This window comes from Macaca nemestrina, chromosome 7 (assembly GCF_043159975.1).
Source record: "Macaca nemestrina isolate mMacNem1 chromosome 7, mMacNem.hap1, whole genome shotgun sequence".
Taxonomy (NCBI): domain Eukaryota; kingdom Metazoa; phylum Chordata; class Mammalia; order Primates; family Cercopithecidae; genus Macaca; species Macaca nemestrina.
The window spans coordinates 13,460,901-13,526,461 of record NC_092131.1 but is presented as its reverse complement, the minus strand read 5'-3'; the positions used below and the strand labels follow the sequence as shown (position 1 = coordinate 13,526,461).

General features: G+C 42.2%; 1 protein-coding gene and 1 long non-coding RNA gene across 2 annotated transcripts in view; one reads left to right on the top strand and one right to left on the bottom strand.

Annotated features, from left to right (window-relative positions):
* Positions 1-8,605: 8,605 nt before the first annotated feature.
* Positions 8,606-27,531, bottom strand: LOC105467500 (serpin family A member 6). The gene is made up of 5 exons (XM_011717124.2): positions 27,443-27,531; positions 18,074-18,705; positions 14,139-14,406; positions 10,428-10,575; positions 8,606-8,961 (listed from the first exon to the last, which is right to left on the bottom strand). Exons 2-5 carry the CDS (start codon positions 18,684-18,686, stop codon positions 8,776-8,778), a joined length of 1,215 nt encoding a protein of 404 aa, XP_011715426.2. The 5' UTR covers positions 18,687-18,705; positions 27,443-27,531; the 3' UTR covers positions 8,606-8,775.
* Positions 27,532-63,894: 36,363 nt separating this feature from the next.
* The window catches only part of LOC105467495 (uncharacterized), a 5,335-nt gene continuing 3,668 nt past the window's right edge, over positions 63,895-65,561 (top strand). Inside the window, exons 1-2 of the long non-coding RNA XR_003014894.2 lie at positions 63,895-64,028; positions 64,139-64,203. This is a non-coding gene — a long non-coding RNA (uncharacterized lncRNA). The remainder of the gene's footprint in view (positions 64,029-64,138; positions 64,204-65,561) is intronic.

Sequence of the window (65,561 nt, the reverse complement as noted above, 5' to 3'; positions counted from 1 at the left end):
TTTCAAACAAACAAAATACAGATCTTTCCCTGATTTACACGGTCATTGTCTTCACAGAAAATGCAGTGTGTAGTAAAACCTTGGATAAACATTGTATTTTTATATGAAACAAAGCAGCCCCAGGACTGAGATTCTAGGCTCAGATAATGCCACGTGAACTTGAGGTGGACATGTGAGTCCTGGGGGACCTGGCGGCCTCTTCATCGTGGGAGACTGCCCTGCGTGTTCTGGTATGTCTGGCATTGCTCACCCTCAATCCTTAAATGCTAGTAGCACTCCCCACAAACGTTTGTGAAGAGCAGTAGTATCCCAACAAGTTTCCAGGGTGTTCCTTTCGGGCAGTACCTGCTCTGTTGATAGGCAGTTCTTTAAGAGGTGAAAGTGAGGGTGTAGAGGGGCCAGGCTGGACCCACGCCATGCATATGAGCCAGCCTTGGCCTGCCCATCCAGGTCGAGCTCTGCAGCTGAGGGATTGTGGATTCGCAAAAAGCAGGGGCACTTCCTCCAGGCTTGGGAAGGTGTCTGCTTTGCTAAATGTCTGAGCGGAGCTAGCGAGTGTGCAGGTCTTAGGGCACAGGGCTTCTTTTATTTATTTATTTATTTATTTATTTATTTATTTATTTATTTATTTATTTTGAGATGGAGTCTTGCCCTGTCACCCAGTCTGGAATGCAATGGCATGATTTCGGCTCACTGTAACCTCTGCCTCCTGGGTTCAAACGATTCTCCTGCCCCAGCCTCCCGAGTAACTGGGATTACAGGTGCCCACCACTATGCCTAGCTAATTTTTGTATTTTTAGTAGAGACGAGGTTTCACCATATTGGCCAGGCTGGTCATGAACTCCTGACCTTGTAATCCACCTGCCTCTGCCTCCCAAAGTGCTGGGATTATGGAGGCATGAGCCACCACGTCCGGCCAGGGCACAGGGTTTCAGAAATGGATCCTTACAAACGAAGGCAGCAGAGTATTCTGGAAAAATTGTGAAGACTTCAACCAGGCCATTGCCTCCTGCCCTGGTGTGAATCTGAGGTCCTCTGCTCCCAATTCCTAGCTGCTGGATGTAAGTTAACCTCATCGAACCGGCCTTTCTTCCTCTGTTAAATGGTCAGAACTCAGACTCTGTCCTATGAATATCTCAGCAGCACCAAGGAACCAGGAAGTGCGTGGACGATCTTGCTCCTAAGGCTGTGAGCCCTGGACCCCAGGGTGTGGCTCAGAAGTCCCCCTCCTTCAGCGACGACATTATTCCTGTACACCTCCCAGCAAGGGAGCCAACCACTCTTTGACCTTTAGCCCTCCAGTTAGATGGGAAAGTGAGAAAACTCAGTGCATAGCACTGTAGCCTGAGCTCTTTCACCAGCAGCATGACCCTGAGCAAGCTACCTAACCTCTCTTAACCTCAGTTTCCCAATCTATAAAATGGGGCTCCCCAGGCTGAGCCGTTAGGACTTCTGGAAGGATGAACTGAAGTGGTGCTTGTGGAGTTTAGTACCTTGCCCGGTAGGAAGGAAGTGCTACAGGAATGGCATTTGTTGCATAATTTTAGAGCCAGATTGAACCTCAGAAGTAATTAACCCTGTCTTCAGGCTTTGATTTTACAAAGAAAGATATTCAGGCCCCCCAATGAATGCCTTTCCTGTTAGAGTTAAAGCAGGCTGTCTGACTTCTAGTTGTTATGAACTTTAGCTTCTCACACTCCTTGGCCAAAAACGATTGGGAAAGCTCTGGTGGGAAGGCCTCTGGTGACCCAGATAAACTCACAGGTGATATAGAACCTTTCCTGGAACTCCCCTCAGGCAGGAGGCACAACTTCTGAAAGCCACTCTTCAGGGTGACATTGAGGGGCTTCTAAGGCAAATCTGTCCAGAGACCTACAGGGGTAAACATCTGAAAAACAAGTGTTAAGGCAGTCCTGTGAGACCAAAAGCAGACTCCAGGAAACAATGAGAGAACTGCAAGAGTTTACTTTGTGTGGATCCTATGAAGCGAGTGCTTGGGTAGGTGGGTAGTAAAGGAAACCAGACTATGTTACCCCCTGATATGGTCTGGCTATGTCCCCACCAAATCTCATCTTGAATGGTAGCTTCCATAATTGCCACATGTTGTGGGAGGGACCCAGTGGGAGATCATTGAATCGCGGAGGTGATTCCCCCATACTCTTCCCGTGGTAGTGAGTAAGTCTTATGAGATCTGATGGTTTTATAAGGGGAAACTCCTTTCGCTTGGCTCTCATTCTCCCTCTTGCCTGCTGCCATGTAAGACCGTAAGACCTGCCTTTCGCCTTCTGCCATGATTGTAAGTCCTCTCCAACCATGTGGAATGGTGAGTCCATTAAATCTCTTTTTCTTTATAAATTACCCAGTCTTGGGTATGTCTTTATTAGCAGTGTAAAAATGGACTAATATACCCTAAATATGCATTTCTGATATAAAAATTATTTTTGAACTGAAGGTAATTAAGCAGCAAATGGAGAAAAAGTTTTCTCTATCTTCCCCCCTTTCTTCCTAGACAGATAAAAATTCCCCTTTACTGGAGATGACTCCAGACTCTTATCAACCCAGAGATGGCATCAGAGGACTATGCGAACAAGGTTTCCTCCCATATGTTTACCTTCTGTGATTTCCTGCTCTTGGAAGCATAAAACCACTTCCCTTGTCCCGTCCCATGATTTTCCTACTAATTTATTGCTCTTTATTAAAGATAAGTGGAGTTCTAAGGCACCATTTTCAGTTGCTTTTTATACAGGTTTCTCCTGTGTGAAGTGCATGGCCCATGTTATAAACTGATTTTTCTCTTGTCTGTCTTTTGTTACAGGAGTCCATCCCAACAAAGAACTAAGATGGGAAGAGGTCAAGTTTAGCCTTCCCCTACAGTAGTAGAGAGGTAGGAACAAAAGGGCTTTCCAAGTCCTTGCATCATACACACGCACATGCACATGCACACACAGGTGCAAATTTCTCGCTGATTTCCAGACATCCCTTCTGCCTCGAACTTTAAAGACATCTTCCCATTGTGTTATGGCTTATGTGAGTTCTTCTTTTTAAACTTCTAATTTAGAAATAACTTTAAACTTACAAAAATTTGCAAAAATCATGTTTTTGCCATCTACCCTTCACCCAGCTTCCACAAATATGAGCATATCATGACTATAGTACATAACCACAGTGTATTAGTCCGTTTTCATGCCGCTGATAAAGACATACCCAAAACTGGGAAGAAAAAGAGGTTTAAATGCACTTACAGCTCCACATGACTAGGGAGGCCTCAGAATCATGGCAGGAGGCATGCTTACAAGGCACTGCTTACATGGTGGCGGCAAGAGAAAATGAGGAAGATGCAAAAGCCGAAACCCCCAATAAAGGCATCATATCTTGTGAGACTTATTCACTATCACAAGAACAGTATGGGGAACCACCCCCATGATTCAAATTATCTCCCACTGGGTCCCTCCCACAACATATGGGAATTATGGAAGTACAATTCAAGATGAGATTTGGGTGGGGACACAGAATCAAACCATATCATTCCACGTCTGGCCCTGCCAAATCTCATGTACTCACATTTCAAAACCAATCATGCCTTCTCAACAGTCCCCCAAAGTCTTAACTCATTTCAGCATTAACCCAAAAGTCCACAATCCGAAGTCTCACCTGAGATAAGGCAAGTCCCTTCTGCCTATGAGCCTGTAAAATCAAAAGCAAGCTAGTTACTGCCTAGATACAATGGGAGTACAGGTATTGGGTAAATGCAGTCGTTCCAAATGGGAGAAATTGGCCTAAACAAAGTGGTTACAGGGCCCCTGCAAGTCTGAAGTCCAGCAGGTCAGTCAAATTTTAAAGCTCCAAAATGATCTCCTTTGACTCCAGGTCTCACATCCAGGTCACACTGATGCAAAAGATAGGTTCCCTTGGTCTTGGGTGGCTCTGCCCCTGTGGCTTTGCAGGGCACAGCCACCCTCCCCGCTGCTTTCACGGGCTGGCGTTGAGTGTCTGTGACTTCTCCAGATAAATGGTGCAAGCTGTTGGGGGATCTCCCATTCTGGGGTCTGGAGGACAGTGGCCCTCTTCTCACAGCTCCACTACACAGTGCCCCCATAGAGATTCTGTGTTGGGGGGCTCCAACCCCACATTTTCCTTCTGCATTGCCCTAGCAGAGGTTCTCCATGAGCATCCCTCCCCTGTAGCAAACTTCTGGCTGGCTATCCAAGGGTTTCCACACATGTTCTGAAATTGAGGCAGACGTTCCCAAACCCTAATTCTTGATTTCTGTGCACAAGTTCTACCACATGGAAGCTGCCAAGGCTTGGGGCTTGCACCCTCTGAAGCCATGGCCTGACTCTACGTTGGTTTCTTTCAGCCCTGGCTGGAATGGCTAGAACACAGGGCACCAAGTCTCTAGGCTGCACACAGTACGGGGACCCTGAACCCAGCCTATGAAACCATTTTCTCCTAGACATCTGGGCCTGTGATGGGAGGGGCTGCTGTGAAGACTTCTGACATACCCTGGAGACATTCTCCCCATTGTCTTGGGGATTAACATTCTGCTCCTCATTACATATGCAATTTTCTGCAGCCAGCATAAATTTCTCCTCAGAAAATGGGTTTTTCTTTTCTATCACATTATCAGGCTGCAAATTTCCCAAACTTTTATGCTCTGCTTCCCTTATAAAACTGAATGCCTTTAACAGCACCCAAGTCGCATCTTGAGTGTTTTGCTGTTTAGAAATTTCTTCTGTCAGATACCCTAAATCATCTCTTTCAAGTTCAAATTTCCAGAAATCTCTAGGGCAGGGGAAAAGTGCCACCAATCTCTTTGGTAAAAGATAACAAGAGTCACCTTTGCTCCAGTTCCCAACAAATTCCTCATCTCCATCTGAGACCACCTCAGCCTGGACCTTATTGTCCATATCGCTTTCAGGCTTTTGGTCAAAGCCATTCAGCAAGTCTCTAGGAAGTTCCAAACTTTCCCACATTTTCCTGTCTTCTTCTGAGCCCTCCAAACTGTTCCAACCTTTGCCTGTTACCCAGTTCCAAAGTTGCTTCCACATTTTTGGGTATCTGTTCAGCAATGCTGCGCTCTACTGGTACCAATTTACTTCTTTAGTCTGTTTTCATGCTGCTGATAAAGACAAACCCAAGACTGGGAAGAAAAAGTGGTTTAATTGGACTTACAGTTCCACATGACTAGGGAGGCCTCAGAATCATGGTGGGAAGTGAAAGACGCTTCTTACATAGTGGTGGCAAGAGAAAATGAGGAAGATGCAAAAGTGGAAACCCCTAATAAATCCATCAGATCTCATGCGACTTATTCACTATCGTGGGAACAGTATGGAGGAAACTGCCCCCGTGATTCAAATTATCTCTAACCAGGTTCCTCCCACAACGTGTGGGAATTATGGGAGTGCAATTTAAGATAAGATTTGGATGGGGACACAGAGCCAAACCATATCACATAGTATAATGGTCAAAACCAGGAAATTACAGTGATTCTGTATATTGTCATTATTCAAACTTTTTTCAGTTGTCCTACTAATATCCTTTTTTCTTGTACAGGGTCCAGTCCAGGAACACATGTTGCATTGGGCTGTCACATTGCTTCATTCTCCTTGAGTCTGGCACAGCTTCTCAGGTGTTGTCTTTCTTGACCTATGACCTTTTGAAAAATACTGGCTAGATATTTTGTAGAATGTCTTTCAATCTGGAATTTTCTGATATTTTATCATGTCAACTTTAGGTTGTACATGCTGGGCACAAATATGGCAGAGGTAATATGCCTTTCTTTGTGTATCGTTTCAGCTGGCTGGCATAATTTCTGATGAGAAATCAATCCTTATTTTTATCTTTGTGCCTTGTATGTAATATATCCTTTTTTCTAGCTGCTTTTAAGATTTTTCTCTTTATCCTTAGTTTTAAGGAATTTGATTATTAAAATTGATTTTTAATTATTGATTATTAAAAGAGCACCTTGGCTGGTGTTCTTTCTCCTGCTTTGGGCTTGTTGAATTTCTTGGAACTGTAAATTTATAGTTTTCATCATGTTTAGAAAATAATTTAAACATTATTTCTTAAAATATTTTCCTGTCCCCAAACTGTCCCCTTCCTGGGATTCCAATTTCAGGTGGTAATGTAATGGTGAAGGCTTAGGTCATGTGTAGTTTTATGTGCACTACTGCTGATTTTATAGCTTGTTGGGGTGATGTGTAAGAAATATTCATGCAGCTACCATTATCCTAGGGTCAATCAGAATTTTATGACTTATAGAAGAAATTAGCTATTTAAGGATGTGAATGGCAAGATTTTTGGTACTTTGTCATTTGCCTTTTAAATTTGATTATACTTTTAAAAATGTTTATGTAGTTGAATGTATCTATCTTTAGTCATTTCTGGATTTATAGCATTAAGTCTTTCTCACTATGAGATTATCTTTAAAACATTCATTATATCCTTCTTATTTTAGGATTTCAATTTATGTCTAAATCTTTGATCTATCAGGAATTGATCCTGGTGTAAGGATGACAGTGATTCTAATTTACACTGTTTTTCAGCTGGCTACCTGATTGTCCCCAACCAAGCATTTTAAATAAATGTTTTAACACAATTTGTTTGCCTCATTTATTTGAGATGCCACTTTTTTTTTTTTTTTTTTTTTTTAAGAGAACTCTCGTTCTGGCACCCAGGCTGGAGTGCAGTGGCACGATCTCAGCTCATTTCAAGCTCTGCCTCCTGGGTTCAAGCAATTCTCATGCCTCAGCCTCCTGAGTAGCTGGGGCTACAGGCACGTGCCATCCTGCCTGGCTAATTTTTTGTATTTTTAGTAGAGACAGGGTTTCACCATATTGGCCAGGCTGGTCTCGAACTCCTGACCTCAACTGATCCACCCACCTTGGCCTCCCAAAGTGCTGGGATTACAGGTGTGAGCCACTGTGCCTGGCCTGAAATGCCACTTTTGGTTTAAAAATGAAAATGGTTTAAAAGTGAACGATGTAAAAAGCATACTAAAAACAAAAACAAAAACAAAAAAATGAATAAGACGAATTCAATTACTCACCAAACAGAAACAGTGTTCCTGGTGCTGTAGGGGTTAGGGTCATATTAGCTCAGTGTTAGGGCAACTACCATAAGATGGCCCAACCCCAGCCTCTACCTGGGGTTTTGCTTCAGTGCGTGTTGCTTTTGCAATAAGAAAGGAAATCTAATGAATGTTGGAACTGATTCTGTGTTACTCTGTTTTCACACTGCCGTAAAGATACTACCTCAGACTGAGTAATTTATAAACAAAGGAGGTTTAATTGACTAATGGCTGGGGAGGCCTCAGGAAACTTACAATCATGGTGGAAGGAGAAGCAGACACGTCTTACTGGCAGCAGGTGAGAGAGAGAGTGTGTACAGGAGGAAATGCCAAACAATTATAAAACCATCAGATCTCATGAGAACTCTCTCACTATCATGAGAACAGCATGGGGGAAACCACCCCCATGATCCAATCACCTCCCTCCCTGGACGCGTGGGGATTACAGGCTTCCCCCTCCACATGTGAGGATTACAATTTGAGATGAAATTTGGGTGGGGACACAGAGCCAAACCATATCACACACATCTGCTAAGTCTCCTCCTGTCTTTCTGGAGCAAGACTCCGCTGTTCACCCACAACAGGCTTCCAGCGTCAGCTGCTCTGGTGGGAGGCCAGAAATGTCCAACCCCTCCCCCTCCAGGAAACCTTAAAGACCAGAAACCTTAAAAGACTTTCAGTATCTTACCTCTCATGGACCTGGCTGGGCTTCTGTCTCTTTCCCACAAAACTTCCTGCACTGCCCTGACCCCTAACACCCATGACAGATTAAAGATGCCACGTTCGTTAGCCTACACTTGTGCCAGTCACCGAGTTTTGGCTGATCAAATGTAACCAAATAAGACAAACACAAACCTATACCCAATCCAGCTGTTTCTGTTCCTCACTTCTGTTTTCTGTACATCACTTTCCTTTTTCTGTCCAAAAATCTTCTTCCACCACGTGGCTGCCCTGGAGTCTCACAGCTGATGAGGCTGTCCGATATGTGAATCATTCATTGCTCATTTATACTTTAGATTTAGTTCAGCCGAAGTTTGTCTTGTATCAGGGAAGAGGGGAGGGTTTGTTGGCCAGAGGAGTTGCTCCTCCTGTGGCAGTACCAGGTGTTATGACCTGAATGTTTGTGTCTCCCCAAATTGATACATTAGAACCAAATCCCAAAGGTGATGGTGTTAGAGTTGGAGCTTCTGGGAGGTGATTAGGTCCTGGGTAAAACTCTCATGAATGGGATTATGACCCTTATAAAAGAGGCCCCAGAGAGCTTTCTCTGCTCTTTCTGCCTTTGAGGACACAGCCAGAAGGTGCCACCCCTGAACCCGGAACCGACCTTCCCCAAAACCCAATCAGGCTGGCTTCTGATCTCAGACTTCCAGCCTCCAGAACGATGAGAAATGCATTTCTGTTGTTCATAAACCTGTGGTGCTTTGTTATGGCAGCCCACACAGATGAAGACCCCAGGCCCGGGGATTTGCAAACACCACTTTATCACGGTAACCTCCAGAACCCCCCTGCCCTTCCCTTTAACCACGCTCGTCATCAGAGTCGCAATGACATTTATTACGAGATGCCTAAAGGTAGACACAACTCTGGTTGGAGGGAGGAGAACTTGGAGGAGATTGGGGGAAACCTCCCACTCTCCAAAACATTTCCGTGGTGTCCCTGGTGCCCAAAGTCAGATAGTGCTGAGGCTCTGGGTGAGCGGTCTCTTACGCTGGGTTCACAACCCTGGCCAGGAAAAGGCTGCTCCAGGTGAAGTGGTCGAAGATCATGATGATGAAGGGCTGGTTGAAACGCAGGATGATAGGCTTGGACGTCAGGTTTAGGCTGACCCCAGTGGAGCCAGCTGTGTCCACACCCTCCTCACTGAGTTGCAGCACAGCTTTGTGGACCACCTGTTAGGTACAGAACGAAGATGGGTGGTGAGACCTGCTGTGTGTTCTCGCTTTCCTGCCTCATTGCTGGGACCCTTCATGTCCTTGGTTTTAGGAAGGTGAATCCAGGCTCAGAGAAGGTCACTTGCTGGATTCTTATCCAAGTGGCAGCCCCAGGATGATACAGCCCAAGTCTGTCCACCTCCAGAACCCGGGCTGCACCTACACTTCCTATCAAACGGGCAGGTTGGGCCCATCACATGGAAATCAGAGGTCTCATGGCTTGAACTGGGCTTCACTGTCCATGTTGGGTGCTTCTTACTGCCCTGGGGTAGCAGAGGGAGATCTTGTTCCCTTTCCACTCTGCTGGGTAAATACTAGGGTTCAGCAGTATGCAAGTGCCTATGGCTGTTCTGTTTAGGAAAGCTGAAGCAGAATCTAAAAATGTATATCTTTGACTGTTGATATGTCCTTGTTGTGATCAAAATTAGGAGGAGTTCTAAAGTCAGCAAAACATCTGCCTAGCTTGTATCAAAAGACTCTGGCGGCTCATAACCTGGCTAATTAAGTAACAGGTGACATTGGTAAGCTCACAACACCCTAAGGGGTGAACTCCCAGTGACTCTTTCCAGCAAGCACACTCAGGCTCTGGTGGCTCTGTGAGTGGCACCCAGACCTAGGAAGAAGCTGAGCTGGGATTGGAACTCCTGAAGTATGTCTTGAGCAGATGAGGTTTTGAGTCAACAGGCCTGAGATCAAACATCAAACTGTTATTTACTAGCTCTGTGACTTTGGGCAAGCTGCATACCCTCCCTGAGCAGGAGATTCCTCCTCTGAGAAATTGAGATAATACCCTCCTTCTGAGGAGGCAGCTGTGTTGACTCAATCCACTCACACAGCATGCATTTTACTGAGCACATATTATGTGCCAGGTACCACGGTGGCCACAAAGTCCTTGTGTCGAGGTCAGGAGCCACACATTTGAGTAATGGGGACACACACAGGGCCTACACAGTTTGGGACACATAGTAGGTGTTCAGTAAAAATTTTCTGAATGCATGAATAACAGAACATAAAGCCAAAGCATTTATGTAATTGAATGGATGTAATTAGGTAGAAAGCACAATGTGATCCCAATTAGACATTTACCACTTTTCCTGTTTCTTTTTGCCAGGGGCAACTCACAGTTCTGCCATGACAACTTGGTTTTCACAGTGCCCCCTCTGTGGGGTCTGGTGGGATGGGTAGGTGCCTGGGCTATGGCCCTCCTGTGTCGATAGCTTCCTGTGTGATCTCGGGGATGTCACATTTTCTTGCTGAGCCTCCATTTACCTCATGGTGAGACAAGAGGCTTGAACTCGACCTGGAGTTCTCAGCCAGGGACCCAGAGGCTCATTCATGAATGAACTCAGGGCCACTTCCTAGTATTATATTTATATTGTGAATTTTGGAGGGGGGAAGAAAAGGTGGGCTTCCAAGACATTTACCTTTGATGACTTCAGTTGGGCATCCTGGGTGATGCCTGAGAAATTTGCCTGGTTGGTGAACAAGTCTGCGATGCCCATTTCCTCCAGCACATCTCCGAGGTCGTAGACTCCAGAGATGGTGACCTTCGGAATGTACAGGTCCACCTGGCTGCTCAGGGTAAGCAGACAGAGTTAGACATTCCAGGGCTGGGCCTGGCAGAGGGGAGAGCAGCACCTCTTCTCCTGGACAGGCTCTTATTTCCTTGTGCTCTCCCTCCAGCTCCTGTCCCTGAGCCTGACTTGCTCTTTGTGGGTAGAAGGGACAGAGCAGGAGGCAGGATCTGTCTCTGCCTCCATGACACAGGCAGCTTTCCCATGGGGTCTCTGAATTGCACGTTCTTTTCTTCTCTGTAGTTCCTTTGAGCTGATTCCACCTGAGATGCAGCTAGACCATGGAGCATTTAAGACAATAGTCCATAAAGAAGCATTTTTGGTCCCAGGAGAACCCCTGCTAGAAGCAGAGGACTGGAGGGAGTGCCCAGCTGGGAGCAGTGGTCCCTGGCTCCAGCTGTGCCACTAATGCTGTGTGGCCTTAGCCAAGTCCAGCCCCTCTCTGTGCTAATGTCCTCACCCGCATACAAAGGTGTTGAACACAGGCTCTCCCAGGGCCGGTGGGTGCTAAAGCTCTGTGATTCTGCAAGAATCTGATTCAGCTGGCAGTTTCTACCGGATGAAGCAGGTGGGGTTTCTAGAAAGGTAAGTGGGGTCACACTAGGAGTAGCACGGGCATCTATGCTTTTTAACATGTCAAGGCCTTAGTGTTATTTTTAAATTCTTCTTGTGCCTTCTGCCCAGAGGGAGAGCAGATGTCTGAAATACTGAAACCGAGGGGTGTCAGTGAACTCTCACTGGCTCTCTGGGCAGATGGGAGGGAAGGCACAAGACCCTCTCCTCACTGAGCAAAAGCAGCCCTGGGTGAGGCCTGGAGACTGGCAACCATCCCGTGTGAAGTGGAAGTCATCCTTTTCTGAAGGCGAGGGAGAAGAACCAGAGGCGAATGGGTGTGTACCTTCTCTAGGTGTGGAAATACTAACAGAAAGAAAGGAACGGAGACTAACTTATCCCAAACACCTGGTCTATGTTCTTTAATTTTTTTGTCTCCTCTTTCTCTCTCTCTCTCTCTCTCTCTCTCTCTCTCGCTCTCTCACACACACACACCCACACACACCACACACACACGTGCACACACACATATACACACCTATGAAGTTGGAATCAACATCTTTAATTTCCAGGTTGAGAGATCAACACTTAGAGAGGCTGAAGAATTCCCCCAAAGTCACACAACTAGGAGGCAACAGAACTGAAAAGACCAGGACTAGTTTTGCCACCTGCCACCTGCTGCGTTGTTGAAAGCTTTCTGAGAGCAAGGTAATGGGGCTTTAAGGTATGTATTATTGATTAATGTTGCTCACATTGAAGTATTTTCATGAAAAGATTATTTTTGGTGTAAAGAAAGACAGATAGTCCTTCCCATCATTTTCAATGGAGTATGATCTGGAACGCATTGTTTGCATCATGGTGCGTTATCACCCCCTTGTGGTACTATGCCTAAATTACAGGCTTTCTTTGGGCAGAAAGGAGGAAGAGATGACAAATGGATCCCTAGCATTGCCCAGATACAGGTTCACACCCACGCATATACATGTGTACATACACACACACACACACACACTCAAGCGTAGGTATGGATGGTTTAAGAACTGTGTCCTCCACATAGCTATAGGGGATTGCACAGAAGCACAGGGCTGACCACATGACTTCCCTACAGGAGAGAAGTCAAATTCCCAGGCACTTCCATGTGCATTCACAGAACTGGATGATCTTCTCTGGAAGCACCCAACATCAAACAGCTCTCAGAAGGTATCATTCAAAATGAAAACAATCTGAAACCATAAATCACAAAACCTACATATTGATAAAGTAGTGGAGCTTCCTCCTAGATTATCTACTGCAGAATTTTTAGATCACAAAATTTGTCCAAGCCAAATTTATCTCCTTCATTACTGCTGGCCCTCCATTGTTGGCATTCTGGGCATGGTCCCCTGACTTGGTTGGTGCCATGCCCTCTTCATGCCGGGTCTGAAGGCCACTTCCCACTGGCTGAACTTCCACTCAGGCTCAAGGCAGTTTCAAGAGAAAACAACCTGCTCTGCAGCCCTTTCCCATCCCCTGGGCAGAGTCAGGCATTCCCACCTCCCAGCCAGTGCATGTTACACATCTCTCGCAGTCTCTCTCAGAACTCACACTGTTGAACTCACATCGTTGTGCCGCTATGAATTCCAACAGAATCTGTTTTCTGCTCTAGAGTGCATGTCTTTAAGGGCTCTATTTTGTCCTATTCACTACTCTGACCCTTGTGCTTAGCTAGTGCATGGTACATAGCAGGTGCTTCCGTTTATGTGCATTGAATGAATGAGTGAATGAAATGCACATTGAATGAATGAATGAATGAATGAGTGAGTGAGTGAATGAAATGCTGCCTGATCCACCAGCCTTCCTGAGCTACTCCAGATCTACATGCCCACTCCCTCCTCAGCACCCCCTCTGCTTTTGAGTCTGCATCAGCCCACCTGCCACCAGGTTTCATGCTGGTTGGCATTTTCTGACTCTTCTGCACAGAAGGAACTTGAATCTCCCTGAGAGTGAGGACCATGTTCTAAAGAACACCTCCTTCCTCCTTCAAGGTGAGGAGCAGGGCTGGGCACTCGCATGACAATAATTTCAATTGCTCTCTAGCTCAGGGGTACTTGGAGGGGAAAATCTTACTTGTTTGTCCATCCATCCATCCAACCATCCACCCATCCATCCATGCACTCATTCATCCATTTACTTATTAATTCATTAACTCATTCTCCATTCACTGACTCACCATTCTATGCACTCACTCACTTATTCATTCATTAATTCACTCACTCATTCGTTCTTCCATCCATTCACTCACCTATCCGTTCATTCATTGATTCATTGCTGACTCACATCCTCAGCTGACCTTGCCTGAGTGTCAATCCTGCACCAGCCCCTTGCTTGAGCCTGAGGTCAGAGATAGAGGGAATCCACTGGCTGCTTCTCCTCCTGATTACTGCCTCTTTAGGATATGCAGTCCTTGCTTTCTTTCTACTTACTTGCTTATTACCTACTTTAGCCTTGCTTTGTTAGTTGTTTACTGATTGATTGATTGAAGAGTTAGATGCCCTGAGTAGCTTAAGAACCATTCATATAGGTTTTGCATTGGCTCCATGATGAATACAGAGGTCATTTTCACTATATTCCTATGAGGTCTCCCAGGAATCTTTAGGCAGGGCCTGGTTTCAGGTAAGCAAGATGACAAAATGGGTAAGTGTGTAGCTGCGTGGTTGGCAAACTTAGTTTAAGAAAATGCTGCAAAAATATGACAATGCAGAGGGTGTGTATGAACCTCACAGGGAAAGGGGACCTCACTTTGTGAAATATCCCAAAGTATTTCAGTATTGATGGACAGATCAATAAATTAGTGTGAGCTCCACATCAGAGAACCTTACAGCCTTTGGAGGCCCAGCAGACAGGAACACAATGAGCCCTGGAGGCTGAGTCCAGGGAAGGAAGGATGCCCCGGCATACCCCCTTTTCACCTGCGCCACTTTCTGGGGACATGTGCATTGCAGATATCAACACGATGGCTGCAGGGCTTACCTGTTGGTCAGGCCTGCGGACCACCTGTTAATCGTGTCCCGGCTCAGTGCAGCGATAACCGTGTTCATCTTCCCCTTGTCTGGAAGGATGAAGAAGACAGTCCCATTGCCCGCATAGTTCAGCTGTACCAGTTGGCAGGGGAGCTCTGAGTCATGAAAGTAACTGATGGTGCTCGACTGGAACATCATGGGCACCTTCACCACAGTTGTCTCGTCCACATAGAAGTTCTCCCCGGTGCTTGCCAGGTCAAAGTGCTGTGTCCATGTGCCTAGGAAGAGGAGGAGACAGGTCTTTAGGGCAGAGGGGAAAACACAGTTCTGGATCACCTCACGGGCCTGCTATCCAAGTGACATAGTGGCCTTCTGCATGCTTGGAATGTCCCCATTCAAGCCTCAAGGGTTTTTAGGTAAGATATAAAAATTCTCAGAAATTTAAAGCCTGTTTCATCCTCTACTTCTTGGAATGGGTTGAGGATGAGCTCTGTTTCTGAGATTGGCTTCTACACAAGGCAGTGGGGAGAGACCAAGAGCGTGCTGGTCCTTGGATTTGGGGGTAAAATTCGCTTAGCTCAGACTGTGCCTCGGCTCCCCATGCCTAGAGTGGGTCCCAGTTCTGAGGGCTCTGGAAGTGGTGCTGGACCTCAAGTCTCAAACTCAGAGTCCTTGGTGGGAAGGGAGGGGGCCATCTCCACCCCTGCCAGCCTGGCCGGCCCAGCTGAGGCTCCTGACCCTGCTGAATGGTCCTTCCTTTAGGTCACATTGTCCTAATGAAGAGTCAGGGTGAGAAGACTCCTTCAGGGTCACAGACTCCCACCCCCCGCAGGCCCTCAGGTCCCCTCTACCATGTTCCAGGGTGCCACCATCCAGCTTGTTTTTTTTAATGCCTTGAGATGGGGAGCTCACTACCTTCACAGATGGGACTTGGCAGTACTGGTCAGCTCTGATGGGAAGAAAATTGCTCCTCAGACTGAGCCGAAGCTGGCCTGATTGTCCTTCTGAACTTATTCCAGACAACTGAGTCCATCTACCGGAAACTTACCTGGGCTGAGTGTCACAGGGTCTCTCTGCTGTAGGTGAAGTCTCCCCAGTCTTAAACTAATGACTGAGGCCCTTGAGTCCAGCAGGTCCCGGGTGTCCTGGCTGCCATTGACCACAAGCCCTAAAGCCCTTGCCAGGCCACCATTTCCCAGCTGAGGTTACCTAAAGGTGGCCAGAACATCATTCTAAGTAGCCCCTTCTCCATACTACTGTCTGTGGGATCTGTGGATTGCTTGGCCAAAATTCTTGGTTCTGAGTCAGCCACAAACCTCTTGTAATAGCTACTGATGGAGACAACAGGGAGAGGCCGATGGATGTAGAGAAATCAGCCGTGGCTGCGGAGCCTAGAGACCCCAGAGCTATGCTGGTTCATTCTGAATGACCTCACTAACCTTGGTGTCTGCATACACTGACCAAAGGTAGTAAACTCACCATCCGTCTGTCTCACGGCAAATAAGATCATTTGAGGGTTCTCAAATCATCCTCCAAAGGAAGTCTAAAATCCTCAGAACTAGAGGGCAGTTGTATTTTGTGGCTAACTTACAGCAAAAAAAAAAAAGTGGGTAAAATATTTTTCATTGTTAGGTTTTTTTCATCCTTAACATTTTGCTGCTTGCTTTTTATGGAGTATTTCTTTGCTAGAAGCAAGCATAATGTATATAGTTTGACGCAAAACAAAATACAAAATAGGGTTCAGCCTCTACTTTAAGGGATCTATTCTCAGAAAGTCCTAGGAGAATTGGTGGTAGAGAAAGAATTTATTGGGGAAAATCCGAGAGAGCAAAGATGGCTCCTCTGGAAAATCTTGTAACAATATTTTTAATGTTATTTAAAAAGAACTGTCAAGAAAGTCCAATAAATAAATCACACATCAGGACCATTTTACATATTCTACATTTAGTGACAATAGCTACACTAATCTTGATTTCTGTTTATTATCCTGGCTTGCTAGAAATATTTCAGAGCATTTTCCCAGCAGCTTTAACCAAAGACTTGCGAATTCGTTTTGCTGTGCCATAGAAAATCTGTGTACAATGAGGCATTTCACCCCCATCAATGTCTGGTCCTGCATTCAAGTGTTCAAAGTTTCTCTAATTTTGTAACCTAAAGCTGTTGATCTCCTATCCGCTTAGCCCCACTGTGGTCCTGAGGACACTGAAACCTCGTGCAGAATGATGCCGTGCCAGCACCTGTTCCACCAGATGCCCACACGTGCTCAGGCCTTTCTTAGGCTCAGGAGGGCCCTCCCTGCACCTGGGTTTACCATGCCTTTTCCCCAGGCTGTGTTGCCTGAACCTCTGTACAATCACTGCTGAGCTCCTTCCATGCACCAAACATTCCACAAGGGCACTGGGATCTCCCAAAGAGACAAAGACACCCTGCACAAGGGCGCACAGCCTCGTCGGGGAGATGGTCTATGGAATCTGTGGGAGCACACAGAAGAGGTTTTGGGCAAACGTTCCCAGCCTCCCTGGCCCTCCCACAGTCAGGTGTTAAGAAGGCTGTCTTTGCCCGGTCAGCCTCTCAGCCTCACCATCCTGCCAGGAGGGCAGCCTCTCCCGGGAGTTCCCAGCCTTGTGCTGGAGAGCAGGAAAGACCCAGAGGCAGGTGGAGAAGAAGGACTCGTACTGATGCTAAGTCAGTCCAGGCAGTAAGGAGGTGTGGGATGGGAGGGGAGGTGAGCACAGTCTGATGGGAGGTCCTGAGAGAGAGCTGGGGAGGAGGGGAAGGGGGCATGAGGAGTCCTGGCTGGGGATCACACCTCCACTGATCTGATGATCTTGTCGAGAGACACAAGTTCAATAGTGATACTGGCTTAGTTTGCTTATTTTGGCTGTTTTACCTGCATTCCTTTGAATATGATTGCTTAACTGAAACTCAACCACTTAGGTGTTAAACAATGTGTTATGGCAAGATGATTGCCCAAACGAGACATGGGCAAACTGTGGAGCATGCATATGAGGACAAAGGTTTTCCTGGGTGAATCTGGGGAGGCTTCACAGAGGAGGTGACTTTTGAGCTAAGATTTGAAGTGAGGGAAAATGTTTTAGGCAGTCAGATAAGTTGCAAGAGGGCTCATGAGACAGAAGAGGCCTGGGCTTTGTGGTAGGCAGAATAATAGCCCTCCAAAATGTCCACATTCTAATCCCCAGAACTTGAGAATATGTTAGCTTTCATGTCCAGGGGGAATTAAAGTTGTAGATGGAATCACAATTGCTAATCTGCTGGCCTTGAGATGGGCAGGTTATTCTGGATCACCCAGGTGGGCCATTATCCAGTATAATCCTGAGGGTTCTTGTAAGTCAAAGAGGAAGGCAGGAAAGTGAGAATCAGAGAGACGTGATGATGGAAGCAGAGGTGGGAATGATGCAATTACTGGCTTTGAAAATAAGAGAGGCCCACAAGCCATGTGGCTTCTAGAAGCTGGAAAAGACCTGGAAGTGCATTCTCCGCTAGAACTTCCAGGTTTTTATGAAGAGGAAGGTTGAAAAACTGAAGCAAGACCTGGTTAGAGCAGTGTGTGCAGGACAGCTTTGGGGGCATCTGGGAGTTCCCGAGGGGTGGGTGGGGTTCTGTCTGGTTCTAGGCCATTTTTCCAGTCCCTGGCCCAGTACTTGACAGTCAGCATTTGTGGAGCACGAAGCAGCCAGACTGTTCATGGTTACAGGTGTAGGCCTCAAACCAACCTGCCCAACCCTTCCGGGTGGCATTTTGATCTTTTGTAAAATAATATAATTCCACCTACCCAACAGGACTGTGGTGAAGATGGAGAGTCCCAGATGTATATGTGCTTTACAGAATCAAACACTTTGCCCAAGAGTGTGCCCTGGATTTTAACGGCTGTTATTATTCCTGGCCATAGTGGATGGGCCTTCAGACTGGGATGGGTGGGAATACCTTTGAAGAAGATATAGTTGACCAGGACGAGGATGGCTGGGCTATCCAGCCCTGACAACAAGTCGGCAATTTTCCCCTGTGTCTTACTCTTGACATAGCTGTTGATCTGTCTGCTGGCTGTTGCCCAGTCCCGGAAATTCATAGCCAAGATCTCTGACTCATAGTAGTGCTTGATGTCTGCTGAGAATGACTCCAGCAACTCCAGGCTGCCATCAAGAAATAAGGCATTGCCCATGGTCATTTCTAAACTGGTGTCTGACTCTGCAAAGAGTTGGTGGAGGTGCTGGAAACCCTGGTGGATCTCAGTCTCAGACCTCTCAGTGAGGTTGAAACCCAGGCCCTGGAGAAGCTGGGCCCGTGTGTGGCCACAAGTGCCCAGGGACAGCATAGCTAAGGCCATGGAGATGCTCACGGGGGAGATGAAAATGTTCTTCTTGGGACTCAAGGCCACTAGGTGCTTATACAGGCTGAGGGCAAAGTCAGCGTTGACTGCAGCCAGGCCCCGGTGATGGTTACTCATGTTTCTATAAGCAGCATTAGGATCCATGGCCTGGACGGTCCAGAGGCCACTGGTGGACAGCCAGAGAAGACAGGTGTACAGGAGGAGTGGCATTGTCCAGTATAGCCAGGCCCTGCCAAATCAGAAAAGCTTGTTAGATGATGTGGCAGTCTCTGAGTCAATGGGGCATAGTGCAACAGGGGGCAGGCAAAAGACCCCGTTCAAGCCCCAGCTCTTTCCTCCACACTGGCTGTGTGACCTGGGAGCACATCACAGAGGGCACTGGACTTCAGTTTCCTCATTTGGAGATTTGAATAACACCCGTTATGATTTATCCAGTGCCTACCAGGTACCCAACAATGATCTAGGTAGTCTGGCTATATTCAGTCATCTAACCATGACCAAAACATTCCTAAAGTAAGTATTATTAACCTGATTTTAGGCAGGCAGAAATAGGTGCTCAGAAAGGTTAAAACCCACCCAACAGATATGTTCAAAATGCTCAAAGAAAAACAAAACACAATTAAAGCATTCCCAGAAAAACAAAAGCTGAGTAAGCTTTTTCCCACAATACCTGCCCTGTAAGAAATGAGAGGCATTTTATTTCAGATTGAAATGAAAGGACACTGGACAGTAACTTTAAGCTGAATGAAGAAATAAAAGACCTCTGGTAAAGGTAGATGCATGGGCAATTATAAGTTACATTTTTGGCAGTAACTGGAAACAGGTGGGAACAGAGCTACAAGGAAGCAGAGCTTTTGTATGCTATTGAAGTGAAGCTGGTTATATCAAATATATTCTGGACTAAATGTATTATGAGCATACATATTGCATTTTGGTTTAATTTATTTTTCTACTGTTTTTCTATTCTCGATTTTATTTATCTCTGCTTTAATCTTTATTATTTCCTTCCTTCTGCTATTTTTCAGTTTAGTTTGTTCTTTTTCTAGTTCCTAAATTATAAACAAAGACTAAACATTATTTTTACACATTAGCCTTCTAAACTATGATACAAATATATGCTGTCTACAAGAGACTCATTTTAGATCCAAAAATGCAAATAGACTGACTGAAAGTGAAAGGATGGAAAAGTTACCCCATGCAAATAGTAACCAAAAGAGAGCAGGGGTGGCTACACTAATATTAGACAAAATAGATTTTGAATTAAAAATGTTCCAAAAGACAAAGAAGGTGATGATATATTAATAAAGTTTTCAGTACAGCAAGAAGATACAATATTTTTGGTTCTTCATTTCCTATATTACTGTCCTTTTTTGTATTTAGTTTTTGTACTGAAATGCTTTATTGTGTACACTTTAATAATTCTATTCTCATCCCTTTGTGATTATTATGGGGATTACATTAACATCCTAAAGTTAACACCTGAATTTGAATATATGCCATTGTTTATTTGAGATCTTCTTGTTTTTTAAATGTGTTTACAGCCATACATTTCTATTATCACACTGCTTTCACTCATTCCATAAGTTTTGGTATGTTGTGTTTCCATTTTCATTTGTCTTTAAGTATTTTCTAATTCCCCTGGTGGTATCTTTTTTGATCCTCTGGTTGATAAAGAGTGTGTTGTTTTTTCCACACTTTGTAAAATTTCCAGTTTTCCTTCTGTTAATGATTTCTAACTTCATCTCATTGTGATTGAGAAGATACTTAGTATGATATCTGTCTTTTTAAATCTATTGGCTCTTGATCTGTGGCCTAACATAGGGTCTGTCCTGGAGAATGTCCCTTGTGCACTTGAGAAGAATGTGTATTCTGTTGTTGTAGGGTGTTTTGTATATGTCTGATACATCTAGTTTTTGCTGTGATGTTCAAGTTCTCTTTTTTCTTACTTATTTTATGTCTGGTTGTTCTATCCATTATTGAGAATGAGGTATTGAAGTGTCTAAATTGCTGTAGAATGATTTCACCCTCCAATTGTGTCCATTTTTTGCTCAATTTATTTTGTCCCAGACACACTCAAAAATAGTGTTTTACCAGCTGCTAAAGTCTGAATGTTTGTGTCCCCACAAATTCATATGTGGAAACCTATTCATGGGGGCTCTACCCTCATAAAAGGAATTAGTGCCTACATAAAAGAGGCCTGTGGCAGTATTTCTGGAAGAAATTGGCATATGAATCAGTAGATTGAGTAAAGACAGCCACCTTTACCAATATGGGTGGGCATTTTTAATCCATTAAAGGCTGGATAAAACAAAGAGGTAGGGGAAGGGCAAATTCTCTTTTCTGTCCCTGAGTTGGACATCCATGTTTGCCTGCCCCTGAACATTGGGGGTCCTGGTTCTTGGACCTTTAAACTCTGGGACTTAAACCAGCAGCCTTACTAGGCCCTTTTCCTATCGTGGAGCTGCACCATTGGCTCCTCCGGTTGTCAGGCCTTCAGACTCAGACTGAATTACATGGCTGGCTTTCCTGGGTCTCCAGCTTGCAGATGGCAGATTGTAGGACTTCTCAGCTTCTGTAATTACATAAGGCAATTCCCATAGTGCCTCCTCTTACATATATTTCTATATATCCTGTAGATTCTGTTTCTTTGGAGAACCCTGACTAATATAATGGATTAAATTAATTTTGAGAGGCTATTAATAGGATTATACACCATACCCAATTTGGATTTATTTCTGTAATGCAAAAAACGTTTCAACATACAAAAATTGATCAGTCTAATACATCATATTAACAAAATAAAGGAAAAAATCACGTGATCATCTCAATTGCTGCAGAAAAAAGTATTTGACATAATTCAACACACCCTCACATGATAAAAACACACAACAGATTGATACAATCAAGTGTAAAGAGGTGCCTGGAGAATGTTCAATTGGCTCACGCACTGGGAGAATGGGGTGGAGCTGTGGGAAGTTTGTGCCCTTTGCAGTGGGGAGGAGCTTGGCTTCTCTCTCCTGATCCTGTGTGGTAATCTGGGGATTCCATTGGTGAGATGAGGGCCTGTTAACAGGACTCTCTCTCGCTTTGCTGAGTTAGTTTCCTTTTCACCCAATAAATTCCATTTTTTTTATCCTTCAAAGTGTCTGCGAGCCTAATCTTTCATGGCCATGTGACAAGGATCCTGTTTTTAGCTAGACTAATTAGAAAGTCCTACAATGAAATTAGTAATAGAAGAAAACTACCTCAACATAATCAAGACTATATATTTATAAAACCTATTATACTCAATAGTGAAAGACTGAAAGCTTTTCCCTGAAGATCAGGAACAAAACAACGATGCTTGCTCTCAGTACTTTTACCTAATATAGCACTGGAAGTTCTAGCCAGAGCAATTGGGGAAGGAACGAAAAAAGGTATCCATATTTGAAAGGAAGAAGTAAAATTATCTGTGTTCACAGATGACATGATTTTATATGTACAAAACCCTAAAAATTCTACGAAAAATTCTGTTAGAACTAATAAACAAATTTAGCAAAGTTGCAAGATATAAAATCAATTGCATTTCCCAACGCTAACAAAGAAAACAATTTGAAAAGGAAATTAAGAAAACAATTCCATTTACAATAGTATGAAAAAGAACAAAATAGGGATTAATCAGGGAGGTAAGAGACTTATACACTGAAAACTACAGAACAGGGCTGAAGGCAATTAAAGAGGACATAAATAAATGGAAAGACATCTCGCATTCGTGGTTTGGAAGAAATTGCTAAGATGATAATACTATCCAAAGCAGTCTATAGATTCAATACAATTTCTATCAAAATTCCAGTTCTGTATTTCACAGAAATAGAAAAATTCATCCTAAAATTTATATAAAAATCTCAAGGGACCCGGAGAGCCAAAACAATACTGAAAAAGAACAAAGTTGAACATCTTGCACTTTCTGATTTCACAATTTACTACAAAACTATAAAAATCAAAACAGTGTGGTACTGGTATAAAGACATACATATAGACCAATGGAATAGAATTCAGAGCCCAGAAATAAGCCTTGCATATATAGTAAAATGAGTTTGACAAGGGTGCCAAACCATTCAATGGGGAAAAGACAGCCTTTTCCACAAGTGGTGCTGAAAAATTGGATATTTACATGCAAAAGAATGAAGATGGACCTTTACCTAACACCATATACAAAAATTAACTCAAAATAGATCAGTGATTTAAACATGAGTTAAAATTATAAAAATCTCAGGAAAAAACATAGGGGAAAAACTTCATGATATTGGCTTTGGCAATAATTTCTTGAATATCACACCAAGGCCATGGGCAACAAAAGAAAAAATAGACAAATTGGACTTCATCAAAATTGAAAACTTTGTTCATCAAAGGATACTGTCAATAAAGTAAAAATGCAACTCAGAATGGGAAAACATTTGCAAATTTCATATCTGATAAGGAATTGATATCCAGGATATACAAAAAACTCCTAAAACCCAAGAACAAAAACAAGAAAACAAATAAACCCAGTTAGAAATGGGCAAAGGACTTGAGTGGACATCTTTTCAGAGACAACACACAAATGGCCAATAAGCACGTAAAAAGATGCTCAGCATCACTATTCATTAGGAATATCAAAACCACAATGAGATACCACTTCATATCCATAGGGATGGCTACAATAAACAGACAAACAAAACAGAAAACAGTAAGTTGGCACACCAGGCATGACGGCCTGTGCCTGTAATCCCAGCTACTCTGAAAGCTGAGGTGGGAGGAATGCTTGAGGCCAGGAGTTTGAGACCAGCCTAGGCAACATAGCAACATTTTTTTTTCCGTTTCAAAAAAAAAAAATTTTTTTTTTAAATTTAAATGTTAGCATGCATATAGGGAAATTGGAGCCCTTATTCTTTGCTGGTAAGAATATAAAGTGCTACAATGTGTGGAAAACAATATGGCAGTTCCTTAAAAATTAAACAAAATCATCATTTGACCCAACAATTTTGCTTTGAGTATATACACCAAAGAACTGCAAGCAGATAGTCAAGGAACTTGACTAGATAATTGTAGACCAAAGTCACAGCAGCATTATTCACCATAGCCAAAAGGTGGAAACAACCAAAATGTCTATCAAAGGATGAATGAATAAACAAAGGATGGTATAAACATACAATGGAATACTATTCAACTTTAAAAAGGAATGAAATTCTGACATTTCCTAAAACATGGATGAACCTGGAAGACATTATGTTACGTGAAATGAGCCAGACACAAAAGGACAAATAGCGTCTAATTCTATACCTAGAGTAGTCAAATACATAGAGACAGAAGTAAAATTGTGGATACCAGGGGCTGGGGCAAGGGAAGATTAGGGAATTATTGTTGAGTGGGTATAGAATTTCAGTTTGGGATGATGAAAAAGTTCTGGACATGGAAGGTGGTGATGGAGGCACAACAACGTGAATGTACTTTTAATGCTACTGAACTGTACACTTGTCGTTAAAATGTTAGGTATTATATTTTTCCCACAATACAAATTTAAGGAAAATATTAAATATAAATGATTTAAGAAGAGTTCCATAAATGGAATTGAAAAAATTCACCCAGCTTGCAGTGAGCTGAGATCGCACCACTGCACTCCAGCCTGGGTGCACTCCAGAGTGAGACTCTGTCTCAAAAAAAAAAACAAAAACAAAAAACAAACAAACAAACAAAAATCCACCCAAGGTTGGAATCAGTAAGTGGACATTGTCTGCCTGCAAGGTTAGTGGTTTCAGGCCCTGTGCTGTATGTATCACAGCTGCCTGTATCACAATAAATACAGGAGGCTTACGGGAGAAGCAGGTCTCGCTGCACCAACCACTGTTGAACCAGTCGCTTTGGGTAAGGGGCTGGAAACCCTCATTTAAACCAGTGCTCCAGGAGGGTGTGGCATGTTAAATTAAATTAAATATGGGCTAAAGCTGCCTACTCATGTAGCAAACTGTAACCTAGCTTAATATGTAAACAAACTGCAGTATATTTTGAGAGTATATTCTAACTTGAGAGTATATTCTTTAACAAGTAACCAAGTTAACTTTTAACAAGTAACCAATCATAGCAGCTGAACTTTCAGTCAATCACAGTCTGCGAACTGCTCGGACATGTCCAAACAAGGCAAACACAGAGCTGTAATCTATCAGCCTATGTATATATGTCACTTCCTTCTTCTACCTGTAAATACTGCCTACGTTGCTTGGTGGCATTCTCTGAACCTTTACTGGTTTAGGGTGCTGTGTGATTCATGAATAGTTTCTTTGCTCAAATAAACTCTGCTACGTTTAATTTGTCTAAAGTTTTCTTTTACCAGGTGTGCTCTGAGCGTGGGAACCACTGTTCTGCTCTGGAATTCCCTAGAGGCCCCTTCCCTGGTGTGTTTCAAAAGCAGAATCTCAAGAAAAACAGTTGGGAGCGCCTCCCCTCCCAAAACCCTTAGTTCTCCTGAGTCTTCTTTCAACCCTCCTTGGGTGTCTCCCTTATCTCTCCAGGGTGGAAAACGACCCCTGTTGGCTGCTCTAGTCCCTACTTCTCTGCTTTGATGATAGAGGCAGGTGTGACCTGCTTCCCACTCCCTGCGCCCAAATGTCGGGCTTCACTGAATTCTCCGCCGGGTTTCTGACTTGGATTTCTGGGTCCTTGGGACAATTCTTTCCTTTTCCTGGGTTTTGTGGCACATCAAGCTGGACTGGGCTCCCAGCGCTGCTATGTACGAATTAGGTGACGTAGGACAGGCTATTTAAACTCTGCCTCAGTTTCCTCAGTATAAAAAGAGCTTGTAATAATACCTCTAGCCTTACCCATTTTTCTGGTGTTTGTCTCTTCTCCGGTGCCTCTGCACAGCCTCCTCATCTCTCCCAGGACTCAGCAGTAACCCTACCTTGTCTCCCTGCCTTCTGTTTAACTCCCTCCAGCCCTTTTACCCATCTGCAGCTGCATCTTTCTAAATTCCTGAAAATTCAAGCTGGTCAGTTCTGCTTTGAAGTTTTCAGGGGCTCCCCATTGCCCACGACGAGGCTGATTCTCACTAACGTAGCCCAGCGGGTGTTTGTGACCCAGTCCCTGGTGACAGTTCTGCCTCCAGCCTCAAATCTGGCCCTTGGAGGTCTCAGCCACAGCAACACTGGGTGTCAGGGGTTCTTCCAGCACCCACCAGCCTTTTATCCCACTGTGGGTCAGGGCAGGGTGGGGCAGGTCACATCACTACAGGGCAGGTTACAGCAAGACAGGTCACTGCAGTTCCCTAGTGCAGGTCATTTCGATTTTTCCATGTTTGCTGAGCCAGCTCTGGGCTGGGAGCAGGGAACAAAGATGGACCTGCCTCAGCCCTGCCCATGTGACTCTAGTCTGTAGGTCCCTTGTCTCCCTGCCTCACCTGGCTCACTCCATCTTGTCCTTTGAGACTCAGGTCCCAGGTCACCGCCTCCAGGAAGCCTTGCATCTGTGTTTCTCTATGGCCTTGCCCTATGACAGGCAGTGAAATCTTTGCTTAGCTTTGGTCACTGCCATACCTGTCTGGGATCTCCTCTTGGGCACAGGCCCTGTGCAGCATGATGCCAGTGGTAGGATGGGCTCCCATCCCTTTCCTGCCATCTCTGTGGGGATTGTATGCCTCACCCTCTCCTGTGTTAATTCCCTAAGATGAGGGTGAAAACTCCACCCACCTGACAATACTGTGAATACCAGACGTGGTTGTTATCAGTGCTTGGCTTATGTGACCTCATTTAATGGAGCATCGTGGGGCCAAATTTGCAGATGAGAAAACTGAGATCCAGGGAGACAGAGTAACTCCCCCTGAGCTGGAACTCTAAACCTAGATGTCTGACTTCAGAGCTTGTGCCATGCCATTCTGCCTGTCTCTACAGAAAGGAAAATGATGAGTAAAAAAGCTCTTAAGAGTATCCAGCCATGGCCGGGTGCGGTGGCTCACGCCTGTAATCCCAGCACTTTGGGAAACTGAGGTGGGCGGATCACCTGAGGTCAGGAGTTTGAGACTAGCCTTGCTAACATGGTGAAACCCCGTTTCTACTAAAAACAAAAAATTAGCAGGGCGTGGTGGTGGGTGCCTGAAATTCCAGCTCCTCGGAAGGCTGAGGCAGAAGAATAGCTTGAACCTGGGAGGCAGAGGTTGCAGTGAGCTGAGATCGTGCCATTGCACTCCAGCTTGGGCAACAAGAACGAAACTCTGTCAAAAAAAAAAGAGTACCCAGCCATATAAAAATGCAGAGTATCAATATTGTTCATGCATTTCATGTCAAGTGTGCCCTCTTTGTCCCTCATCTCTGAAGAGACTCACTTAGTAAATATTCACTGTGTTCTGTTTTCACAAATGCCCTAGGAGCCAGGGACAGTTCTTGACCTTCTGTATTGAAACCTCAGGACATGTGGTACAGTGCAGACAGTTCTGTTCTCCGTGCATTATCTCCGCCCCAGGTCACTGAGTGAGGAGCTGTGGTGGATAGATCTGCGTGACTCTGAAGAATTCCTCTGCACTGGGCCAGCTGAGCCCTCCCTGGCCCCTACCCGTGGCCAACATCCTTCATCAGTGGTGCCGACTGGAGCAGATGCATCGTAGCTCGCAGGCTGCGACTCTGTGGCTGTTGTGGGTGTTGTGGCTGTCTGGCTGGGCTTAGAAGCATCAATCACGGCAATGGACGAGAATGGTTCTTAGCTACAGCCCTCTGTGTCAGGCCCCTGCATGGCAGGAGCCCAGGGGACATCAGAACCCCTGTGGATGACTCACAGACTCTGGGATCTGGAAAATCCTCCACAAGGTTGCCTCATAACAGTGCTGGCTGCCCTAATGTTCAATGTACCATTAAAAAAAAATAAAACATCTCAACAAACCAAACAAGCAAGCAAGCAAAGCCCTGGCTTTGCTCTGGAGGCCGGGCAGGGGGAGGGATAGAGGGTTCTCAGTTGTTACTCACAGTCTGCGGTGGGCTCAGGCTGTTTCTGCTGGCTTGGTCCTGCGGTCCTGGACCCTAGCATGTGTACAGTAAGCCTGCGGGGGATGCTGCCTGTTAAATTTTGTTTGCCAACTTCCCGGGTGGTTAATGGTTAGAGGGACCAGTGGCCTTCACCGCTTGGTAGTCCTCTCCCCCGAGCCATTAACCAATGGGAGGCTTCGTCAGGAAAGCTGAGTAAACATAGTAATGCTGCAAATTAACTTTGCTCTGCGTTCAATTCTATGAAGTTTTTTTATACCAAAATGTGGCTGGAGTTGCATCAATGTGGTTGCCCTGTGTCAGTTAGCAGACATGTCTTAGGTGCCCGTAATTAGCACCAAGGTGCAGATACTTGTAAAAAGAAAAACAGGTGTTTAACTCTAATTGGGGATGACTTGGGCAAGGTCCTGCCTTCCAGGGGTCTTAGTGTGGTGGGAGAGACAGATATGGAATAATATCTGCCAAGCGCTTCCTCTGTATTATCTCACGAAATCTTCACAATGACTCTGTGAAGTGGGCACCGTTATCTCTCCTCTTTAGATAGGAAACTGAGCTGCATGGAAGTTGAGTGAAGCTCCCTTGAGATTCAAATCCAAGACCATTCAACTCTAAAGTCTAGCACCTTTCCTCTTCCCCACATTTTATTTTTCATTAGTTTTCTTTGGATTACAGGTGACAGACATCAAATTGAACTGCTTTAAAGCAAAAAGGAATGAATGAGAGGTCCAACGGTGGAAAGAACTTGAGACCTGGCTGGATCTAGGGAGTTCCAAATCAGGCATCAGATCTCTCCTTCTCTCTCTCTCTCTTTTTTTTTTTTTTTGATTCATTCCTAGCTCTGCTTTCTTTTTCTACTTTATTCTGTCTGCACTGGGGACAAAGGTGACCACTGTAGCTCTAGGTTATTTGGTTCTAACTGGTTAGTTGACATCAGAAGTAGAGAAATTCTCATTTTTCTCAACGTTCGTAACAGTCCCCCCAAAAGTCTACAGCATGGTTGCTCCCCTGTGGACTGATTGACCACAGTGTGGAGAAGGATGAGGCACTGTGAATGCCTCGCTAGAGTCCTTTGCTCTCCGTTGGGTTGACAGCATCATTGCTTCCATCCAGAGATGAGGGAAGCTCTTTCCAGGGGAAAAGAGGAATGCAGGGCCTACAACTGGGTCTGCAGTTTTGGAGACACCTTAGTTTTGTTGATATTTATTGGTCTTTTCAAGTTTCCAATCCTATAAGCCAATTTTGAGCTTTATATCTAGGAATTTATCTATTTCATCTAGATTTTCAAATTAAATGCTACAGAGTTATTCGTTAGGCCTCTCCATTATTATTTTTACATTATTATTCTATATCAGTAATTCTTTTTTCTTTTTTTTGTTCTATATTTTATTTATGTCTTTTCTCCCTTTGATAAATCCTGTTACAGAGATCTAGCGAGCTAATTAATCTTTCCAAAGATCCACCTTCTAGTTTTGTTACTGTTTTTTAAAAAAATTGATATTTCATTGATTTCCGTTTATATCTTTATTTTTTAAATCACCCCTTTAAATTCTCTGGGATTCGGTCTGTTGTACATTTTTCTATTTTCTTGAGATAAATGCTTAGCTTTCTTACTTTTTAATATTTCCAGTCTCCACATAAATGTATTTAAAGTTAAAAGTTTTCATCTAAATACTGATTGAGCTATGTCCCACAAATTTTTGGTAATTACTATTTTCATTGTCTTTTTTTTTCTAAGTATTTTAAAATTTCTTTTCTGGTTTCCTTTAAAACCCAGGTGTAGTTTAGTAATATGTCACTGAGTTTATTTAGAATTTTAGGCTATTCTTTTGTTATTAACTTCCAATTTTATTTCACTGTGATCAAAGAATATTGTCTATTATGATATTGAACATTTGGCATGTTTTGAGGTTTGTAATGACCGTATATGGCCTTTTGTTTTTTTGAGATGGAGTCTTCCTCCATCGCCCAGGCTGGAGTGCAGTGGCGCGATCTCGGCTCACTGCAACCTCTGCCTCCTGGGTTCAAGGAATTCCTCTGCCTCAGCCTCCCGAGTAGGTGGGACTGCAGGCGAGTGCCACCATGCCCGGCTAATTTTTTTTATTTTTAGTAGAGACGGGGTTTCACTGTGTTAGCCAGGATGGTCTCGATCTCCTGACCTCGTGATCTGCCCACCTTGGCCTCCCAAAGTGCTGGGATTACAGGCGTGAACCACCGTGCCCAGCTCATATATGGCCTATGTTAATAAACATTTCATGTTTTCTTTAAAAAATAATAGATATTATCTGTTTGATACGTATATGTACACATTCATATATGTATATATGTAATAACTTGAGCTTATTTTATTTAAATCTTCATATGTATGTTGATTATTTACTTAAGCTTTCAGTTTCTCAGTGGGGAATGTTAAAATCACCAATAGCAGTTGTTCACTTATTTCTCTCTCTCAGTTGTTGCTTGATTCACTTCAAGACTGTATATTAAAGCATATATACTTTTGATAATTATATCCTCTTGTTGTATTTATTTTTCTTGTATCTTTTTTCCATATAGCATACTTTTGTCCTAAATTTAATTTTATCCATTGTTATGATTGCTTTCCTTTCTTTTGGTTCACTCTTACCTGATACTTTTCATCCTTTTATTTCCAAACTCTCTGTGCCTTCTTTTTTGATGATATTTCTTTTCTGATGATATTTCTCTGAAGCTAAGAAGGTTTCTGAAGTTTTGTCTGACTTCTCGATACTTACAGTAAAGTGTTAGAGGATATAGATAAGCTTAACATTTTTGTTAAATATAAAAGAGCTGAGGCTTATTGGGTTAAAAACTATATAGTGTCTCCTTCTTAGTCTTTCAAAGATTATCCAATTAAGAAAGAATTTCAAAACAAACATATATCTAGAGTGTAACTGTAAAAGTCTTTATAAATACCTCAGAAAGTTCTAAGGTGTTACCTTAGCAGGCCATTGGATCAGATATAAGGGCCTCTAAGGCTAAGGATTTTAAGGTTAATGTTCCATACCAGGTTTATAAATAGACAAAAATATAGATAAGCTTATCTTGGAAAGATTGGTGGTTGTGGCCTTTATTATAGTGGAGTGGATTATAAATTAATTCACATAAAATTCACAATTTAAAAAAATTAGATTAGCTTTGTCTCAAAGGGACAAGACAGTGCAAAATGATGAAAGGCCTTTGAACTTTCAACCTTCTACAGGCAGGAAACAGGATACAGAGGCTCAGCCTCAAACATGAGGTATTTTTATGGAAAAGGAAGCGTGACCCAGGCAGAATCAAGATCTCAAAAGACACAGCAAGGGGCCATGGTGAATTATTCCCAGGAGCAGACTGGGAGTGCCAATTGTGTTAAATTATGTGTGTCTCACCATTTTATATTGTGTGTGGAGAAGTGGGAGGAGAGAACTTGTTTCTTCCGTTCACAGGTCTTCAGATTGAGAGAAGCTACACACTTCAGGAAGGACATTTAAGGACCCTCCTCCATACTGTGACTGATTTAAATGAGGGTATCTGGATTTTAAGGGGGTGTTGCAGTTGGATGAGACTTTGGGAGTCACGGGGGAGGTGGGTGTATTTTCCATGTGTGAGGGAAAATGAAGTGTTGAGCCCATATGGTGGACTGCAGTGTTTTTTCTCCGACATGGCTGCCGTCCTTCCCTCTCTCCCTTTGTGAGCATGCTGCACCACCATCAAGAGACAGTCTATTCCTCCCTTCTTGTGAATCTTGGCTTGTCTTACTGGCTTTCTTGACGAATAGAATGTAGAAGTGATGTTCTGGAATTTTCAAGCCTAGTTCATAAGTAATCTCGCAGCTTCTGCCTTGGGCTCTTGGAGCCCTGAGTCACCTTGTAAGATGTACAAGTGCTCTGCTAGGGAGACTGTGTGGAAAAACCCTGAGACACTATGTGGAGAGATAAAGAACCAGCTGAGTCCTGCCTTCTAGCTATCCCCACCGTTGTGCCACACCTGAGTGCAGCCGTCTTGGATCAGCCCAGCCCAGCCACCTAGTGAATACTTCTGAGTGATCCCAGCTGATGCCGTGTGGAGCAGAAAAAATCACTCAGGCATGCCCTGCCTGAATTTCTAACCTAAAAACTGTGCGTAATAATAGAGTTGTTTTTGTTCTTTTCTTTGCTTATCTTTGTGGAGATGGCGTCTCACTATGTTGCCCAGGCAGGTCTTGAACTACTGGCCTCAAGTGATCCTCACATGTTGGCTTCCCAAAGTGCTGAGATTTATAGGTGTGAGCCACCTTGCTCAGCCAAGATTGTTCTTTTAATTCATTAAATTTTGGAAGAGTTATTATATAGCAACAGATAACTAAAAAGAAATGGCTGGGTCATATATTTAGCTTTAGTAGAGACTGTCAAACAATTTTCTAAAGCGATTGAACCAATTTATATTTCCAAACAATGGTGTATGAGAGGCACAATTGCTCCATATCCTTGCAAATCCTTGGCATTGTCCGTCTTTTTCATTTTATTCATTCTGGTGGGGTGTGTAATGGTTTCACATAATAGTTTTATATCGCATTTCTCTGATGACTAATGAAACTGATTACCTTTTTTTTTGTCATTTGGATATCATCTGTTGAGAAGTAACTGTTTAACTTAGATTGAACAGAAGTGTCTGTTTCTGTCAAATTGTCTTTTACTTATCAATTGGTAAGTTTAACAATCATTTGCCAGATCGATATATTGCAATATAAGTTTGTGACTTACCTTTTCACTCTCTTAATGGAATCTTTTGATGAATATTGTTCATTATTTTAATGAGGTTCAAATCACCTGTTTATTCTTTTACAGTTAATGCTGCTTATGTTCTGTTTGAGAAATCTTTGCTGACCCAAATGTTATGGAACATTTTCTTATGTTTTCTTTGAAAAGCTTTATTGCTTTATTTTTCACTTTTAGGTTCGTTACACATCTGGATTTGATTTTTGTGTATGGTGTGAGGTAGAGGTCAAATTTATCTTATTTCATATATATGACACCATTTAGTGATGATGAGGATTGTGTTGCTTAAAAATGTTATGTCATAAAAGATAAAATGTGTTACCTCTCAGAGGATACTAAAGAGGCATGAGATCAGTAATGGTATGATTTCAGAGTAGGAGGTGGTCACTCTTGGATAGCATTGGCAAGAAGCTCCTCCCAGGATATGGGTGACCTTCTGAAAGTTCTTGATGACTTACTAAATGCAGAGCTCGGATCCTTAATCGGAGAAAACATGTGCTATGTATTAAGGACCTTATTGGGACAATTGACGAAGTTGGAATATAGATGGTATATTAGATAAAGGTATCAGTGCTAAATTTCCTCAAGTTGATAGGTTTACTGAAAAGTAATATCTCAAAATCTTAGAAAATATACACTGAAGTATTTAGGGGTAAAGGGGTATGATGTATACAATTTATTCTCAAAATATTCTGAAAAAAATTATTACGGACACATACATGCATGCGTACGTGTGTGTGTGTGTGTGTGTGTGTGTGTGTGTCTTGGGGAGAGAAATCGTGTGTGTGTTGTTTGTATTATTTTTATTCTTGCAGCTTTTCTGTAGGTTAGGAATTACTTCCAAATGCAGAGTTAAGGAAAAAGAGAAAAGGTTGAGCTCTGACTCTTGCTCCACCACTGTCAGTAGGTGGTCTTGCGACCTTCCTCTCTGGGGCGTGCTCTCACCTCTGGTGGAGCTATAGATACTCCATGCTTCACGGGGTTGTTGTGAGGATTGGGTGATGCTTGAGCCTAGCACAGTTTCAAGCACATGTTAAGGCATGAGAATCACTGCTAAGATTGTTATTTTATCTCTTCAGTGACTGGTGCCCACCAAGTACTGGATCCTGCTTGGGAAATGCCAGCCAAGACCTTTTCTTTCATCATCAACCTCTTAGCCCTTTAATAAAGAAGAATCAGTTTTTAAAATAAAATAGCACTTTTATAAGCAACATTGAGCTGTTCCTCACATGTTCCTTGAACCACTGGTCTGTGCCCACCAGGCCCTGGCTAGTGACTTCAGGTGAATGAGACCTGCTTCCTGCTGACCAGGAGGCTGGCTTGTTCTCTTAAAGGCAGGGCTGCACCTGCTCCAGACATCCTTGCCTGGTTCCCAGGTCAAATGCTGCTGCATCTGGGTCTCATTTGAGAATGACTTGCTGGTCTCTTAGGGGTCACCCCCAATACTGGAGGGAGCATCTTGCTGAAGCCCTCCATGAAGGGCCACCCCTCTGAAATCATACCATCCATGAATGGTCACCCCTCTGAAATCACACCATCCATGAAGGGCCATCCCTCTGAAATCAAACCATCCAGGAATGGCTGCTCCTCTGAAATCACACCATCCGTGAATGGCCACCCCTCTGAAATCACACCATCCGTGAAGGGCCACCCCTCTGAAATCACACCATCCGTGAAGGGCCATCCCTCTGAAATCAAACCATCCGTGAATGGACACCCCTCTGAAATCACACTGCCCATGAACGGCCACCTCTCTGAAATCACACTGACCGTGAATGGCTACCTCTCTGAAATCACAGCTGTGCTGCTCTGGGTTCAACTTGCCCAATTCTGCTGAGCACAGAAGCTGAGCCAGGAGGGTTGCTCAGGGCAACTGAACTTCCCCAGTCCTCTCTAGGATCTTTTCTGTAGGAGGAAAGGGCCCAGGCCTTGCTTGGCAAGGGACAGGTCATGTGAAGCCAGAGACTATGGTGACCAGAACCTCTAGAATGAGTCTTGGCTGGACTTTCCAAGCCCCATCTGGCTGTTTATCTGAGGAATCATAAGCTGTGTTGGCAAAGAAGGATGCCACCCAGTACTAGTGGTCAGTGTGGGGGTGGCAGGGGTAGGTTGTGGGTGCTCCAAGGGCCTCTGAGTCCTTTTCCAAGTCATGGACTTCTGAGCTGGACCTGACTGTTGCTGGACCTGGGACTTGGCTTTTGTTTGTGGTGGCCCAAGGAAACTACCTGGATCCCTCTCCTGCCAATCTGCACTTTGGGGGCCACTTGTCCTACCCACAGTCTTTGAGTGATTCTTGGACCAAGCAGGACCCCAAACCCCTCTTGGCCCTCATCCTCTCAGACAGGCAGGAACATAGCTTAGATGTGCCATTCATTTGGCCTTAGTTCCTTTGGGCTACATCTTCACTGATAAGTTGCCTACACTGTCTGGGTCCCCCTTCTGCTCTTCTTCTCCTCCCCACCTGCCAGCCCCTCCCCTACTCTGGTCTCCCCGCAGCAAGTAAGCACTGAGCCCAGTGCCTGGAGCCTGGTGCAGGGAGTAGCTGGCATTTTATTGAACCCTCATTGGGTGACAGCTCTTGGAGTGTAGTGTAGACTGATCTATTCCATCCTCAAAAGAACCCTGTGGGTTAGGATTGGGATCACCCAGGGTAGTTTAGCTAGCAAGAACATGGGCTCTGGGTTAAAATCCAGACATTTCGGCAGAGGCTCTGGGTTCAAATTCAGATGTCTCAGTTAACTGTGACATGGCTCAGCCGCATCATCTGAGGGGTGTAAATTCTGGTGCCCAGGTCTCTTCAGGCTGTTGTGCAGATTTGGTGGGGTCATATGTGGCAAGAGCTCAGAGCTGTGCCTGCCATATAGTAAGTGCTATATGCGTGCTAGAGATTATTGCTGTCCCCATGTGGCAGGTTGGGAAACAGAGAGGGGTAGAAGACTGACCTAAGTCACACTGCCAAGTACAGGAGTCAGAATCTGAACCTAGGCATCTTAGCTAAAGTCCGTGCTCTTACCATGGAGCTTTTCTGCCTCTGTCTTTGTTCACCCCTTCCCTGCCTAGTCCCACCTCTGGGCAGTGGTTACAGTATTCCGGGGTCAATCCTGAGGAATTATTTAGGGCAGACGCTGGGGCCCAGAGGCTAGATCCGGGTGTTGAGTTGGGGTGTGGAGTGTGATGTGAATGCTCCTCATTGGTCCAGGTGTGGCCCACGAGTTTAGTAGCCTTAAAAAGCCCCAGAAACGTGGGGTAGGGCAGGCAAGCTCTGCAGGCACCATCTCCCTCAGGAGAAGCTGGGCCAAGTTCCTGCTCTGCCTGCCTGCCGCTCTCTTACCAACTTGCTCTGTGACCTTGAACAAGTTGCTTGACTTCTCTGAGGCTCAGATTCTTTTTTAAAAATCTTTTTTTAATTGCCAAATTATAATTGTGTATTTTGGTGGGGTGCAATGTGATGTTATGGTGCGTGTATACAGTGTGGAATGAACAAATCAAGTGAATTAACATATCCTTCACCTCACACGCTTATTTTTGGTGAAGAGAACATTTGAAATTTGCTCTTTTAGCAATTTTGAAATATACAGTACATTATTAACTATAGTCACCTTGTTGTGCAATAGATCTGAAAAACTTATTCCTCCTGGTTAACTGATACTTTGTACCCTTTGACAAACACCTCCTCATCTCCCCAAACTGCCTGCCTCTTGTAACTATCATTCTACTCTCTTCTTCCATGAATTCAATTGTTATAGAGTCCACATGTAAGTGAGATCCTGAAGTATTTGTCTTTCTGAGTCTGACTTACTTCACTTAGCATAATGTTCATCCATGTTGTCCCAAATAATATAATTTTCTTTTTTAAAGGCTGAATATTACTCCATTGTGTTTGTTGTGTGTATGTGTATAGAAATGCTACTGATTTTTGTATGTTGATTTTATATTCTGCAATTTAACCAAATTTGTTTATTACTTCTAATAGTTTTTTGATGGAATCTAAGCTTTTTTATATATAAGATCATGCCATCAGCAAACAGAGACAACATACACACACGTCAGATTTTCTTTATTCATTTGTTGATGGATGATTAGGTTGATTCTGTATCTTGGGTATTGTGAACAATGCTGCAATGAACATGAAAGGGAAGGTATCTCTTTGACATATTGATTTCATTTCCTTTGGATAGGTACCCAGAAGTGGGATCGCTGGATCGCTGGATCATATGGTGTTTTTTTTGTTGTTGTTGTTCGTTTGTTAGTTAGTTTTTTTTTTTTGGAACCTCCACACAGTTTTCTATAGTGGCTGTACTAATTTACAATCCTACCAACAGTGTACTAAGATTTCCTTTTCCCACATCCTCACCAATGCTTATCTTTTGGCTTTTTGATGACAGCCATTTTGACAGATGGGAGGTGATATCTTATTGTGATTTTAATTAGCATTTCACTAATCATTAGTAATGTTGAACATTTATTCATATATCTGTTGGCCATTTTTATGTCTTGTGAGAAATGCCTATTCAGATCATTTGTCCATTTTTTAAAATCAAAGTTTTTTTTTTTTTCTTTTTTTTGCTATTAAGTTACTTATATAATGTGGATATTAACCCCTTATCAGATGTATGGCTTCTCAATATTTTCTTCCAATCTGTAGTCTGTCTCTTCACTCTGTTAATTGTTTCCTTTGCTGTACTGAAGATTTTTAATTTGATGCAATCTCATTAGTCTATTTTTGCTTTTGTAGCCTGTGCTTTCAGGGTCAAATCCAAAAATTTGTTGCCCAGACCAATGTCATGTAGTTTTCCTTTTATTTTTTTTGTAGTAGTTTTACAGTCTCAGGTGTTGTATTTAAGTCTTGAATCTATTTTGAATTCATTTTTTTGGTATAGTGTGAAATAAAAGTCCAATTTCATTCTTCTGCATATGGATATTCAGTTTCCCCAGCACTATTTGTTGAAGAAACTGTTCTTTACCTGGTGTGTGCTCTTGATATTTTTGTTGAAATTAATTGACCATAATCACATGGGTTAGTTTCTGGCCTCTATTCTTTTCCATTGGTCTATGAGTCTGTTTCTATTAGCCAGTACTGCTGTTTTGATTACTATAGCTTTGTAATATATTTTTAATCAAGAGGATGATACCTCCAGCTTTGTTCTTTTTGCTCAATTGCCTTGGCTATTCAAGATCTTTTGTGGTTCCATATGAATTTTAGGGTTGTTTTTTCTTTTTCTGTGAAAAATGCTGGAATTTTGATAGGGATGCATTGACTCTGTAGATTGCTTTGAGTAGTATGGTCATATTAACAATATTATTTCTTTCAATCCATGAACGCAGGTTATCTTTCCATTTATTTGTGCCTTCTTCAATTTCTTTCATTAATGTTTTATAGTTTTCAATGTACAGGTCTTTTACCTCCTTGGTTAAATGTATTCCTGAGTATTTTATTTTATCTTTTTGTAGTTGTTGTCAATGTCATTGTTTTCTTGATTTCTTTTTTTGATAATTTGTTGTTAGTGTATAAAAATGCTACTGATTTTTGTATGTTGATTTTATATCCTGCAATTTTCTTGACTTTGTTCATTAGCTCTAATAGCTTTTTGGTGGAGTTCAGGCTTTTCTATATGTAAGAGCATGATGCCATCAGCAAACAGAGATGATTTAGCTTCTTCCTTTTTCTGTATGACACTCAGCTTCTTGTCTTCGTAGCTTCCCTGAGGAGGAAGGTTAGATTGAAAAACCAAAGAGAAAACCTATGCAGACCTTTATAGTCAGTCACATCTGCTTTCTATACTACTATAATGAATTACTAATTATGTGACTTTGTCCAATTTCTTGTGCTCCCCAAACCCCAATTTTCTGATACATTAAATAAAGCAAAGAATATTACCCATCTAAGAGTGTTGCGGTGATGAGTGAAAATGTTTTCAGTACACACAGTGGTCAGTAATTTTCTTTTTTCCTTGTGCTCTTGCCAGCTCTGGTTGTCAATGTCATGCTGACCTCATTAAACCAGTTGGGGCGTGTTATTCTAAGGCCTGGAAAAATGTGTAAGCTTGACATAAGTTTTTCCTTAGCTATTTGGTAGAATTTGCCAGAGAAACCATTTGGGCTTAGAATCTTCTTTGGGAGATATTTTTATTTATGGATTTAATTTCTTTCATAGTTAGAGAGCTATTCAGATTTTCTATTTTTTAAAGTTTTTTTTTTTTTTTTGAAATTTGCCCACTTAATCTAATTTCTAAAGCTTACTTATACAAAGTTTTCATATTATCTTCTAATTACCTCTTTAGCATGTTTCAGATCTATAGTAAATGATTCAGTTTTCATTCCTGGCCTAGTTTATTTGTGCTTCTTCTTATTTTTTTTTTTTAATCAATCGTTAAAGTTATGGCATATTCAAAGAACTGACTTTTGGAGTTCTTGATCTAAGTTTCTGTTTGCTTTCTATTTCATTAATTTTTGTTCTGCTTATTTCCTTTTTGCTACATTGTTTTGTTTCATTTGTGCTTCTTTTTCTAATTTCTTGAGATGATTACCTCATGGATATTTTTTACTTTATAGGAAAATATATACCTTAGAAGCAGTGAAATTTCCTCCTAAACATAGTGCTAAATGTGTCTCCAAAGATTTTTAACAGCTTTATTGTGATATAATTTATATACCATAAAACTCACTCACTGTCAGTGTCTGAGCCAATGATTTTTACTTAACTCATAGAGTTGTGCCAGTTTTACCAAAATCCAGGTTTAGAACCTGTCTGTCACCACAAAGATCTGCAGGAACCCTTTTACTGTCAATTGACCCTCTCAAATGTGTAGAGCCAGAAAGTGCACCAGCTATAACCCTAGGCCACCACTGGTCCACTTTCTGGCTCTACACATTTGCTTTCTGGATAATTTACATAAGTAGACTCATAAATAGCCTTATGGATCTAACTTTTTTCACTTAGCACAACATTTTCAAGATGCAATCACATTCTACATGTGGCCCTTGAACAACATGGGGATTAGGGGAATCAATCCTCCATGCAGTTGAAGATTTGCAAATAACTTTTGACTCCCCAAAACTTAACTACTAATAGCCTACTGTCGACCTGTAGCTTTACTTGTAAAGAGTCAATTAATATGCATTTTGTTGTTATAGCATTATGTAGCATTTGCTTACAATAAGGTAAGCTAGAGAAAATAACACGTTATTTAAAAAATCATAAGGAAGAGAAAATATATTTTCTATTTATTAAGTGGAAATGGATAATCATAAATGTTTTCACCCTCCTCAGGGTGAAAAGGAGGAAGGAAGAGGACAGGTTGATCTTGCCATCTCGGGAGTGGCAGAGGAGGGAGAAAGTCTAACCTGTTTTGTATATAACTATATATATAACTAAAGTAAGATCAGTAGCTCATTCCTTTTTATTGCTGAATAGTATTCCATTGTGTAAAATTTTATTAATCAGTTCACCAGTTGATAAATATTTAGATTGTTTCCAGTTTGAGGCTATTATTCATATATGAATTGACATTATTCATATAGTATTGTATTCACATATTTATTTATCCATTTAGGAATTCATTTTATTCATATAGACTTGTGTTCATGTGCAAGTCTCTTTTTGTATGGTCTTACGTTTTCATTTCTCTTTGTAGAATTGTTGTGTGATATGTTCATGTTTGACATTTTATGAAAGTGCCAAATTGTTTTACAAAGTGGCAACACCATTTTATAATCTCACCAGCAATGTGTGAGAGTTCTAAGTTCTCCATCTTAATAAACACTTGATATTGTCTGTTTTTTTGTTTTAGACATACTAGTGGTTGTGTGGTTGTGGCTCATTATAGTTTTAATTTGCATTTTCCTTCTGACCAAATAGAGTGCCTTTTCATGTGCTTATTAGCCATCCATATGTCTTCTTTGGTGAATGTCTATTCAAGTCATTTGTCCTTTTTAAATTGGGTTAAGTCATTTGTTTTATTATTGAGTTATAAGAGTTCTTTATATATTTTGGATACAAGTTCTTTATCAGTGATATGATTTGCTAACTTTTTTTTTCCTATCTGTAGCTTGCCTTAAATTTTTTTTATTTTAGAAGTTTTAGATTGACAGAAAAATTGCAAAGATATTATAGAGAGGTCCTATATACCCCATACTCAGTTTTCCACATTATTTACAGCTTATATTTATATGATATGTTCATTATAATTAATAAACCAATATTGATACATTATCATTACCTAAAGTCTATACTTTAATAATATTTCAATGTGAGTCTTTCTTACCAAATGTCCTTTTCTGTTCTGGGATCGCATCCAGGATACCATGGAACACTTAGTCATCGTGTTTCCCTAGGCTCCTCTTGGTTGTGACAGTTTCTCAGACTTTCCTTGGTTTTGATGACCTCGCCAGTTTTGAGACATACTGGTCAAATATTTTGTAGGATGTCCTCTAGTGGAATTTGTCTATGTTCTTCATGACTATATTGGGGTGACAAGTTTTTCATAGGAAGACCACAGTTGTAAAGTGCCATTTTCATCACATCACATCAAGAGTACATACTATCAACATGACTTATCATTGTCGATGTTGATGTTGATCACCTGTTTGTCATGTTTATCCAGTTTCTTCACCATAAAGTTACTCTTTTTTACACTGTCCTTCTTGGAAGGAGTCACTATGTGTAGCCCACACTTAAGGTGAAAGGAATTAAGCTCTACCTCCTTGAGGCTATTTACATAGTATATATGAAATTATTCTGCATGGCAGATTTATCTCTTCTTTCCAATTTATTAATTTATTCAATAATTTATTTATATCAGTATGAACTCATAAATATTTATTTTATACTCTGAGTTATAACCTATTATATATACACACTATTATAATTTATAATACTACTTCACCTATTTTTTGTTCAAATTGATCCAACTTGGGTCATTGGGAGCTCTTTTGGTTGACTCCTGTGTTCCACTGACATACTCCCAGCACTGTGATGGTTTTTAAAACATTTCCTTATTTCCTGGCAATACAAGATGCTCCAGCATCACCTTGCATATTTCTTGCCCCAGTCCTAGACTCAGTCATTTCTTCAAGGAGACCTGGTTACTTCTATTGAAGAATGGTGTTAGAAACCAAGATCCTGTTGCTCTGTGTGCTCATTGCTGCTGAAGTATCATTGCTTCTAGACCCTCTCAGCTGACAGAGTGTATTATTCTATTCTCACATGGCTATGAATAATACCCGAGTCTGGGTAATTTACAAAGAAAAGAGGTTTAATTGACTCACAGTTCCCCATGGCTGGGCAGGCCTCAGGAAACTTACAATCATGTTGGAAAGCACCTCTTCACAGGGTGGCAGAAGAAAGAATGAGTGCCAGCAGGGGAAATGTCAAAGACTAATAAAACCATCAGATCTCGTGAGACTCCCTCACTATCACGAGGACAGCATGGGGGAAAATTGCCCTGATGATGCCTTAATCTCCACCTTGACATGTGGGGATTACAATTTAAGATGAGATTTTAGGTGAAGACACAGCCAAACCATATCACAGAGCAAGGGAATATATGTGTATACACAAACCAGTGCCTGTACACATATCTTTTAGCATTTATACATGTAACCAACTATCTCTAGATTAAAGAGCAAATCATGAGTTCATACTAATATCTCCAACTGTAAGCCATAGACCATCTCAGTTTCCCCTTACTTATCTGTCACCTCCCACCCCAACCTGGCTCCCACCACCTGCCTTCCATTTACTTCATTTGGCTAATTGTTTAATTCCTATACACATGCATATTGGTATCAGAATTGTTAACTTGTACCCCTGTGGGAAACAACTTTTCTAACTAGAGCACAGTGCTTACACGCAATTTCTTTTGCCTTTGCTCTTTCTTCAGTCGTTTCTAAAGTTACATAGGTCAGCAACCCCCATCCTGTCAGTGAAGTTGTTTCACATATTTCTAATACAATTAGATTGTTTGATCAATTCTACTTTTTATCCTGAGATTCTCCAACTCTTAAATGAGTATTCTTTAATTTGCAGGTTCATGTTTTGTGTTGTAAAGTTCTATGGGCTTTGACAAATGTGTAGTGTCATGAGTCCGCCATTATAGCATTGTACAAAATAGTTTCATCACCCTAAAAAATAGCCTGTGTTTCAACTATTTTACCCTTCCCTCCTTCCCCTGAACTCCTGGCAACCACTGGTCTTTGTACTGTTGCTATAGTTTTTCTTTTTCCAGATATCATAAAATTGAAGTCATATAATATGTAGCCTGACTTGTTTCAGCAGGCAGACTGACTTCTTTCACTTAGAAATATGCACTTAAGGTCCCTCCATGTCTCTTTAAGATTTGACAGCTCATTTATTTTTATTGCTTTATCGCTTTATCATGAAATTATATTTTATTGTTTGCATATACCACCAAATTTTATCTATTAACCTATTGAAGGACATCTTGGTTGCTCACAGTTTTTCATTTATTTATTTATTTTTTTGAGACAGTCTCGCTCTGTTGCCTAGGCTGGAGTGCAGTAGTACAATCTTGGCTCACTCCAACCTCCACTTCCCAGGTTCTAGCAATTCTCCTGCCTCAGCCTCACTAGTAGCTAGGATTACAGGCATGTGCCACCATGCCTGACTAATTTTTTTTTTGTATTTTTAATAGAGAAGAAGTGTCACCATGTTGGCCAGGCTGGTCTCAAACTCCTGACCTCAAGTGATCCACCCACCTAGGCCTCCCAAATTGCTGGGATTACAGATGTGAGCCAACCGTGCCTGGCTTGCTCACAGTTTTTACTGATTATGAATACAACTGCTATAAACACTTGGGTACAGTTTCCTGTGTGAAGAAAGCTTTCTAAATGGTTGGGTAAATATCTGAGAAAATGACTGCTGCATCTTGTGGTAAGACTGTGTTTCAGTTTGTAAGAAACTTGTGGCTGGTCTTTTAATTTTCTTCACAGCATCTTTTGAAGTATAAACATTTACTTTAGTAAAGGCCAATTTGCCATTTCTTTCCTTTTATTGCTCATGCTTTTGGTGTCATATATAAGAATGCCTTACCTAACCTGAGGTCATAAAATGTTTCTCCTATGGTTTATTGTAGAAGTTTTATTGTTTTAGTTTTTACATCAAAGTCTGGTTCATTTTAAGTTAACTTTTGTGTACAGGATAAGAAAGTGGGGCTTATGTTCTTTCTTTTTTTTTTTTTTTTTTGCTTATAGATATCCAATTGTCCTAGGCCAATGTGTCAAAAAGATGCCATTTAATTTTCTTCGGATATTTTTTGAAAAATTTTTGAGCATTATTAATATATGAGTTTCTTTCTTATAGTTGTATACCCTACGTTGAATCATCCTCTAGTTCTTTAGATGGTATTATTGGGTCAGTATATTTCCCATATTTTCTGTCTCTCCTTCTTCCACCTCTACATTTAGGGAGTTAGTTTAGGCCACTGTTGCAATAGTTGAGGAGAAACATAATGGTAACTTGGACAAGAGGGTAGCAGTGGACATAGTGAGAAGTAGTTGGATTTTAGATATATTTTAGAGGTAGGGCTGATGGTATTTGCTGACAGTATTTGCTGACAGATGCAATGTGTGATGTAAGAAAAAAATGACAGGTCAAGGATGACTCCAAAGGTATGAACCCAAGCAACTGGATGGATGACATTACTGTTAACTATTAACTAAAATGAGAAGACTGCAAGTGGAGCCAGTTTGGCTGTAGGGATCAGGAGCTCAGTTGTAAATATGTTATGTTTGAGATGGCTATCAGATGGCCAGTATGCAATTGGACGCATGAGTCTGGAGTTCAGAGGTGACATTCGTGCTGGAGATGCAAATTTAGGAGCATCAGCTTTTAGATGGTGTTTAAGATCCATGAGACCAGATGAGATCACCCAGGGAGTGAGTGTAGATGGAGAAGAAAAATGGCTGAAGGACTGAGTCCTGGGACACTCAAAAGTTAAAGAGTTGGGGAGGTGAGGCAGAGCCAGGATAGGAGGCTGAGAAACAGCAGCCAGCTGGGCACAGGAGAGCACAAGATGACCAGGAGAGTGTTTGTGTCCTGGAAGCCAAGTGATGAGAATATTTCTAGAGCCAGAAGTGATAAATTCTGTCCACTGATGCTAAGCAGTCAGGAAAAATGCAGACTAACAACTGTTGGAGGAATTAGCAATTGATCATGGGTGACTAGCCAAGAGTAGTTGGGTGCAATGGTAGTGAGATTGGTGGGGATGGGGAGGGAGCTTGAATGGAGCATGTTTGAGAGAAGGAAAAGAGATAGTTTTGTGGGATGACCAACTTGTCCTGGTTTGTCTGGGAACTTTCCTGGTTTTAGCATGAAAGTTTGCATCCTATGACTTCTGGTTTGAAAACTGAAAGATGCCATGTCCTGGAACCCTTTCATTTCCAGGCAAACTGGGGTGGCTAGTCACCTCAATTTGAAGACAGGGGAATAATTAAGTTTTTCAAGCAATGGTGTGTTAACTGGAGGAGGAAATGATATCTATCTATCATCTACCTACCTACGTACCTACCATCTATCTATTTGAATATGGAGGCAAAAAAGTGTGTTTGCATCCTGATAGAAAAAGCGCAGTAGATAGGGAAGATTTCTGAGTTAAGAGTAAGAGGGAAGGGTAGCTGGTGCAATGTCTTCATTATTGTATTTTATTAGAGTGAGATAAAATACAATGGCAGCATCAGTGGATGGGTGACCCTAGCAAGGAGCATGGCCAGGCATCCATTGTGGCAGGAGGGATGGCAGAGGCATGGGCAGAGCGGCAGGTGAGTGGGCAGATGATTGCCTACATTTTGCCAGTGAAAATGGAAGTGATGTCATCAGCTCAGAGTGATTTGGGGATGAGGGTGTGGGAGGTGAAAGTATGAGAATGAAGGCATAAAGTATTCATTTAGGGCACTGGGAATATGGAAGGGTTCCAGGAGTAGAGAATGCTTGCTCTCCAGGATCCAAGCTCTCTTGAGGTTAGTGATCATGAATTTAAAATGGGGCCAGCCTGTGTAGTGTGGTTTTCTCTGGCTACATTTAGTAGCTTGAGTGTTGGCATGGAACAGGAAGTTGGAGGGCTTCTCAAGCAGCTCTGATAAAGTAAGAGGAGGACAAAGGAGCAGAGGCTGTGACTGATTATGACATTGAAGCTGGGCAAGATGGAAGTGAGGACCTGAGAGAAGAGAGATAAATGATAACAAGTAGTATCAATGGATGTGCATCCCAGTGAGACTAGAGGATTGTTGGAGTTGGGTACCAAAAGGATTGAGCTAGAAAGAAAGGAGGTGGTGGTTGGTCTGAGAGTAGAATACTTGAGATGGTGGGGTTAGCTGTTGTAACAGCAATGACTATGGAATGACAGTAAGAGCAGTCAAAGTCCTGGTGGGTTCCTGTCCACTTGCAGCGGTTCTTTGACACCAGCTCAAAGTGAGGCTACACCCTTCTCCCTCTTGCGCATGAATCAGACTCTGTCACTACTGGGCTGCTTGCCCACTCAGCTTAAAACCATCTGGCACACCTCCCAGCAAGAACATGGATTCTATTTAAAGAACAGGAAAATATGTCACACTGATGAACATTTGCCCACACACCCAGGGTGGCTGCATGATGGTAGCATGTTGTATACACCTGTGTGATGAGTTCTTGTAGGATGGACCCATCACCTCCATCTCTGTGTCCTTTCAGCCCTAGAACTGTGTCTGGCACACAGTTGCTACTCAATGGATACTTACTCAAATGACTCATATAGGATTGAATGTTAAATGGAGACTCTTATGAAGATGTCAGTCTCTGCTCTGCAGTCTGCTCTCATGCATTCCCTCATGGAGAGAATTTTACAGGCGGAGTTTAGGGAGCCTTTGTTCTTGCTTCCCTGAATCCTTTGCAGGAACACAGCTGAGGCATGTGAATGGCCTTCAAATGCAACATAACACTAAGTAGCTCTCTTTTCAAAGAGAATCAGAGACAATCCCTGCATGCTTTCCTTCTCAGACACTTGTGGAGGAGACCTGACACCCCATTCGACCCAGCGGATACCAGCGGGCAGCAATGACAGGACGGTCCTGCTCCCTCCATGTCACAAACATGTTTCCAGGACACTCTCCACAGAGTCCCCAAGTCCTGCCAGGGGGACCACCTGTTCGGCATCACCAGAACACCCACCCCCACCACACACACACACAGAGTTGTCATTTGCTGCTTTATGAAGCCAATCTTTCAAAGGAGAACAACAGCTCTGCTACAATCCAGGTGGCGAGGGTCTGAGAAAACTGGAAGCCAGGGAAAAGTACAGAAGCCAGCAGAGGATAGGAAGCTGGTGAAAGTCCGTAACAGTGACTTAGGTCTAAGATCCTCATGGGAAAGTTGGCATTAAGGCAGTGAATGAGTTTGGCTGGTGATCTGTGTACCTGTGGACCTTGGTTTGTTGATCTGTGAAATGGGAAAATCACTCACAGGTGCTTTGTGCAAAGACCAGAAGATGGAGCCATAAGTTGTGTGCTGTGCCAATGAGCTCCAGCCATTGTTTTCCTTTTTCTACCGGAGCCCCAAGCATTGCACAGCACTGGGAGGGCTGGGGGTGGGGACAAGGAGGCATGAGCTCTTGTCACCTGATGGTGACTTTGCTTTGGGATTCATCACTTCCTCTATGAAGGGGAGGTTGTGGCTGCCTTCCTCAAAAATTAATAGTAGGAAGAGCCTGTTGAAACGGAGGGTGGGAAGAAAGTGCCAAGGGAGGGACTGGAGGTCGGTGACATCTTCCTTTTCTGCTCCTTCCTCTTGCTCGGTCAGGTCCACCCTGTGCTCTGCCTTTGAGGGACTATGGTTCTCAGTGTTGATCCCAGCAGAAGCTGTCCCTTCCTCCAGGAGGTGCCACACTGAACCTCAGTCTGAGCTTGGCCCAGGAGGTCCAGATTCGAGTCCTGGTTCTGTCCTGATTAGAGGCATGAACTGGTGCATCTTGTTCCCTGGTGGAGTCTCGGTTTCTTCGTCTGTTCCTTCCCTCTCCACCAGGAGTGTGGGTGCTTGCCTTATCAGTGAGCTTGGGAAACCCTTTCCCCGCGTCCCAGCCCCAGCCCGCTCCTCAGATCAGTTGTCCTCAGGACACCAGTGGGTGTTGTAATTTGACATTTCCACCTTTGACTTTCCCCAGCGGTAGAGCAACATCACAGTGACTCCATTGGTGCATGATGAATATATGAGAAAATGTATGCACTTTTAGAAATGACCGGACACCGGTGGATTTTAACTTACCTTGAAGGCCTTCATGGGCGTGGTTTGCAGGGAAATTCTCAAGGCCTGCATGGTAACTGAATGTATCTGAGATGCCCATTTCGGGCAAGAGCTGGTCCAGTTGAACATTCCCAGGTAGGGAGAATTTTGGAAAATATGGCCTCCTCCTTCTATTCACGGAGTGAGAGGAGAAAACAGAGCTGAAATAATGTCATCTAATAAACTGCCCCAGCCAGCAATCTCACTGCAGAATAACAGAATAAAATTAACGTCAGCTGTGTTTCCCAAGTGTGCCTGCAATACACGTGTCTGTGCCAGGTTCTTTACAAGGAAATTTTGATTCCTCCTCCCTGTAATCCCAGGGACTGAGTGCCCCAAATATCCACTTAAAAACGAGAAAATGGAGGATTGAAGAGGTTGAGAAATTTGCCCAGTGGTTAGGAACATGGTTCGTAAAAGGCTCAGAGTGAACCCAGTGCTGAAGCCCCTTCTCCAGCTGCGTTGCTGCTTCTCCGACTGGACGTGGCCTGCTCCTGAGAGCAGTGGAATAGGAGCATCTCTCTGTCCGTCTGCTTACCTTTGTTCCAACACATAGCCTCGCCCTGTTTTCTTCCCTCTCTAAGCCCAGCCTTCAGGGCCTCGAAGGTCCCAGGGGAGGATTGAGAGCTACCTTTTTTTGTTTACCTTTCTATGTCTTACATCAATGGCACATGATGGGGACATGCTCTCACTTAGAAGTGGAATCTAAAAAGTCAAACTCGTAGAAGCAGGAGCTTTCTGGCCAGGGGCTGGGGAGAGGGAAATGAGGAGAAGTTGATCAAGGGGTAAAAGTTCAGATGAATGCATCTGGATTTCTACTGTGCACCATGTGCCTAGAGGTATGTATACAGCGCTGTGTGCTTGAAATGTACTAAGAGGCTAGATCTTAAGCATTCTCACCATACACACAAAAATGGTACTCGTGTGAGGTAATGGATCTGTGAATTAGTTTGATTATGGGAATTGTGTTCAATGTATACATACATTGAAACTGCACGTTGGACACCTTAAACATACGCAACTTTTATTTGTCAATTCTACCTCAAGAAAGCTGGAAACAGATACAAATGAAAAGCACAAATCAGAAAACAAAGACAAACCATCTGTGGGCACAGTTTCTGCGTGGCAACCTGATTGTGACTTGTGTCCACAGCCTGGGAGGTGACTCACCATTGAGAATTTGTCTTTCCAGCTTTAGTTTCCCAACTGCCTTGGCTACAAGAAAGCGTGCCTTCTTCCCTCTTCCCACCATGACTCCCCTAGTAGCTTCCTTGTGGCAGGAGGCTGGAGCCCCCTAGCAGCTCCAGCGTGGATAAACCAAGCAAAGTGGGGTGTGGAGGGGAAAGCTGGAGGCTGTCAGCCCTCTCCAGGGCAAGGGCACTTGAGGAGTGTTAGAAAGTCCCATCAGATGGGCTCAACCCTCAGATCAATGCAGCCCGTTGCATATCTGTCAGACAGGCCTTTGGTGGCGAATGAAATCTCAGGACTGAGCGAAGTCCATGGTCCCCAACTTCTAGGATCCCACAGTCCACACACATAGTCTAGAATAGGAGTGACTCTGCTCCCTAGGAAACATTTGGGAATGACTGGGGACATTTTTGGTCATCACTACTGTAGGGGTGCATGTGTGCTGCTGGCATCCAGTAGGTAGAACATCCAGGGATGCTGTTAAGCATCCTACAATGCACAGGAAAGCCCCTGAACTACACAGGACTCTCCAGCCCATGATGTGATGAGGTTGAGAAACCCTGAGCTGGAAGAAAGGGCCAGGTCTGAAGTCAGAATGATGGGTGTAGAGAAGGCACTTCAGGGCACACCACGTGGGTCACCACTTGGTGATTCGTAATGACAGGTGATCTGGAAGATCTATCAGGAAGCAATGGGATTTAGGTCAGAGCTCCCCAGTCCTTAATGTGCTCATGAATCTCCTGGGATCTTGTGAAAATGAAGATTCTGTTTCAGTAGGTGTGGGGTGGGATCTGAGAGCCTCTAATTCTTACAACTCCCGATGAAGCCAGTGATGTTGGTCACAGACTACACATTGAGCAGCAAAGATCTCATATACTTGAGAAAAGCAAGAAACTTGATCACAGAGTGTGGCCGAGAGGAGAGACGTACAGATAGCTGGAAAGTGGCTTTTGTGTAAAGCCTCCCTGAGAAGTGACCAGTAAAGCAGACGGGTCCCGGCTCCCTCTGAGTTAATTACCAGTCATGCTGACCGCATCAGTATATGAGCTGGAAAGATAGCTCCTTGGCCACTACCCAACTACAGTCCATGGAACTGCAACTTGTTTAAACATCTTATGTTAAAATACCTGCCATGTTCACGTGCTGTTTGGGAAATGCTGAGTAAAGTTAAGTTTACTTAACTTTACATTGTTCCATTCTGTACAACTTCTCAGTGCTTTGAAGTGCTAAAGTGAATTGCAAATCTCTCAGAGGAAGATGTAATGTGACAACATGGTGGTGGTGATGATGATGAGAATGATTTTATTGTGCCGGCACACTTGTTTCCATCTCTTGGAGGGATGAATGGCTGAATCCTGTTTGATAATTAGTGCGTGACCTAGCCCCACCCCCTCACGTCATGGTCCAGAAGACCAGAGGGATTTCAGCCTCCAGCTGCAGAGACTGCAGAGGTGGATGTCGAAAGGGTTCCATTGCATGCAGGGGGCAGGGATAGCTGAGGTTTTACCTTATTGGGAAGGGTTGAGTCCACATATCAAAATTTTCCTTCATCAGTGCCCCTTCTATCTCTCTGACTTTCCCTATGTCAGAAAGAATGAAGACTGCAGTGCCATTGCAGCTGGATGGCAGCTGGAGGGCATAACTGTGCAGGTGATAGAAACACAGGAGCAGGAACCTGCCCAGCCGCTGCACTGTGGGCACCAGGATCATGAGATCCTTGCTCATTGAGAAGGGCCTTGTCTCAGTGAGCTTTGGGTCAACCAGGGGAACAGTGCTATTTATCTTTATTTATTTATTTATTTGAGATGGAGTCTCACTCTGTTGTCCAGGCTGGAGTGCAGTGGCATGACCTCGGCTTGCTGCCACTTCCACCTCCTGGGTTGAGGCAATTCTCCTGCCTCAGCCTCCTGAGTAGCTGGGATTACAGGCACATGCCACCATGCCCAGCTTGATTTTTTTTTTTTTTCTTTTTTTTGTATTTTTAGTAGAGACGGGGATTCATCATGTAGGCCAGGCTGGTTTTGAACTCCTGACCTCAAGTGATCTGCCCGCCTTGGCCTCTCAAAGTGCTAGGATTAGGGGCATGAACCACTGCACTCGGCTGCTATTTGCCATTATTTGGGTGAGAGAAACTTATCTAGAGAGAGGGGGCTGGAGAAGGGTTACACAGATGCTCCATAAGAGATGGAGTGAGGACTTCTGGGGTCTTCAAGGTATTCCTGGTCTAACCCTGAGGCTTAAGGCTCCCTGCTATCTGTCAGGGCTGGCAGGCCGTCCTTCCACTGTCCTCTGCTGTGGCCATCATTCTTCACATCTCCGAGACCCCTGTGCATGGTGCGCCAGGGTTTGGCAAAAACCTTCGTTCAAAGCAAGTCATCAAGGAAAACCTGGAAGTGGGAATGGGAGTGGGGGTGTCACAAATCCCTTATTTCTTAAAAATGCCTCAAGTCTGAATTCACCTTCTGGCTCAGTGGGATATTTCATTCAGCCAATAATACAAGTTATAGTGTAGTGAGTGCCCCTGTGCTCAGGGCTTAGCTCTTTAATGAGCTGAGAAAAGAGACATAGTGTGCGTGCTCATGGCACACAGTAAGTGCTCAGCAAAAGCTGGCTATTACTGTTACTAGCAGTGATGCCTTTTCTGCAGGCTGTTCTCTGTTTGCCAGTTCCTGCCTGCCCCCCACCCCCTACCACCAGATCCTTTCTCTGCCCTGTTTTGTGCCCTGAGAGGCTGACCCCTTTGGACTGAGCTTCCGGACTCTCCTGCCAACTGGCTTCCTTTTGTGTTTGGCAGTGGGAGCCCTGGGCAGGAGAAGAGAGAGGCTAGGGTGTTCCTTCCCTGTTGGGGGAACTAGCCTCCAATATTTCAACACAGGTTCTATTTTCCCCTAAGTGTCGGCCGGTCTGAGAAATAAAGAGAAAGAGTACAAAGAGATAAATTTTACAGCTGGGCCTCCGGGGGTGAATTACATATTGGTAGGACCGTGATGGTGACCTCGAGCCACAAAACCAGCAAGTTTTTATTAGGGATTTTGAAAGGGGAGGGGATATACGCATAGGGAGTGGGTCACAGAGATTGCATGCTTCAAAGGGCAATAAAGCATCACAAGACAAAGGGCAGAGCAAGATCACAAGGCAATGGTGAAATTAGAATTACTGATGAGGGTCCATGTCCCACTGGGCATGCATTGTCTTGATAGACATCTTAACAGGAAACAGGGTTCAAGAGCAGACAACCGGTCTGACTAGAATTTACCAGGCTGGAATTTCCCAATCCCAGTAAGCCTGAGGGCACTGTAGGAGACCAGGGTGTATTTCATCCCTCATCTCAACCACATAAGACAGACACTCCCAGAGCAGCCAGTTATGGGAATGCATTCCTTCACCAAGGTTATTAATTATTAATATTCCTTGCTGGGAAAAGAATTCAGCGATATTTCTCCTACTCACACATCCATCTATAGGCTCCCTGCAAGAAGAAAAATGGCTCTATTCTGCCAGACCCCACAGAGAGTCAGACTTTATGGTTATCTTTCCTTGTTCCCTGAAAATCACTGTTATTCTGTTCTTTTTCAGGGTGCACTCATTTCATATTGTTCAAACACACATGTTTTACAAACAATTTGTACAGTTAACACAATCATCACAGGGTCCTTAGGTGACATACATCCTCAGCTTACAAAGATGATGGGATTGAGAGATTAAAGACAAGCATAGGAAATTATAAGAGTATTGATTGGGAAGTGATAAATGTCCATGAAATCTTCACAATTTATGTTCAGAGATTGCAGTAAAGACAGGCATAAGAAATTATGAAAGTATTAATTTTGGGAACTAATAAATGTCCATGAAATCTTCACAATTTATGTTCTGCTGCTGCAGCTTCAGCTGGTCTCTCTGTTTGGGGTCTCTGACTTCCCACAACACTTCCCATTCCCTCCCTGCTTGTGCTCCACATCTTTTGGAGTAGCTACATCCCCTGGTCATTGCAGATTGCCCCTTCCAAGCACCCCTTTTCTCCATGGCTCCAGCTCCCACCCTTTCCTCCCCTGGCTCCTTCAGCTTTGAGCAGGTAACAGCTCCCCGCTTTTACTAACCTCTCACCTTTGCATTTTTTTTTCCTTAACCCTTTCCACACTGCTCAACGTAGTCTCTTCATTAAAGCCTTCTCCTTTGAACCGTTGAAGGGACTCTGAATAATACTCTATTTAATCCTGATGATCAACCCCTGCAAAAAACTGAGTCCCAGGGAGGTAAAGTGGCTTACTTGAGGTCAACAGCTTGCCAGTGGCTGAGCCAGGATTCCAGGCCAGTTCTGCTGCCTCCAAAGATGGCTTCTTTAATTGATCCTTTGCCAGCTGCCTTTTTCAGAATAAGGTAACCCACAACAAGATCCCTCTGCATGTGAGCCCTGCCTGCAAGGCTGAGCTCTTCTCCCCTCTTATTGCTGACAGCTATGCAGAGAGCTGTCTCCTCAGGTGCAAACTGGGAGCCTTGGGGACCCCCAGTGAAGCAAGGGGACAGGTAATTTTTACCTACAGATTATGTACTAGGAGTCTGATGCATCCACAGCACCCTCAAGTCTCACCCTGGGCTGAGGAGTTCAGAGGGTAGCACATGTCATTTGCCAATTCTGGTGGTGGACATAGAGTTACATGAGAAGGTCAGCTTGTACCTTCCTTGGCAAATGTTTCAGCCCTCAGCTCACTGCGCTTATGTCTTTTGTGTGCTGCAGTGTGTGGTGCTCATGGTGCCTGGGGAAACTGGAGGAACAGAACCTGCTGGGCTGGCCTAGCTTGGAATGTGGTCACACCTCATTGACAGAGAAGCTGAGAAGGGAAGAATGAAGGCCACCTTCTGCAGGGCAAGTGATTTCCAATATTTCCTTCCTCCCTCTCTTCCTCCCTTTTTCCTTCCTTTCTTTCTGCTGTCCACCCATCCGTGCACCCATCCACTTCTGAAGCACTTGCTGTATGTCTAACCATGGGTAGGCATTGAGAGGGATTTAGGGAAGAGTCAATCTTATCACTGCCCTCAACAGGCATGTCTCTCTTGATGCCCTACATATTAATCGGGGTTCTCTAGAAGGACAGAACTAATAGGATAGACGTATATATGAGAGGAGGTTTATTAAGGAGAATTGGCTCACATGATCACAATTCCACAATAATCTGTCTGCAAGCTGAGGAGCAGGGAAGCCAATCCAAGTCCCAAAACTTCAAAAGTAGGGAAGCTGACAGTGCAGCCTTCAGTCTGTGGCCAAGAGCCCCTGGCAAACCACTGGCTTAAGTCCAAGAGTTTAAAAGCTGAAGAACTTGGAGTCTGATGTTCAAGGGCAGGAAGCATCCAGCACAGGAGAAAGCTGAAGGCCAGAAGACTTAGCAAGTAAAGTCCTTCTATGCTCTTCTTCCTGCTTTATTCTAGCCATGCTGGCAGCTGATTAGATGGTGTCCACCAGATTGAGGATGGATTGAGGGTGGGTCTGCATCTCCCAGTCCACTGACTCAAATGTTAATCTCCTTTGTCAACACCCTCACAGACACACCGAGGAAGAATACTTTGTATCCTTCAATCCAATCAAGTTACACTCAATATTAACTATCACACCCTGGATGCATATTGTCTCTATCCTTCAATCCAATCAAGTTACACTCAATATTAACTATCACACCCTGGATGCATATTGTCTCCACGTTCAAATCCCACTACTTCTGGGATGGGAGGTGTAGGTGTAGAAAAAAATCTCTGAACTTGGGAAACACTGAATTGACTAAAAGAACACTGAGCTGACAAAGTTTATGCTGAACGAACAGAACTCAACTAGAACTGAACGAGGTCAAGTCTCCTCCACCAGGCAGGGTTGAGGTCTGAGGACTGAGTGGTGGTTCCTGTGAGCATGTGGCCTTGAGCTGGGTCCTGAAGGATGGGCAGGATTTCAGCAGCCAGAAAATAGGGGAGAGAAAGCACTGGCTAAGCAACCACATGGACTCAGAGCCTCTTGCGGTCATGCTGTATTCCTCCAGTTTGTTCATCTCCCTTTGCTCCATGTTGTACTTCTCCAGGCATGAACAGCATCTTATTTTTGTATGCAAAAACCTAAGGACGTGGCTCAAGGACTGATAGATGAATATAGAAATAGTACTAATAATGATATTAACAACACCTTCAAGGATAGCAGCCATTCTTTTTATTTGTTAAGTGTCTTCTAAGTGGGAGAATATCTGCTATGTGCTAAAATGACCCTATGAGGAGGCATTAGTCCTGTTTTTCAGATGATCCCAAGAAAGGTTGAGGCAGTTGTTCAGAAGCAAACAGCTTATAGAGGCCAAGGCAGGCTTGGCATGTTGAGCTATGTGACACCCAGTTCTGCATTCTTTCTATTCTAACATGACTTCTTGGGAATAAGCACATTCTCAGGTTGCTGCTAAGGTAAGAAGAGAACCAGAGAGTGTCTTGAAGGCTTGGTTAGGCTCTTGAGTATTGAAAAGAAAGAAATTCATTTGGCACTGGTTTGAAGCTGATATCTGTAACACACAAACACACACACACACACACCCCCCACACACATGAACAAACAGCTGTTTTTTTATTCTTGGTTTAATAATTTGACCTAGAGATTTTTGGACACACTTTCTTGGGATGAAATGGCCCCGTCTCTACTAAAAAATAAAAAAATTTCCTGGGCATGGTGGTGGGCACCTGTAATCCCAGCTACTTGGGAGGCTGAGGCAGGGAGAATTGCTTGAACCCAGGAGGCAGAGATTGCGGTGAGCTGAGATCGCACCACTGCACTCCAGCCTGGGCAACAGAGTGAGGCTCTGACTCAAAAACAAAAAAAATTTGTCTCAAAAAACCAAAACCAAAAACAAAAACTGTTCACTGAACTTACATGGAATTCACACATAGCATGATGTGTAGCCAGCCTAGGACTGGCATGTGGTGGGCACAGAGTATAGGATACATAAGTGAGTGAATGAGTCACACAGCATGAGATGGTTGAATGAATGAGTAATCGATTAACTGAATCTATTTTTTCATAAGCCTAGTTTGTGTGAACAAAGACTAGCAATCAAAAAAATGTGTCCAGACACCAAACACAGGGAATGCCCACCAGGAAGAAATATACTCTTCTTAGAAACAGCTTTGATGGCACAATTACTGAAATGACTCAGATGACAATTATTCTGAAACCCTTGCACTGACAATTCATGTTGCTCTTGTTAGATTTCTGCTCCCACTCAGTCCCCCACCAGATTCTGGGAGGAACTTTCCCAGTGTGTAATGATAGAGGTTCAAGCTGTATATGTATGTGACTGTCATTGGGATCACCATCCCAGGCCACGAGAAAAGCCTTGAAGATCCAGCCAACAGAATGAGCAAAATCACGTTTATCAGGTCAGTGACTCTTGGGGTTGCTGGTGCTTCCCCAGGCTGGAGATTGAGTTAATATTAACAGGCCCAAGGTGATGTGGGCTTGTGCAATCACAGGCCCGGCCACCTCCCCCCAAGTGGACAGTCCTGTTCATTCACCCCACCTCCTGCACCCCAGGTATAATGCTCAGGAAGGAGAGAGGTGGGCTGGGACTCTGAAGAGCAGCATATGTTGTCTCTCTGAACCAAGAATGTCGAACTCCAGGGGGCCACATCAGCATCTTTTTAGTGGATGCCACTGAGTCCTGGGGGCGTCTGAAGGCACCACATCAGTGTCTCTGGGCACAAGGGCGTGTTGTCACAGAGAAGGCAACAGACGTGCATGACAGGAAAGTAAGCTGTGGGATCTCCTTGCAGCTGATCTTGTCTCCCAACAGATTCCCTTCGCTGCTGCCACAGTGAGCCACCGAAATGCAAACCTGCCCTTCCCACTACCCCATTTAAGAGCCTCGTCACCCCAGCAGCATTTTGCAGTGTGTATCCCATGGAACAGTAGGGATAATTTGTGAATAAATTGGCTCCATAGTCTAATAAGTTTGGGAAACCGCATCCTCTTTCTCCCACATGAGGAAGTATTTTCATATCCTAAATTGTAATATTTTAAAGGATCTGTGAAGTCCTGCAATAAAGATTTATCCAATTTTTCAAACCCATTTGACCAAGCAAACTTTATTCCCCTAATGCAAACAAACCCCAGAGAGAAATGTCTTGGGGGACCGTCTTCCTTTAGGACAGCACCCTGCCTTCTCTGTCTAGGACGGAACCACCTGAGCTCCCACTTGCCCACCCACCCTCCCCCATCTCCCAGTACCCCCTTCTATTAGGTTGGTGCAAAAGTAATTGTGATTTTTGCCATTACTAATATTTGATTATTAAATTAATATTTGGTACTTTTTAAAAACAGAAAACTATAAAGAAGAAAATAAAATGGTCCACGATTCTACTACCCAGAAATACTCCACTTATTATTAAAAATAATAGTATGTGTCTTTATGAGAGTCTGTAAAAAAATCATTTTGTGCCTCTGCTGGATATCCTCTTTAGGGTCTAAGTACTCCTAAGGTTACTTAGAGAAAAAGTCAAAGTCTTTATAGGTGCACAGTTGAAGAGCCCCTGTCCACAGCAGGCACTGCTGTCATTTCCTGGGTCTCTTTTTTAGCTTCCCTCTCTCTCATACACTCCACTGCTCAAATCATGTGGTCTTCCTGCTTTGCTTGATCATACCAGACATGTTCCTACCCCAGGGCTTTTGCACTTCCTGTTTCCTTAGCCTGGCTGATCTTTTCCTACTCACATGGCTTGCTTTCTCACCTGTCTTGGGTCTCCAATGCCACCTTCTCATTGAGGTCTTCCTTGGCCATTCTTCATCTGAGTGTGCCCCACACTCTAGCACCCCCATTCCTCTCCCTGCATTATTTTTTCACTATAGGACTCATCATCTTCCTCTATTCTATGCATGGTATTGACTTACCTGGTTTATTTACTGCATCCTCACTGAGCTCCTATGGGCAGGTATTTTGTCTGTTTGTTCATACCTGTACAGTCAGTGCTTGGCACCTACTACACACTCAATAAATAATTGTTGAATAAATATGTGTGTTCACGGAAGAAGTCAGGCTGTGTACACTGTTCTGTGTTTTGCTTCTTACCATAGTTTTTGCTTTTAGAGATCTCTCCCTATGAGCCTCTACAGAGCTAGCCTGCCTCATGATTTTTGAAGACTGCACGTCTAGTATAGAGGTGCACCTAAATTTATGTAATCAATTTCCTATTGATAGAATTTTTTTTTTTTTTTGCTCAGCAAACAATGCAGTAATTAAAAAGAAGACTTTTTTACATTTGTTTTGTTTGAAAATATTTTCATGGGGTAAGTTCCCATTAATAGACTTTCTGAGTCAAGTAGTAGGGTTTGTGTTCTTTTAACTTTAACATATGTTACCAGCTTGTCTTCAGAAATAGCACAAATTTACATGCCCTCATATGACAAATGACAATGTCTGTTTCTTCACATGCTCATAGCTCTGCATATTACCAACCTCATACATTTTTGCTAATCAGATAGCTGGAAAATGCCACTCTGTTAAGTTGATTTGCATTTAAAAAATTGAGAATGGGGTTTAGAATTCTTGCATATTTCCACTGTTAATTTTTATTTTTTTATAGACTACCTACTTAAATCTTTTGTCCATTTTTCTTTCGGATTGCTTACTGTTTCCCTATGTATTTAAAAGAGTTCTTTAAAACTAAAATGTTTATCTTAGTCATATCTGTTATACAATTTTTTAGTTTATCCTTTAGTTTTTTACGGCATTTTAAAAATATGCAGTTGAGTATCTATTTTTCTAAAAATTGATGTAAAAGTACCATTAAAACCATAAGGATTATGAGTAATAGTAGTATGTCAGAAATTTGACTGGTTTATTTTGAAAATATTGGCTGTACAATTATTATTATGTTATTTAAAGATAATTTGTATTTACTTTTTTTAATCGTAGTAAAGTACACTTAGTATAAAATTTATCATCTTGACTATTTTTAAGTATATAGTTTAATTGTGTTAAGTACATTCATTGTTGTGCAATCAATCCCAGAACTATTTTCATCTTGCAAAACTCAAAATTCATATCCATTAAACAATTACTCATTCTCCCCTGCACCCAGTACGTGGCAATCACCATTCTACTTTCTGTCTGTATGAATTTGACTATTCCAGGTACCTCATATAAGTGGAATCATATGCCTTTTGTTGACTGATTGATTTCACATAGCATAATGTCCTTAAGGTTCATCTGTCTTGTAGCATATGTCAGAATTTCCTTCCTTTTCAATGCTAAATACTATTCCATTGCATGTATATACTATATTTTGTTTATTTATTCACCTGTTGATGAATTTGGGTTGTTGTACTTTTTACCCATTGTGAATAGTGTTTCTGTGAACCTGGGTGTACAAATACTTCATCAAGAGCCTGCTTTCACAGTTTGGAGATTTCTCAAACAACTTAAAATGTAATTCAATCTAGTAATACCATTACTGAGTATATACCCAAAGGAAAATAAGTTGTTCAACCAAAAATACCCATGCACATGTATGTTCATTGCAGCACTATTCACAACAGCACAGACATGGACTCAATGTATGCGCCCATCAATGGTGGATTGGATAAAGAAACTATGGTACATGGAAGATTCTCCTTCTGCCATAATTGTAAGTTTCCTGAGGCCTCCCCAGAAGCTGAGCAGATGCCAGCATCATGCTTCCTGTACAGCCTGTGGAACTATGAGCTAATTAAACTTATTTTCTTTCTTGTGTGGAAACACAGCTGATTTTTGTGTGTTGATTTTGTATCCTGCAACTTTGCTGAATTTGTATGCAGTTTAACAGTTTGTGTGTGTGAATCTTTAGTGTTTGCTACGTATGAGACTATGTTGTCAGTGACCAGAGATAAATTTATTTCTTCCTTTCCCATGTGGATACCATTTTATTCTTTTTCTTGCCCAAGGGCCCTGGTTTGAACCTCCAGTTCTAAATAGAAGTGGTTAAAGCAATCATCCTTAGTGAACATTATTATGTTAGGATTGTACTTCTGCAGAAATTTGAAAACTAACAGGTACAAAGTGTAGAAAGGAAAATACAAAATAAAATTAATACTAACATGACAACCCCAGTTTGCATAATGGACTTGAACTATGAACATAGGGCAACTAATTGAATAAATGAAATGACCATGAGAAATTAGGTGAGACCAGTTCACCATGTGAACTGTTTTTCTTCATTTTCTGTATATGGGTCTTAACTTCCCAGAAGAGTTTATTCAGGTACAGCATATAGTATTAGCAATAGCACAGACATTTCCTCATTTAGCCAGTAGATACTAAAGGATCTCTTCGGTCAGGTTCTGTCAAGTTACCAACAGAAGCTACTTACTGATTGTGAAAGTTCAATTACACCATTATTCTGTCAAAAGCAAAAAAGGTAGGCATAAAAAGGGAAAAATTAAAGGGCCAAGAGTTTCATTATGACGGGTAGTCTTGTTTCTTTGTCTTGGGAAAGTTGCCTACAGCATGAGCCCATCAACTTCTTTTCCTGGTTTGCAGTTTGAATGTCCCTGGTATGGTGTTAGGCAGTTTGGTGAACTCTCTGTGTGGCCCATACATCAGGCACAAGACTTGTCCCTTGAAATTTATACTAAATTGTCTGCTTTCAGGTTCTAGGGCTTTAGGAACAGAGCAATTCTTTTTCTTAGTTGGATAATTATAGCCAAATATTGAAGGAAATTAGGAAGTTAGGATCCAGTTCAATTTACAGGTAGATGACAAGAACTCAAAATATTAGGAAAACAAGGCACAGAGCTACAATCTAATAACAGGTGTATTACAGGGATTTTGTCCCTAGAAACATAACTTTTTCTCTCTATAGTCATCCTGATTTTTACTAAAGATGGTCAGAGTAAGACGAATTTCTTTACATATAGTTTAATTTTGCTTGCAAATGTAGGGATTTGTCCACATACCAATCTCAGATTTAAAAACCTCATGAGGCTAGGAAGCCAAACCAAGGTAGACTACAAACATTGTTGGTAGTACCTATAACAATTTAAACATGACATTTCAGGCAAAACCTTGGTAATGTAATCAATGTTTCCAATTGTATTCTGTTATAAGGAAAGCAGATTCTTAATGACTTATGTAAATAATTATATTGTCATAAAAATAAGAATACTCAGGAATAGTTTCTGAAGTCTGGAGGGATCAGGCAGGAAGAAAAAATAAATGTTTTCACTTTTGTTCACAAATATATACTTTATCAAATTGCTGTAAACTATAATTTAAGACAAAAAGTATCCTTAAAACTGGAAATAATGTTTAAGAAAAGAACTAACAGTATTTCAAATAAAGAGGCTATACAAAGCCAAAATTACTTTTTATCAGTTCACTTAGTTTCAGTTCACTTAATTCTTGTTTTGCATGATCTTGATTAGCAGTTTTATGAATTCATGTTTCTCCATTAGAATTCTGAAAATTTTTATTTAGCCCTTTTATCATAAAGTTATTAGAAGCCTGGAATAATCATGGTTAAAAATCTGATAAAAGTTCACCATAGCCAGAAATTCAGAAGGAAATTTGGTAATTTAGTGGTATACAACATGATAACTAGAATTATGACTAATAACATATTTGATTTCTAAGAGTTCTATATAATTTTAAAACATTCATATCAATATTATACTCATAAATGTAACTGAAAGAAGATCTAGCATTATTTATCATTTGAAAATGCTTCCCATACAAGTCACCCAATAAAGCTAATCATTTAGTATCTCTACAAGATGAGAGATATACCCACTGAAGCTCTCCAGGGGTTCAACTGGAAAATTTCAAAGATAATTTTAGGTCAGAAAAATTTAATTTACAACTTAATCCTTAGGAAGCCTGTCAAAGATGTCAAAGGTTCAAAGCAATCAAAACAGAATCACAGTTTACCATGGAAATAATAGTCACTCATTTAACTAGAGTGATCATCAAAGACATCAAAAGCAATAAAGAAAGTTACATGGATGTGGAAAAAAAAAAGCCCTTCATCCTTTCAAAGCTCAGTTTCCCTAAGTAACTCAAAAACAAACAAACAAACAAACAAACAAACCAAAAACTAATAAAGACAACATGAAGGACTGGAAATGACAAAAGTATTTTTTCCTAGGCCAATTGCCAGTAGGTAAAAATAAACCTCTTGCAGTGTGATTCCCCTTACAAGAAGCTCATGTAGATAAACTGGAAGTCAAGCTTTATGAAAGGGTACTTGAATTTAGTCAGAAGAAGAATGTGTTCAAGGTTATGAGTATACACCATATCATAGAATAAGTAAACAAAAAAATCAGTACCTCAAGCAGGGGAATACATGGCTCTTAGAAAAAGTGAAAGCATATGAACTTGCCTGGTTACAGGTAACAATTCAGACACATCAAGAAAACCCAAGAATTCAGAATTGAATTATACTGGAGAGAAACATTGCTTTTCTAGACTTTCAAGACAAATATTTTCATGTCAGGCCACAACAGCAGGGTTCGAACCAGGGAAAATGATGATAGGAGAGAAGAGGAAGAGTGGAGAAAGAGGAAGAGTAGAAGTCAATGATGTATGGCAAATCCCAGACTTTAAGGTACAGCAAAAGTTGAACTGAGATACGAATCTGAGAAGCTTCAAGAGGAAAACTTTACCTTGAGAAAGGAAATTACCATTGTCAATGAAGATGACAACATTTCTCCCCTGAAGCCAGGAAATAAAATGAAGACGAAAAAAGAAAAAGTCTTCAGTTTAGAAGATTGCTGAAAATGTTCAGAATTCAAAATCAAAACCTCTTGCAAATTTTACTAAGATCGGATTGATCAGATCAATACTTCAAGACGATTTTGTTGCTCTAACACAGGTGACCAAAATCTTAGTTTTATATCTATCTATGTATCTCTATCTATCTATCTATCTATCTATCTATCTATCTATCTATCTATCTATCATCTATCTATCCATTTTATCAAAGCTCAATCTTTAGAAAGACTTATAATTTCTTTTTAATGGTAGCCAACTTGATTGCATACAAAATTCCTTTCATAAATTCATCCTTTAAAAACCTTTCGCGACCTGCACAGACCTTTGATGACACACTTAATAGTTTAGTTTTATCCTATACTTCCTCTTTTTTAAAAAATAGTCACTTCACTTTAGGACAAAAATTGATTTTTTTTCTTACTATTTTGAAAAGTTATTCTCTTCTCTTTTTAAAACTTTCTTACCAATAATGCATCTTTATACTTATAACTTTCTTCACATCTCTCTTCTACTTACCGGTTTCTTTCAACCCTGTTAATATTTCCTTTCCAAATTCATATTTAAAACAATCCTTAAATAACCTTTTTTCTCAATAAAGAGCATAGTTTTATGCCTGTCATAATTTTTCTCATCAAATACACATTTTACTTTTTTGTACATTTTGTATACAAAATTATATACATTAATTAAAAATTTAACTCTTAGTAACTTTATTTCTAATGAAAACCTAGAAAGCAAGAAATTTGGAACTGTCTGTTACATATCAATATTTCGTAGATGAGAACCATTTTGTAATTTTAGAAATCTGTTTTCCCTTAACATGATTTTTTACATATATTAATAGACCCAAATATATTTAATCTTTCTATAGAACTTAAGAAGCTAAGAACAAGCTTATATTTGTGTTCAGAAATTTATGTTTCAGTATTTTATCTTATTTGAAAATAACCCAGACATTTCATAAATATCTATTACTTGATTTAACATAACTTTAAGATTTAAAATTACCAACAAGATTTTTGAAACTATGAAGTTTATTTATAAGTGTTTATGTCATTTAAATTTACCTTATTTATTTTTTAATAATTATACCCAGATTCCTTATGAAAACTGATGTATTAAACAAAGCCAGTTATTATTTCAAGCTATTTCTTTGTTAACCATTTTTATGGCCTATGAATATCAGGCATTCGTCTTCCAAGTTAGTACCTTGCAGATTAATTACCTGGGTATCTTGCCCAAAAACTGAGGATCCGTAACACCTTTGTTACGGATCCTCATAGCCAAGGATAGTTATCTCAAAACATTTATGTAATCCTCCATATTTTTCCTTTAAAAATCCTTGTCTTCCTTTACCTTTCTGAATATGCACATAGCTTATGATTGTATTCCCATTGCATTGCCCATTCCTGAATACACACCACTTGCTTTTAGAGACTCTCCGTCTTTGTGTGTTGTATAGGTTGGCATAACTGGATTCAGAAGTGGGACCTGAAGCAAGATCACCTTCAGTGGGCATCTGCGATTCTTGAGACTGGTGTTCAGTACTCACTTGAGCCCTCTGAACTCTGGTCTAAGGACTCACCAGGAGTCGCAGACTGGTGAGTCGTCTCTCAGGCAAAGCCTCCATTTTTGTAGAAGCTCTTTGACTTTACTTGAGATCTGATTCCAGTAAGGCCATCTTAAATAAAGAACCTCATATTCCTCCCAGGATGATAAGAGACTTTTTGGCATTTCTGACAAGCCTTTTCTGGTACAAAGACATTCATCTCTATGGTGAGTATACTCTTCTGGTTTCTATAGAACTTACATTCTGTGAGGCATGTCTTTTCGTGAATTCACTTTTGGTTAATTCTGCTTGCCTGATTTAAGGTTTTGTTTCATCTGCACACCTGGCTTAAAATTTGTGGGCAATCTGATTTTGGTCTCATTTTGGTTTGGTTATGCACATATATAAATAATTTAGATCTTTTACTTTTTTCCCCCCTTGCTTGTTTCTGAACATCTTCCAAGAGCAAAAATTAACATTCTAAATGGTAAGCATGAGACAGCAAATTAAAAGTCATTCAGGCAGTTGCCACCATCTAAAACAAACTCCTGACATTACCTGGCAGGATTTACAGGACTTTCTTTGCTCTTGAGAGAGTAAAAGTAAATCAAATCTAATTCAGTTTGCATTTTATAAGGGTAAATATTATCAGTATTTGCTTTATGATTTTTGGGTTTTCTGCCTTCTTTAGAAAGGCCTTATCCACTTAAAAAATTAAGAAAATAAATCGCCTCATACTTTCTTCCAGAACATTGATATTTCTGTTTTAATATTTGATATACCCAGAGGTCTCAACACCGTTATTTACCCTGGACTTTATCCCTTAACTCCTGAGCTCATTGTGGTCCACAAGAATACAGATCCCAAAGCTTTCTCCTCATTGTGTGGCCTCCCCAATTTACCCATTTACCCTTTTGTTACTCATGTCCTCTTTATTTATATCTCCTAAAAAACTCTAAACACTCAATTAAGTGTTCTGACCCACCTCCGGAAAGGTCTCTCTTTTGTCATTGCTGGCTCTATCTCTTAAATTTCCTCCTAGGAAATAACTACCTTTTATATCAGATGAGCTGTAGAGTTAGAGATACACGCCAGGGAAACAGTGAGGGCCCCAGTAGGTAAAGGATGGGGCCATGAACCCAGATAAGAGAGAGGGAGAAGGTGATGGAAAAGATCACCAGGTCATCTGAGGAGTTAATGAATACATATCTCCTTTTCAGGCCAGGAGTTCTAAACAAGAGATCAAAGGTAGAGTCCCCTTGGGATGGAAGGGTGGGGCCCAGAGAGCCATGGGGAGAAGACATAGTGTCCTCTGGAATCTGGGTAACAAGCTCTGAGGGGCCAGAGCGAAAAGGACACTCTTTCCTCCTCTGAGACACTTAGGGTGGGGGGCACAAGGTCTTGGACTCTGGGGTTTCTCAGGCTGGAGTTTCGAAGGGGTTGCATAAGAAAGAAGAAGCCTGAGGCAGTGGGGCCTGTTGCAGAGCTGGGCGGCATCCCCAAGGCTGAGTCCTTCCTGGCTTTGCAGGTGGAGACACAGGTGAACACCAGGACACCACAGGGGAGTCCCAGCCCGGGGAGGGCA

Coding starts and splice junctions, on each gene's coding strand:
- LOC105467500 (XM_011717124.2), bottom strand. CDS start 18,686: ATGCCACTCCTCCTGTACACCTGTCTTCTCTGGCTGTCCACCAGTGGC. Junction 10,576..14,138: donor TCCGCAGGCCTGACCAACAG/GTAAGCCCTGCA, acceptor TACCCTGAGCAG/CCAGGTGGACCTGTACATTC. Junction 8,962..10,427: donor CCCAACTGAAGTCATCAAAG/GTAAATGTCTTG, acceptor TGTACCTAACAG/GTGGTCCACAAAGCTGTGCT.